We start from the raw sequence: 71,118 nt of genomic DNA, 5'->3' as shown, positions 1-71,118 counted from the left end.
GTGCCATCAGTCTCTAATTTCTAGGTTGACACGCAGCATACACGCAGGACCAGAGCTTTCTGGCTCTCCGCAGTGTTCTGGTACCGAAACGGGTGCTGAAGCAAGGTCCCTAGGAGTCTTGAAAGGCTTACTACCGTGAAACTAAAGCAGAACAACGATGAAGGCATCATGGAGCTGCTGCACGCCTCCCGTTTTGCAAGGATAATCAAGGCCTTACTTCGAAGCAAGTCTCACGTTGACTTTCACTTTAGGTATAGAGCAGAGCAGGGTGAGCTTCCTACAAGGAACTGGAAGCACAAGGTTTCTTATGAAAAAACTCATTTTCTCTTCAGAACCATGCCGGCAGTGACTAAAACCCCGCCAACAACAATGCTTTTCCGGTAGCTTCGAGGCCGCATGAACGGAGCTTTCCTAATGGGAAAACAAGCCTTGTGCCATCAGTCTCTAATTTCTAGGTACACACGCAGCATACACGCAGGACCAAAGCTTCCTGGCTCTACGCAGTGTTCTGGTACCGAAACGGTTGCTTAAGCAAAGTCCCTAGGAGTCTTGGAGAGCTTACTACCGTTCAACTAAAGCAGAACAGCGATGAAGGCCTCATGGAGCTGCTGCACGCCTCCCGTTTTGCCAGCATAATCAGGGCCTTACTTCGAGGCTAGTGCTCACATTGACTTTCACGTTTGGTATAGAGCAGAGCAGGGTGAGGTTCCAAGTAGGAACTGGAAGCACAAGGTTTCTTTCGAGAAAACTCATTTTCTTCTATGTGCCATGCCGGCTGTAAGGAAAAGCACGGTAACAACAGTGCTTTTCAGGTAGCTTCGAGGCCGCATGAATGGAGCTTTCAAAACGGGAAAACAAGCTTTGTGCCTTCAGTCTCCCATTTCCAGGTTGACACGCAGCATAAGTACATGTTGATGCTACCACGTCAAAAGAGATTCACGATCCCCACTGGGGCTTCCCCTGAATCAACTTTTTTCTACGACCGGTTTTCTGCATGCAGCAAAGTGCCTAAACAAAGGATGCGCGAGGGAGACTTAGAGACCTGTGCCTCTTCAAAAGACCTGCTGTGTTACACCAAGAACTGTGCTTAAATTGTACTTGGAATGCAAGCCGACCACCCCCTTGAGGATGCGTGACTCGAAGTGTAAAAAGTGAAACGGGATTAGAAGCAGAGTGTTTTTCTCAATAGAGTTCAGCTAGGGGAATGAGGTTACATCCACTGCATGGAGGACAGTCGAGAAGTGTGGTCGTGAATCCTGTGTGGAGCTGAGGTAATCTGGCTCTGCCAAGGAAGAGTGCAGTGTGTTGCCTTTCTCTAGCCAACACTGGGGTGTTCCAAAAGGCCTACGGGGCTGGAAGTTGCTTAACAGGACTAGAGCTTCCTGTGTCTCCTCAATATTCTGGTACGGAAACGGGTGCTGAAGCAAGGTCCCTAGGAGTCTTGAAAGGCTTACTACCGTGAAACTCAAGCAGAACAGTGAGGAAGGCCTCATGGAGCTGCTGCACGCCTCCCCATTGGCAAGGCAAATCAGGGCCTTACTTCGAGGCTAGGGCTCACGTTGGCTTTCACTTTTGGTATAGAGCAGAGCAGGGTGAGCTTCCAACAAGGAACTGGAAGCACAAGGTTTCTTCCATGAAAACTCATTTTCTTCTCAGAACCATGTCGGCAGTGACGAAAACCCAGGCAACAACAATGCTTTTCAGGTAGCTTCGAGGCCGCATGAACGGAGCTTTCCTAATGGGAAAACAAGCCTTGTGCCATCAGTCTCTAATTTCTAGGTTGACACGCAGCATACACGCAGGACCAGAGCTTCCTGGCTCTCCGCAGTGTTCTGGTACCGAAACGGGGGCTGAAGCAAGGTCCCTAGGAGTCTTGAAAGGCTTACTACCGTGAAACTAAAGCAGAACAACGATGAAGGCCTCATGGAGCTGCTGCACGCCTCCCGTTTTGCAAGGATGATCAAGGCCTTACTTCGAAGCAAGTCTCACGTTGACTTTCACTTTAGGTATAGAGCAGAGCAGGGTGAGCTTCCTACAAGGAACTGGAAGCACAAGGTTTCTTACGAAAAAACTCATTTTCTTCTCAGAACCATGGCGGCAGTGACTAAAACCCCGCCAACAACAATGCTTTTCCGGTAGCTTCGAGGCCACATGAACGGAGCTTTCCTAATGGGAAAACAAGCCTTGTGCCATCAGTCTCTAATTTCTAGGTAGACACGCAGCATACACGCAGGACCAAAGCTTCCTGGCTGTACGCAGTGTTCTGGTACCGAAACGGTTGCTTAAGCAAAGTCCCTAGGAGTCTTGGAGAGCTGACTACCGTTCAACTAAAGCAGAACAGCGATGAAGGCCTCATGGAGCTGCTGCACGCCTCCCGTTTTGCCAGCATAATCAGGGCCTTACTTCGAGGCTAGTGCTCACATTGACTTTCACGTTTGGTATAGAGCAGAGCAGGGTGAGGTTCCAAGTAGGAACTGGAAGCACAAGGTTTCTTTCGAGAAAACTCATTTTCTTCTATGTGCCATGCCGGCTGTAAGGAAAAGCTCGGTAACAACACTGCTTTTCAGGTAGCTTCGAGGCCGCATGAATGGAGCTTTCAAAACGGGAAAACAAGCTTTGTGCCTTCAGTCTCCCATTTCCAGGTTGACACGCAGCATAAGTACATGTTGATGCTACCACGTCAAAAGAGATTCACGATCCCCACTGGGGCTTCCCCTGAATCAACTTTTTTCTACGACCGGTTTTCTGCGTGCAGCAAAGTGCCTAAACCAAGGATGCGCGAGGGAGACTTAGAGACCTGTGCCTCTTCAAAAGACCTGCTGTGTTACACCAAGAACGGTGCTTAAATTGTACTTGGAATGCAAGCCGACCACCCCCTTGAGGATGCGTGACTCGAAGTGTAAAAAGTGAAACGGGATTAGAAGCAGAGTGTTTTTCTCAATAGAGTTCAGCTAGGGGAATGAGGTTACATCCACTGCATGGAGGACAGTCGAGAAGTGTGGTCGTGAATCCTGTGTGGAGCTGAGGTAATCTGGCTCTGCCAAGGAAGAGTGCAGTGTGTTGCCTTTCTCTAGCCAACACTGGGGTGTTCCAAAAGGCCTACGGGGCTGGAAGTTGCTTAACAGGACTAGAGCTTCCTGTGTCTACTCAATATTCTGGTACTGAAACGGGTGCTGAAGCAAGGTCCCTAGGAGTCTTGAAAGGCTTACTACCGTGAAACTCAAGCAGAACAGTGAGGAAGGCCTCATGGAGCTGCTGCACGCCTCCCCATTGGTAAGGCAAATCAGGGCCTTACTTCGAGGCTAGGGCTCACGTTGGCTTTCACTTTTGGTATAGAGCAGAGCAGGGTGAGCTTCCAACAAGGAACTGGAAGCACAAGGTTTCTTCCATGAAAACTCATTTTCTTCTCAGAACCATGTCGGCAGTGACGATAACCCAGGCAACAACAATGCTTTTCAGGTAGCTTCGAGGCCTCATGAACGGAGCTTTCCTAATGGGAAAACAAGCCTTGTGCCATCAGTCTCTAATTTCTAGGTTGACACGCAGCATACACGCAGGACCAGAGCTTTCTGGCTCTCCGCAGTGTTCTGGTACCGAAACGGGTGCTGAAGCAAGGTCCCTAGGAGTCTTGAAAGGCTTACTACCGTGAAACTAAAGCAGAACAACGATGAAGGCATCATGGAGCTGCTGCACGCCTCCCGTTTTGCAAGGATAATCAAGGCCTTACTTCGAAGCAAGTCTCACGTTGACTTTCACTTTAGGTATAGAGCAGAGCAGGGTGAGCTTCCTACAAGGAACTGGAAGCACAAGGTTTCTTATGAAAAAACTCATTTTCTCTTCAGAACCATGCCGGCAGTGACTAAAACCCCGCCAACAACAATGCTTTTCCGGTAGCTTCGAGGCCGCATGAACGGAGCTTTCCTAATGGGAAAACAAGCCTTGTGCCATCAGTCTCTAATTTCTAGGTACACACGCAGCATACACGCAGGACCAAAGCTTCCTGGCTCTACGCAGTGTTCTGGTACCGAAACGGTTGCTTAAGCAAAGTCCCTAGGAGTCTTGGAGAGCTTACTACCGTTCAACTAAAGCAGAACAGCGATGAAGGCCTCATGGAGCTGCTGCACGCCTCCCGTTTTGCCAGCATAATCAGGGCCTTACTTCGAGGCTAGTGCTCACATTGACTTTCACGTTTGGTATAGAGCAGAGCAGGGTGAGGTTCCAAGTAGGAACTGGAAGCACAAGGTTTCTTTCGAGAAAACTCATTTTCTTCTATGTGCCATGCCGGCTGTAAGGAAAAGCACGGTAACAACAGTGCTTTTCAGGTAGCTTCGAGGCCGCATGAATGGAGCTTTCAAAACGGGAAAACAAGCTTTGTGCCTTCAGTCTCCCATTTCCAGGTTGACACGCAGCATAAGTACATGTTGATGCTACCACGTCAAAAGAGATTCACGATCCCCACTGGGGCTTCCCCTGAATCAACTTTTTTCTACGACCGGTTTTCTGCATGCAGCAAAGTGCCTAAACAAAGGATGCGCGAGGGAGACTTAGAGACCTGTGCCTCTTCAAAAGACCTGCTGTGTTACACCAAGAACTGTGCTTAAATTGTACTTGGAATGCAAGCCGACCACCCCCTTGAGGATGCGTGACTCGAAGTGTAAAAAGTGAAACGGGATTAGAAGCAGAGTGTTTTTCTCAATAGAGTTCAGCTAGGGGAATGAGGTTACATCCACTGCATGGAGGACAGTCGAGAAGTGTGGTCGTGAATCCTGTGTGGAGCTGAGGTAATCTGGCTCTGCCAAGGAAGAGTGCAGTGTGTTGCCTTTCTCTAGCCAACACTGGGGTGTTCCAAAAGGCCTACGGGGCTGGAAGTTGCTTAACAGGACTAGAGCTTCCTGTGTCTCCTCAATATTCTGGTACGGAAACGGGTGCTGAAGCAAGGTCCCTAGGAGTCTTGAAAGGCTTACTACCGTGAAACTCAAGCAGAAGAGTGAGGAAGGCCTCATGGAGCTGCTGCACGCCTCCCCATTGGCAAGGCAAATCAGGGCCTTACTTCGAGGCTAGGGCTCACGTTGGCTTTCACTTTTGGTATAGAGCAGAGCAGGGTGAGCTTCCAACAAGGAACTGGAAGCACAAGGTTTCTTCCATGAAAACTCATTTTCTTCTCAGAACCATGTCGGCAGTGACGAAAACCCAGGCAACAACAATGCTTTTCAGGTAGCTTCGAGGCCGCATGAACGGAGCTTTCCTAATGGGAAAACAAGCCTTGTGCCATCAGTCTCTAATTTCTAGGTTGACACGCAGCATACACGCAGGACCAGAGCTTCCTGGCTCTCCGCAGTGTTCTGGTACCGAAACGGGTGCTGAAGCAAGGTCCCTAGGAGTCTTGAAAGGCTTACTACCGTGAAACTAAAGCAGAACAACGATGAAGGCCTCATGGAGCTGCTGCACGCCTCCCGTTTTGCAAGGATGATCAAGGCCTTACTTCGAAGCAAGTCTCACGTTGACTTTCACTTTAGGTATAGAGCAGAGCAGGGTGAGCTTCCTACAAGGAACTGGAAGCACAAGGTTTCTTACGAAAAAACTCATTTTCTTCTCAGAACCATGCCGGCAGTGACTAAAACCCCGCCAACAACAATGCTTTTCCGGTAGCTTCGAGGCCGCATGAACGGAGCTTTCCTAATGGGAAAACAAGCCTTGTGCCATCAGTCTCTAATTTCTAGGTAGACACGCAGCATACACGCAGGACCAAAGCTTCCTGGCTGTACGCAGTGTTCTGGTACCGAAACGGTTGCTTAAGCAAAGTCCCTAGGAGTCTTGGAGAGCTTACTACCGTTCAACTAAAGCAGAACAGCGATGAAGGCCTCATGGAGCTGCTGCACGCCTCCCGTTTTGCCAGCATAATCAGGGCCTTACTTCGAGGCTAGTGCTCACATTGACTTTCACGTTTGGTATAGAGCAGAGCAGGGTGAGGTTCCAAGTAGGAACTGGAAGCACAAGGTTTCTTTCGAGAAAACTCATTTTCTTCTATGTGCCATGCCGGCTGTAAGGAAAAGCTCGGTAACAACACTGCTTTTCAGGTAGCTTCGAGGCCGCATGAATGGAGCTTTCAAAACGGGAAAACAAGCTTTGTGCCTTCAGTCTCCCATTTCCAGGTTGACACGCAGCATAAGTACATGTTGATGCTACCACGTCAAAAGAGATTCACCATCCCCACTGGGGCTTCCCCTGAATCAACTTTTTTCTACGACCGGTTTTCTGCGTGCAGCAAAGTGCCTAAACCAAGGATGCGCGAGGGAGACTTAGAGACCTGTGCCTCTTCAAAAGACCTGCTGTGTTACACCAAGAACGGTGCTTAAATTGTACTTGGAATGCAAGCCGACCACCCCCTTGAGGATGCGTGACTCGAAGTGTAAAAAGTGAAACGGGATTAGAAGCAGAGTGTTTTTCTCAATAGAGTTCAGCTAGGGGAATGAGGTTACATCCACTGCATGGAGGACAGTCGAGAAGTGTGGTCGTGAATCCTGTGTGGAGCTGAGGTAATCTGGCTCTGCCAAGGAAGAGTGCAGTGTGTTGCCTTTCTCTAGCCAACACTGGGGTGTTCCAAAAGGCCTACGGGGCTGGAAGTTGCTTAACAGGACTAGAGCTTCCTGTGTCTACTCAATATTCTGGTACTGAAACGGGTGCTGAAGCAAGGTCCCTAGGAGTCTTGAAAGGCTTACTACCGTGAAACTCAAGCAGAACAGTGAGGAAGGCCTCATGGAGCTGCTGCACGCCTCCCCATTGGTAAGGCAAATCAGGGCCTTACTTCGAGGCTAGGGCTCACGTTGGCTTTCACTTTTGGTATAGAGCAGAGCAGGGTGAGCTTCCAACAAGGAACTGGAAGCACAAGGTTTCTTCCATGAAAACTCATTTTCTTCTCAGAACCATGTCGGCAGTGACGATAACCCAGTTAACAACAATGCTTTTCAGGTAGCTTCGAGGCCTCATGAACGGAGCTTTCCTAATGGGAAAACAAGCCTTGTGCCATCAGTGTCTAATTTCTAGGTTGACACGCAGCATACACGCAGGACCAGAGCTTTCTGGCTCTCCGCAGTGTTCTGGTACCGAAACGGGTGCTGAAGCAAGGTCCCTAGGAGTCTTGAAAGGCTTACTACCGTGAAACTAAAGCAGAACAACGATGAAGGCATCATGGAGCTGCTGCACGCCTCCCGTTTTGCAAGGATAATCAAGGCCTTACTTCGAAGCAAGTCTCACGTTGACTTTCACTTTAGGTATAGAGCAGAGCAGGGTGAGCTTCCTACAAGGAACTGGAAGCACAAGGTTTCTTATGAAAAAACTCATTTTCTCTTCAGAACCATGCCGGCAGTGACTAAAACCCCGCCAACAACAATGCTTTTCCGGTAGCTTCGAGGCCGCATGAACGGAGCTTTCCTAATGGGAAAACAAGCCTTGTGCCATCAGTCTCTAATTTCTAGGTACACACGCAGCATACACGCAGGACCAAAGCTTCCTGGCTCTACGCAGTGTTCTGGTACCGAAACGGTTGCTTAAGCAAAGTCCCTAGGAGTCTTGGAGAGCTGACTACCGTTCAACTAAAGCAGAACAGCGATGAAGGCCTCATGGAGCTGCTGCACGCCTCCCGTTTTGCCAGCATAATCAGGGCCTTACTTCGAGGCTAGTGCTCACATTGACTTTCACGTTTGGTATAGAGCAGAGCAGGGTGAGGTTCCAAGTAGGAACTGGAAGCACAAGGTTTCTTTCGAGAAAACTCATTTTCTTCTATGTGCCATGCCGGCTGTAAGGAAAAGCACGGTAACAACAGTGCTTTTCAGGTAGCTTCGAGGCCGCATGAATGGAGCTTTCAAAACGGGAAAACAAGCTTTGTGCCTTCAGTCTCCCATTTCCAGGTTGACACGCAGCATAAGTACATGTTGATGCTACCACGTCAAAAGAGATTCACGATCCCCACTGGGGCTTCCCCTGAATCAACTTTTTTCTACGACCGGTTTTCTGCGTGCAGCAAAGTGCCTAAACCAAGGATGCGCGAGGGAGACTTAGAGACCTGTGCCTCTTCAAAAGACCTGCTGTGTTACACCAAGAACGGTGCTTAAATTGTACTTGGAATGCAAGCCGACCACCCCCTTGAGGATGCGTGACTCGAAGTGTAAAAAGTGAAACGGGATTAGAAGCAGAGTGTTTTTCTCAATAGAGTTCAGCTAGGGGAATGAGGTTACATCCACTGCATGGAGGACAGTCGAGAAGTGTGGTCGTGAATCCTGTGTGGAGCTGAGGTAATCTGGCTCTGCCAAGGAAGAGTGCAGTGTGTTGCCTTTCTCTAGCCAACACTGGGGTGTTCCAAAAGGCCTACGGGGCTGGAAGTTGCTTAACAGGACTAGAGCTTCCTGTGTCTCCTCAATATTCTGGTACGGAAACGGGTGCTGAAGCAAGGTCCCTAGGAGTCTTGAAAGGCTTACTACCGTGAAACTCAAGCAGAACAGTGAGGAAGGCCTCATGGAGCTGCTGCACGCCTCCCCATTGGCAAGGCAAATCAGGGCCTTACTTCGAGGCTAGGGCTCACGTTGGCTTTCACTTTTGGTATAGAGCAGAGCAGGGTGAGCTTCCAACAAGGAACTGGAAGCACAAGGTTTCTTCCATGAAAACTCATTTTCTTCTCAGAACCATGTCGGCAGTGACGATAACCCAGGCAACAACAATGCTTTTCAGGTAGCTTCGAGGCCTCATGAACGGAGCTTTCCTAATGGGAAAACAAGCCTTGTGCCATCAGTCTCTAATTTCTAGGTTGACACGCAGCATACACGCAGGACCAGAGCTTTCTGGCTCTCCGCAGTGTTCTGGTACCGAAACGGGTGCTGAAGCAAGGTCCCTAGGAGTCTTGAAAGGCTTACTACCGTGAAACTAAAGCAGAACAACGATGAAGGCATCATGGAGCTGCTGCACGCCTCCCGTTTTGCAAGGATAATCAAGGCCTTACTTCGAAGCAAGTCTCACGTTGACTTTCACTTTAGGTATAGAGCAGAGCAGGGTGAGCTTCCTACAAGGAACTGGAAGCACAAGGTTTCTTATGAAAAAACTCATTTTCTCTTCAGAACCATGCCGGCAGTGACTAAAACCCCGCCAACAACAATGCTTTTCAGGTAGCTTCGAGGCCGCATGAACGGAGCTTTCCTAATGGGAAAACAAGCCTTGTGCCATCAGTCTCTAATTTCTAGGTACACACGCAGCATACACGCAGGACCAAAGCTTCCTGGCTGTACGCAGTGTTCTGGTACCGAAACGGTTGCTTAAGCAAAGTCCCTAGGAGTCTTGGAGAGCTTACTACCGTTCAACTAAAGCAGAACAGCGATGAAGGCCTCATGGAGCTGCTGCACGCCTCCCGTTTTGCCAGCATAATCAGGGCCTTACTTCGAGGCTAGTGCTCACATTGACTTTCACGTTTGGTATAGAGCAGAGCAGGGTGAGGTTCCAAGTAGGAACTGGAAGCACAAGGTTTCTTTCGAGAAAACTCATTTTCTTCTATGTGCCATGCCGGCTGTAAGGAAAAGCACGGTAACAACAGTGCTTTTCAGGTAGCTTCGAGGCCGCATGAATGGAGCTTTCAAAACGGGAAAACAAGCTTTGTGCCTTCAGTCTCCCATTTCCAGGTTGACACGCAGCATAAGTACATGTTGATGCTACCACGTCAAAAGAGATTCACGATCCCCACTGGGGCTTCCCCTGAATCAACTTTTTTCTACGACCGGTTTTCTGCATGCAGCAAAGTGCCTAAACAAAGGATGCGCGAGGGAGACTTAGAGACCTGTGCCTCTTCAAAAGACCTGCTGTGTTACACCAAGAACTGTGCTTAAATTGTACTTGGAATGCAAGCCGACCACCCCCTTGAGGATGCGTGACTCGAAGTGTAAAAAGTGAAACGGGATTAGAAGCAGAGTGTTTTTCTCAATAGAGTTCAGCTAGGGGAATGAGGTTACATCCACTGCATGGAGGACAGTCGAGAAGTGTGGTCGTGAATCCTGTGTGGAGCTGAGGTAATCTGGCTCTGCCAAGGAAGAGTGCAGTGTGTTGCCTTTCTCTAGCCAACACTGGGGTGTTCCAAAAGGCCTACGGGGCTGGAAGTTGCTTAACAGGACTAGAGCTTCCTGTGTCTCCTCAATATTCTGGTACGGAAACGGGTGCTGAAGCAAGGTCCCTAGGAGTCTTGAAAGGCTTACTACCGTGAAACTCAAGCAGAACAGTGAGGAAGGCCTCATGGAGCTGCTGCACGCCTCCCCATTGGCAAGGCAAATCAGGGCCTTACTTCGAGGCTAGGGCTCACCTTGGCTTTCACTTTTGGTATAGAGCAGAGCAGGGTGAGCTTCCAACAAGGAACTGGAAGCACAAGGTTTCTTCCATGAAAACTCATTTTCTTCTCAGAACCATGTCGGCAGTGACGAAAACCCAGGCAACAACAATGCTTTTCAGGTAGCTTCGAGGCCGCATGAACGGAGCTTTCCTAATGGGAAAACAAGCCTTGTGCCATCAGTCTCTAATTTCTAGGTTGACACGCAGCATACACGCAGGACCAGGGCTTCCTGGCTCTCCGCAGTGTTCTGGTACCGAAACGGGTGCTGAAGCAAGGTCCCTAGGAGTCTTGAAAGGCTTACTACCGTGAAACTAAAGCAGAACAACGATGAAGGCATCATGGAGCTGCTGAACGCCTCCCGTTTTGCAAGGATAATCAAGGCCTTATTTCGAAGCAAGTCTCACGTTGACTTTCACTTTAGGTATAGAGCAGAGCAGGGTGAGCTTCCTACAAGGAACTGGAAGCACAAGGTTTCTTATGAAAAAACTCATTTTCTCTTCAGAACCATGCCGGCAGTGACTAAAACCCCGCCAACAACAATGCTTTTCCGGTAGCTTCGAGGCCGCATGAACGGAGCTTTCCTAATGGGAAAACAAGCCTTGTGCCATCAGTCTCTAATTTCTAGGTACACACGCAGCATACACGCAGGACCAAAGCTTCCTGGCTCTACGCAGTGTTCTGGTACCGAAACGGTTGCTTAAGCAAAGTCCCTAGGAGTCTTGGAGAGCTTACTACCGTTCAACTAAAGCAGAACAGCGATGAAGGCCTCATGGAGCTGCTGCACGCCTCCCGTTTTGCCAGCATAATCAGGGCCTTACTTCGAGGCTAGTGCTCACATTGACTTTCACGTTTGGTATAGAGCAGAGCAGGGTGAGGTTCCAAGTAGGAACTGGAAGCACAAGGTTTCTTTCGAGAAAACTCATTTTCTTCTATGTGCCATGCCGGCTGTAAGGAAAAGCACGGTAACAACAGTGCTTTTCAGGTAGCTTCGAGGCCGCATGAATGGAGCTTTCAAAACGGGAAAACAAGCTTTGTGCCTTCAGTCTCCCATTTCCAGGTTGACACGCAGCATAAGTACATGTTGATGCTACCACGTCAAAAGAGATTCACGATCCCCACTGGGGCTTCCCCTGAATCAACTTTTTTCTACGACCGGTTTTCTGCATGCAGCAAAGTGCCTAAACAAAGGATGCGCGAGGGAGACTTAGAGACCTGTGCCTCTTCAAAAGACCTGCTGTGTTACACCAAGAACTGTGCTTAAATTGTACTTGGAATGCAAGCCGACCACCCCCTTGAGGATGCGTGACTCGAAGTGTAAAAAGTGAAACGGGATTAGAAGCAGAGTGTTTTTCTCAATAGAGTTCAGCTAGGGGAATGAGGTTACATCCACTGCATGGAGGACAGTCGAGAAGTGTGGTCGTGAATCCTGTGTGGAGCTGAGGTAATCTGGCTCTGCCAAGGAAGAGTGCAGTGTGTTGCCTTTCTCTAGCCAACACTGGGGTGTTCCAAAAGGCCTACGGGGCTGGAAGTTGCTTAACAGGACTAGAGCTTCCTGTGTCTCCTCAATATTCTGGTACGGAAACGGGTGCTGAAGCAAGGTCCCTAGGAGTCTTGAAAGGCTTACTACCGTGAAACTCAAGCAGAACAGTGAGGAAGGCCTCATGGAGCTGCTGCACGCCTCCCCATTGGCAAGGCAAATCAGGGCCTTACTTCGAGGCTAGGGCTCACCTTGGCTTTCACTTTTGGTATAGAGCAGAGCAGGGTGAGCTTCCAACAAGGAACTGGAAGCACAAGGTTTCTTCCATGAAAACTCATTTTCTTCTCAGAACCATGTCGGCAGTGACGAAAACCCAGGCAACAACAATGCTTTTCAGGTAGCTTCGAGGCCGCATGAACGGAGCTTTCCTAATGGGAAAACAAGCCTTGTGCCATCAGTCTCTAATTTCTAGGTTGACACGCAGCATACACGCAGGACCAGAGCTTCCTGGCTCTCCGCAGTGTTCTGGTTCCGAAACAGGGGCTGAAGCAAGGTCCCTAGGAGTCTTGAAAGGCTTACTACCGTGAAACTAAAGCAGAACAACGATGAAGGCCTCATGGAGCTGCTGCACGCCTCCCGTTTTGCAAGGATGATCAAGGCCTTACTTCGAAGCAAGTCTCACGTTGACTTTCACTTTAGGTATAGAGCAGAGCAGGGTGAGCTTCCTACAAGGAACTGGAAGCACAAGGTTTCTTACGAAAAAACTCATTTTCTTCTCAGAACCATGCCGGCAGTGACTAAAACCCCGCCAACAACAATGCTTTTCCGGTAGCTTCGAGGCCGCATGAACGGAGCTTTCCTAATGGGAAAACAAGCCTTGTGCCATCAGTCTCTAATTTCTAGGTACACACGCAGCATACACGCAGGACCAAAGCTTCCTGGCTCTACGCAGTGTTCTGGTACCGAAACGGTTGCTTAAGCAAAGTCCCTAGGAGTCTTGGAGAGCTGACTACCGTTCAACTAAAGCAGAACAGCGATGAAGGCCTCATGGAGCTGCTGCACGCCTCCCGTTTTGCCAGCATAATCAGGGCCTTACTTCGAGGCTAGTGCTCACATTGACTTTCACGTTTGGTATAGAGCAGAGCAGGGTGAGGTTCCAAGTAGGAACTGGAAGCACAAGGTTTCTTTCGAGAAAACTCATTTTCTTCTATGTGCCATGCCGGCTGTAAGGAAAAGCACGGTAACAACAGTGCTTTTCAGGTAGCTTCGAGGCCGCATGAATGGAGCTTTCAAAACGGGAAAACAAGCTTTGTGCCTTCAGTCTCCCATTTCCAGGTTGACACGCAGCATAAGTACATGTTGATGCTACCACGTCAAAAGAGATTCACGATCCCCACTGGGGCTTCCCCTGAATCAACTTTTTTCTACGACCGGTTTTCTGCATGCAGCAAAGTGCCTAAACAAAGGATGCGCGAGGGAGACTTAGAGACCTGTGCCTCTTCAAAAGACCTGCTGTGTTACACCAAGAACTGTGCTTAAATTGTACTTGGAATGCAAGCCGACCACCCCCTTGAGGATGCGTGACTCGAAGTGTAAAAAGTGAAACGGGATTAGAAGCAGAGTGTTTTTCTCAATAGAGTTCAGCTAGGGGAATGAGGTTACATCCACTGCATGGAGGACAGTCGAGAAGTGTGGTCGTGAATCCTGTGTGGAGCTGAGGTAATCTGGCTCTGCCAAGGAAGAGTGCAGTGTGTTGCCTTTCTCTAGCCAACACTGGGGTGTTCCAAAAGGCCTACGGGGCTGGAAGTTGCTTAACAGGACTAGAGCTTCCTGTGTCTCCTCAATATTCTGGTACGGAAACGGGTGCTGAAGCAAGGTCCCTAGGAGTCTTGAAAGGCTTACTACCGTGAAACTCAAGCAGAACAGTGAGGAAGGCCTCATGGAGCTGCTGCACGCCTCCCCATTGGCAAGGCAAATCAGGGCCTTACTTCGAGGCTAGGGCTCACCTTGGCTTTCACTTTTGGTATAGAGCAGAGCAGGGTGAGCTTCCAACAAGGAACTGGAAGCACAAGGTTTCTTCCATGAAAACTCATTTTCTTCTCAGAACCATGTCGGCAGTGACGAAAACCCAGGCAACAACAATGCTTTTCAGGTAGCTTCGAGGCCGCATGAACGGAGCTTTCCTAATGGGAAAACAAGCCTTGTGCCATCAGTCTCTAATTTCTAGGTTGACACGCAGCATACACGCAGGACCAGAGCTTCCTGGCTCTCCGCAGTGTTCTGGTACCGAAACGGGGGCTGAAGCAAGGTCCCTAGGAGTCTTGAAAGGCTTACTACCGTGAAACTAAAGCAGAACAACGATGAAGGCCTCATGGAGCTGCTGCACGCCTCCCGTTTTGCAAGGATGATCAAGGCCTTACTTCGAAGCAAGTCTCACGTTGACTTTCACTTTAGGTATAGAGCAGAGCAGGGTGAGCTTCCTACAAGGAACTGGAAGCACAAGGTTTCTTACGAAAAAACTCATTTTCTTCTCAGAACCATGGCGGCAGTGACTAAAACCCCGCCAACAACAATGCTTTTCCGGTAGCTTCGAGGCCACATGAACGGAGCTTTCCTAATGGGAAAACAAGCCTTGTGCCATCAGTCTCTAATTTCTAGGTAGACACGCAGCATACACGCAGGACCAAAGCTTCCTGGCTGTACGCAGTGTTCTGGTACCGAAACGGTTGCTTAAGCAAAGTCCCTAGGAGTCTTGGAGAGCTGACTACCGTTCAACTAAAGCAGAACAGCGATGAAGGCCTCATGGAGCTGCTGCACGCCTCCCGTTTTGCCAGCATAATCAGGGCCTTACTTCGAGGCTAGTGCTCACATTGACTTTCACGTTTGGTATAGAGCAGAGCAGGGTGAGGTTCCAAGTAGGAACTGGAAGCACAAGGTTTCTTTCGAGAAAACTCATTTTCTTCTATGTGCCATGCCGGCTGTAAGGAAAAGCACGGTAACAACAGTGCTTTTCAGGTAGCTTCGAGGCCGCATGAATGGAGCTTTCAAAACGGCAAAACAAGCTTTGTGCCTTCAGTCTCCCATTTCCAGGTTGACACGCAGCATAAGTACATGTTGATGCTACCACGTCAAAAGAGATTCACGATCCCCACTGGGGCTTCCCCTGAATCAACTTTTTTCTACGACCGGTTTTCTGCGTGCAGCAAAGTGCCTAAACAAAGGATGCGCGAGGGAGACTTAGAGACCTGTGCCTCTTCAAAAGACCTGCTGTGTTACACCAAGAACTGTGCTTAAATTGTACTTGGAATGCAAGCCGACCACCCCCTTGAGGATGCGTGACTCGAAGTGTAAAAAGTGAAACGGGATTAGAAGCAGAGTGTTTTTCTCAATAGAGTTCAGCTAGGGGAATGAGGTTACATCCACTGCATGGAGGACAGTCGAGAAGTGTGGTCGTGAATCCTGTGTGGAGCTGAGGTAATCTGGCTCTGCCAAGGAAGAGTGCAGTGTGTTGCCTTTCTCTAGCCAACACTGGGGTATTCCAAAAGGCCTACGGGGCTGGAAGTTGCTTAACAGGACTAGAGCTTCCTGTGTCTCCTCAATATTCTGGTACGGAAACGGGTGCTGAAGCAAGGTCCCTAGGAGTCTTGAAAGGCTTACTACCGTGAAACTCAAGCAGAACAGTGAGGAAGGCCTCATGGAGCTGCTGCACGCCTCCCCATTGGCAAGGCAAATCAGGGCCTTACTTCGAGGCTAGGGCTCACCTTGGCTTTCACTTTTGGTATAGAGCAGAGCAGGGTGAGCTTCCAACAAGGAACTGGAAGCACAAGGTTTCTTCCATGAAAACTCATTTTCTTCTCAGAACCATGTCGGCAGTGACGAAAACCCAGGCAACAACAATGCTTTTCAGGTAGCTTCGAGGCCGCATGAACGGAGCTTTCCTAATGGGAAAACAAGCCTTGTGCCATCAGTCTCTAATTTCTAGGTTGACACGCAGCATACACGCAGGACCAGAGCTTCCTGGCTCTCCGCAGTGTTCTGGTACCGAAACGGGGGCTGAAGCAAGGTCCCTAGGAGTCTTGAAAGGCTTACTACCGTGAAACTAAAGCAGAACAACGATGAAGGCCTCATGGAGCTGCTGCACGCCTCCCGTTTTGCAAGGATGATCAAGGCCTTACTTCGAAGCAAGTCTCACGTTGACTTTCACTTTAGGTATAGAGCAGAGCAGGGTGAGCTTCCTACAAGGAACTGGAAGCACAAGGTTTCTTACGAAAAAACTCATTTTCTTCTCAGAACCATGCCGGCAGTGACTAAAACCCCGCCAACAACAATGCTTTTCCGGTAGCTTCGAGGCCACATGAACGGAGCTTTCCTAATGGGAAAACAAGCCTTGTGCCATCAGTCTCTAATTTCTAGGTAGACACGCAGCATACACGCAGGACCAAAGCTTCCTGGCTGTACGCAGTGTTCTGGTACCGAAACGGTTGCTTAAGCAAAGTCCCTAGGAGTCTTGGAGAGCTGACTACCGTTCAACTAAAGCAGAACAGCGATGAAGGCCTCATGGAGCTGCTGCACGCCTCCCGTTTTGCCAGCATAATCAGGGCCTTACTTCGAGGCTAGTGCTCACATTGACTTTCACGTTTGGTATAGAGCAGAGCAGGGTGAGGTTCCAAGTAGGAACTGGAAGCACAAGGTTTCTTTCGAGAAAACTCATTTTCTTCTATGTGCCATGCCGGCTGTAAGGAAAAGCACGGTAACAACAGTGCTTTTCAGGTAGCTTCGAGGCCGCATGAATGGAGCTTTCAAAACGGGAAAACAAGCTTTGTGCCTTCAGTCTCCCATTTCCAGGTTGACACGCAGCATAAGTACATGTTGATGCTACCACGTCAAAAGAGATTCACGATCCCCACTGGGGCTTCCCCTGAATCAACTTTTTTCTACGACCGGTTTTCTGCGTGCAGCAAAGTGCCTAAACAAAGGATGCGCGAGGGAGACTTAGAGACCTGTGCCTCTTCAAAAGACCTGCTGTGTTACACCAAGAACTGTGCTTAAATTGTACTTGGAATGCAAGCCGACCACCCCCTTGAGGATGCGTGACTCGAAGTGTAAAAAGTGAAACGGGATTAGAAGCAGAGTGTTTTTCTCAATAGAGTTCAGCTAGGGGAATGAGGTTACATCCACTGCATGGAGGACAGTCGAGAAGTGTGGTCGTGAATCCTGTGTGGAGCTGAGGTAATCTGGCTCTGCCAAGGAAGAGTGCAGTGTGTTGCCTTTCTCTAGCCAACACTGGGGTATTCCAAAAGGCCTACGGGGCTGGAAGTTGCTTAACAGGACTAGAGCTTCCTGTGTCTCCTCAATATTCTGGTACGGAAACGGGTGCTGAAGCAAGGTCCCTAGGAGTCTTGAAAGGCTTACTACCGTGAAACTCAAGCAGAACAGTGAGGAAGGCCTCATGGAGCTGCTGCACGCCTCCCCATTGGCAAGGCAAATCAGGGCCTTACTTCGAGGCTAGGGCTCACCTTGGCTTTCACTTTTGGTATAGAGCAGAGCAGGGTGAGCTTCCAACAAGGAACTGGAAGCACAAGGTTTCTTCCATGAAAACTCATTTTCTTCTCAGAACCATGTCGGCAGTGACGAAAACCCAGGCAACAACAATGCTTTTCAGGTAGCTTCGAGGCCGCATGAACGGAGCTTTCCTAATGGGAAAACAAGCCTTGTGCCATCAGTCTCTAATTTCTAGGTTGACACGCAGCATACACGCAGGACCAGAGCTTCCTGGCTCTCCGCAGTGTTCTGGTACCGAAACGGGGGCTGAAGCAAGGTCCCTAGGAGTCTTGAAAGGCTTACTACCGTGAAACTAAAGCAGAACAACGATGAAGGCCTCATGGAGCTGCTGCACGCCTCCCGTTTTGCAAGGATGATCAAGGCCTTACTTCGAAGCAAGTCTCACGTTGACTTTCACTTTAGGTATAGAGCAGAGCAGGGTGAGCTTCCTACAAGGAACTGGAAGCACAAGGTTTCTTACGAAAAAACTCATTTTCTTCTCAGAACCATGCCGGCAGTGACTAAAACCCCGCCAACAACAATGCTTTTCCGGTAGCTTCGAGGCCACATGAACGGAGCTTTCCTAATGGGAAAACAAGCCTTGTGCCATCAGTCTCTAATTTCTAGGTAGACACGCAGCATACACGCAGGACCAAAGCTTCCTGGCTGTACGCAGTGTTCTGGTACCGAAACGGTTGCTTAAGCAAAGTCCCTAGGAGTCTTGGAGAGCTGACTACCGTTCAACTAAAGCAGAACAGCGATGAAGGCCTCATGGAGCTGCTGCACGCCTCCCGTTTTGCCAGCATAATCAGGGCCTTACTTCGAGGCTAGTGCTCACATTGACTTTCACGTTTGGTATAGAGCAGAGCAGGGTGAGGTTCCAAGTAGGAACTGGAAGCACAAGGTTTCTTTCGAGAAAACTCATTTTCTTCTATGTGCCATGCCGGCTGTAAGGAAAAGCACGGTAACAACAGTGCTTTTCAGGTAGCTTCGAGGCCGCATGAATGGAGCTTTCAAAACGGGAAAACAAGCTTTGTGCCTTCAGTCTCCCATTTCCAGGTTGACACGCAGCATAAGTACATGTTGATGCTACCACGTCAAAAGAGATTCACGATCCCCACTGGGGCTTCCCCTGAATCAACTTTTTTCTACGACCGGTTTTCTGCGTGCAGCAAAGTGCCTAAACAAAGGATGCGCGAGGGAGACTTAGAGACCTGTGCCTCTTCAAAAGACCTGCTGTGTTACACCAAGAACTGTGCTTAAATTGTACTTGGAATGCAAGCCGACCACCCCCTTGAGGATGCGTGACTCGAAGTGTAAAAAGTGAAACGGGATTAGAAGCAGAGTGTTTTTCTCAATAGAGTTCAGCTAGGGGAATGAGGTTACATCCACTGCATGGAGGACAGTCGAGAAGTGTGGTCGTGAATCCTGTGTGGAGCTGAGGTAATCTGGCTCTGCCAAGGAAGAGTGCAGTGTGTTGCCTTTCTCTAGCCAACACTGGGGTATTCCAAAAGGCCTACGGGGCTGGAAGTTGCTTAACAGGACTAGAGCTTCCTGTGTCTCCTCAATATTCTGGTACGGAAACGGGTGCTGAAGCAAGGTCCCTAGGAGTCTTGAAAGGCTTACTACCGTGAAACTCAAGCAGAACAGTGAGGAAGGCCTCATGGAGCTGCTGCACGCCTCCCCATTGGCAAGGCAAATCAGGGCCTTACTTCGAGGCTAGGGCTCACCTTGGCTTTCACTTTTGGTATAGAGCAGAGCAGGGTGAGCTTCCAACAAGGAACTGGAAGCACAAGGTTTCTTCCATGAAAACTCATTTTCTTCTCAGAACCATGTCGGCAGTGACGAAAACCCAGGCAACAACAATGCTTTTCAGGTAGCTTCGAGGCCGCATGAACGGAGCTTTCCTAATGGGAAAACAAGCCTTGTGCCATCAGTCTCTAATTTCTAGGTTGACACGCAGCATACACGCAGGACCAGAGCTTCCTGGCTCTCCGCAGTGTTCTGGTACCGAAACGGGTGCTGAAGCAGGGTCCCTAGGAGTCTTGAAAGGCTTACTACCGTGAAACTAAAGCAGAACAACGATGAAGGCCTCATGGAGCTGCTGCACGCCTCCCGTTTTGCAAGGATGATCAAGGCCTTACTTCGAAGCAAGTCTCACGTTGACTTTCACTTTAGGTATAGAGCAGAGCAGGGTGAGCTTCCTACAAGGAACTGGAAGCACAAGGTTTCTTACGAAAAAACTCATTTTCTTCTCAGAACCATGCCGGCAGTGACTAAAACCCCGCCAACAACAATGCTTTTCCGGTAGCTTCGAGGCCGCATGAACGGAGCTTTCCTAATGGGAAAACAAGCCTTGTGCCATCAGTCTCTAATTTCTAGGTAGACACGCAGCATACACGCAGGACCAAAGCTTCCTGGCTGTACGCAGTGTTCTGGTACCGAAACGGTTGCTTAAGCAAAGTCCCTAGGAGTCTTGGAGAGCTTACTACCGTTCAACTAAAGCAGAACAGCGATGAAGGCCTCATGGAGCTGCTGCACGCCTCCCGTTTTGCCAGCATAATCAGGGCCTTACTTCGAGGCTAGTGCTCACATTGACTTTCACGTTTGGTATAGAGCAGAGCAGGGTGAGGTTCCAAGTAGGAACTGGAAGCACAAGGTTTCTTTCGAGAAAACTCATTTTCTTCTATGTGCCATGCCGGCTGTAAGGAAAAGCACGGTAACAACAGTGCTTTTCAGGTAGCTTCGAGGCCGCATGAATGGAGCTTTCAAAACGGGAAAACAAGCTTTGTGCCTTCAGTCTCCCATTTCCAGGTTGACACGCAGCATAAGTACATGTTGATGCTACCACGTCAAAAGAGATTCACGATCCCCACTGGGGCTTCCCCTGAATCAACTTTTTTCTACGACCGGTTTTCTGCGTGCAGCAAAGTGCCTAAACCAAGGATGCGCGAGGGAGACTTAGAGACCTGTGCCTCTTCAAAAGACCTGCTGTGTTACACCAAGAACTGTGCTTAAATTGTACTTGGAATGCAAGCCGACCACCCCCTTGAGGATGCGTGACTCGAAGTGTAAAAAGTGAAATGGGATTAGAAGCAGAGTGTTTTTCTCAATAGAGTTCAGCTAGGGGAATGAGGTTACATCCACTGCATGGAGGACAGTCGAGAAGTGTGGTCGTGAATCCTGTGTGGAGCTGAGGTAATCTGGCTCTGCCAAGGAAGAGTGCAGTGTGTTGCCTTTCTCTAGCCCACACTGGGGTGTTCCAAAAGGCCTACGGGGCTGGAAGTTGCTTAACAGGACTAGAGCTTCCTGTGTCTATTCAATATTCTGGTACTGAAATGGGTGCTGAAGCAAGGCTCGTAGGACTCTTGAAAGGCTCACTACCGTGAAACTCAAGCAGAACAGTGAGGAAGGCCTCATGGAGCTGCTGCACGCCTCCCCATTGGCAAGGCAAATCAGGGCCTTACTTCGAGGCTAGGGCTCACCTTGGCTTTCACTTTTGGTATAGAGCAGAGCAGGGTGAGCTTCCAAAAAGGAACTAGAAGCACAAGGTTTCTTCCATGAAAACTCATTTTCTTCTCAGAACCATGTCGGCAGTGACGAAAACCCAGGCAACAACAATGCTTTTCAGGTAGCTTCGAGGCCGCATGAACGGAGCTTTCCTAATGGGAAAACAAGCCTTGTGCCATCAGTCTCTCATTTCTAGGTTGACACGCAGCATACACGCAGGACCAGAGCTTCCTGGCTCTCCGCAGTGTTCTGGTACCGAAACGGGTGCTGAAGCAAGGTCCCTAGGAGTCTTGAAAGGCTTACTACCGTGAAACTAAAGCAGAACAACGATGAAGGCCTCATGGAGCTGCTGCACGCCTCCCGTTTTGCAAGGATGATCAAGGCCTTACTTCGAAGCAAGTCTCACGTTGACTTTCACTTTAGGTATAGAGCAGAGCAGGGTGAGCTTCCTACAAGGAACTGGAAGCACAAGGTTTCTTACGAAAAAACTCATTTTCTTCTCAGAACCATGCCGGCAGTGACTAAAACCCCGCCAACAACAATGCTTTTCCGGTAGCTTCGAGGCCGCATGAACGGAGCTTTCCTAATGGGAAAACAAGCCTTGTGCCATCAGTCTCTAATTTCTAGGTAGACACGCAGCATACACGCAGGACCAAAGCTTCCTGGCTGTACGCAGTGTTCTGGTACCGAAACGGTTGCTTAAGCAAAGTCCCTAGGAGTCTTGGAGAGCTTACTACCGTTCAACTAAAGCAGAACAGCGATGAAGGCCTCATGGAGCTGCTGCACGCCTCCCGTTTTGCCAGCATAATCAGGGCCTTACTTCGAGGCTAGTGCTCACATTGACTTTCACGTTTGGTATAGAGCAGAGCAGGGTGAGGTTCCAAGTAGGAACTGGAAGCACAAGGTTTCTTTCGAGAAAACTCATTTTCTTCTATGTGCCATGCCGGCTGTAAGGAAAAGCACGGTAACAACAGTGCTTTTCAGGTAGCTTCGAGGCCGCATGAATGGAGCTTTCAAAACGGGAAAACAAGCTTTGTGCCTTCAGTCTCCCATTTCCAGGTTGACACGCAGCATAAGTACATGTTGATGCTACCACGTCAAAAGAGATTCACGATCCCCACTGGGGCTTCCCCTGAATCAACTTTTTTCTACGACCGGTTTTCTGCGTGCAGCAAAGTGCCTAAACCAAGGATGCGCGAGGGAGACTTAGAGACCTGTGCCTCTTCAAAAGACCTGCTGTGTTACACCAAGAACTGTGCTTAAATTGTACTTGGAATGCAAGCCGACCACCCCCTTGAGGATGCGTGACTCGAAGTGTAAAAAGTGAAACGGGATTAGAAGCAGAGTGTTTTTCTCAATAGAGTTCAGCTAGGGGAATGAGGTTACATCCACTGCATGGAGGACAGTCGAGAAGTGTGGTCGTGAATCCTGTGTGGAGCTGAGGTAATCTGGCTCTGCCAAGGAAGAGTGCAGTGTGTTGCCTTTCTCTAGCCCACACTGGGGTGTTCCAAAAGGCCTACGGGGCTGGAAGTTGCTTAACAGGACTAGAGCTTCCTGTGTCTATTCAATATTCTGGTACTGAAATGGGTGCTGAAGCAAGGTCCCTAGGACTCTTGAAAGGCTCACTACCGTGAAACTCAAGCAGAACAGTGAGGAAGGCCTCATGGAGCTGCTGCACGCCTCCCCATTGGCAAGGCAAATCAGGGCCTTACTTCGAGGCTAGGGCTCACCTTGGCTTTCACTTTTGGTATAGAGCAGAGCAGGGTGAGCTTCCAAAAAGGAACTAGAAGCACAAGGTTTCTTCCATGAAAACTCATTTTCTTCTCAGAACCATGTCGGCAGTGACGAAAACCCAGGCAACAACAATGCTTTTCAGGTAGCTTCGAGGCCGCATGAACGGAGCTTTCCTAATGGGAAAACAAGCCTTGTGCCATCAGTCTCTCATTTCTAGGTTGACACGCAGCATACACGCAGGACCAGAGCTTCCTGGCTCTCCGCAGTGTTCTGGTACCGAAACAGGGGCTGAAGCAAGGTCCCTAGGAGTCTTGAAAGGCTTACTACCGTGAAACTAAAGCAGAACAACGATGAAGGCCTCATGGAGCTGCTGCACGCCTCCCGTTTTGCAAGGATAATCAAGGCCTTACTTCGAAGCAAGTCTCACGTTGACTTTCACTTTAGGTATAGAGCAGAGCAGGGTGAGCCTCCTACAAGGAACTGGAAGCACAAGGTTTCTTACGAAAAAACTCATTTTCTTCTCAGAACCATGCCGGCAGTGACTAAAACCCCGCCAACAACAATGCTTTTCCGGTAGCTTCGAGGCCGCATGAACGGAGCTTTCCTAATGGGAAAACAAGCCTTGTGCCATCAGTCTCTAATTTCTAGGTACACACGCAGCATACACGCAGGACCAAAGCTTCCTGGCTCTACGCAGTGTTCTGGTACCGAAACGGTTGCTTAAGCAAAGTCCCTAGGAGTCTTGGAGAGCTTACTACCGTTCAACTAAAGCAGAACAGCGATGAAGGCCTCATGGAGCTGCTGCACGCCTCCCGTTTTGCCAGCATAATCAGGGCCTTACTTCGAGGCTAGTGTTCACATTGACTTTCACGTTTCGTATAGAGCAGAGCAGGGTGAGGTTCCAAGTAGGAACTGGAAGCACAAGGTTTCTTTCGAGAAAACTCATTTTCTTCTATGTGCCATGCCGGCTGTAAGGAAAAGCACGGTAACAACAGTGCTTTTCAGGTAGCTTCGAGGCCGCATGAATGGAGCTTTCAAAACGGGAAAACAAGCTTTGTGCCTTCAGTCTCCCATTTCCAGGTTGACATGCAGCATAAGTACATGTTGATGCTACCACGTCAAAGGAGATTCACGATCCCCACTGGGGCTTCCCCTGAATCAACTTTTTTCTACGACCGGTTTTCTGCGTGCAGCAAAGTGCGTAAACAAAGGATGCGCGAGGGAGACTTAGAGACCTGTGCCTCTTCAAAAGACCTGCTGTGTTACACCAAGAACGGTGCTTAAATTGTACTTGGAATGCAAGCCGACCACCCCCTTGAGGATGCGTGACTCGAAGTGTAAAAAGTGAAACGGGATTAGAAGCAGAGTGTTTTTCTCAATAGAGTTCAGCTAGGGGAATGAGGTTACATCCACTGCATGGAGGACAGTCGAGAAGTGTGGTCGTGAATCCTGTGTGGAGCTGAGGTAATCTGGCTCTGCCAAGGAAGAGTGCAGTGTGTTGCCTTTCTCTAGCCCACACTGGGGTGTTCCAAAAGGCCTACGGGGCTGGAAGTTGCTTAACAGGACTAGAGCTTCCTGTGTCTATTCAATATTCTGGTACTGAAATGGGTGCTGAAGCAAGGTCCCTAGGACTCTTGAAAGGCTCACTACCGTGAAACTCAAGCAGAACAGTGAGGAAGGCCTCATGGAGCTGCTGCACGCCTCCCCATTGGCAAGGCAAATCAGGGCCTTACTTCGAGGCTAGGGCTCACCTTGGCTTTCACTTTTGGTATAGAGCAGAGCAGGGTGAGCTTCCAAAAAGGAACTAGAAGCACAAGGTTTCTTCCATGAAAATTCATTTTCTTCTCAGAACCATGTCGGCAGTGACGAAAACCCAGGCAACAACAATGCTTTTCAGGTAGCTTCGAGGCCGCATGAACGGAGCTTTCCTAATGGGAAAACAAGCCTTGTGCCATCAGTCTCTCATTTCTAGGTTGACACGCAGCATACACGCAGGACCAGAGCTTCCTGGCTCTCCGCAGTGTTCTGGTACCGAAACAGGGGCTGAAGCAAGGTCCCTAGGAGTCTTGAAAGGCTTACTACCGTGAAACTAAAGCAGAACAACGATGAAGGCCTCATGGAGCTGCTGCACGCCTCCCGTTTTGCAAGGATAATCAAGGCCTTACTTCGAAGCAAGTCTCACGTTGACTTTCACTTTAGGTATAGAGCAGAGCAGGGTGAGCCTCCTACAAGGAACTGGAAGCACAAGGTTTCTTACGAAAAAACTCATTTTCTTCTCAGAACCATGCCGGCAGTGACTAAAACCCCGCCAACAACAATGCTTTTCCGGTAGCTTCGAGGCCGCATGAACGGAGCTTTCCTAATGGGAAAACAAGCCTTGTGCCATCAGTCTCTAATTTCTAGGTACACACGCAGCATACACGCAGGACCAAAGCTTCCTGGCTCTACGCAGTGTTCTGGTACCGAAACGGTTGCTTAAGCAAAGTCCCTAGGAGTCTTGGAGAGCTTACTACCGTTCAACTAAAGCAGAACAGCGATGAAGGCCTCATGGAGCTGCTGCACGCCTCCCGTTTTGCCAGCATAATCAGGGCCTTACTTCGAGGCTAGTGTTCACATTGACTTTCACGTTTCGTATAGAGCAGAGCAGGGTGAGGTTCCAAGTAGGAACTGGAAGCACAAGGTTTCTTTCGAGAAAACTCATTTTCTTCTATGTGCCATGCCGGCTGTAAGGAAAAGCACGGTAACAACAGTGCTTTTCAGGTAGCTTCGAGGCCGCATGAATGGAGCTTTCAAAACGGGAAAACAAGCTTTGTGCCTTCAGTCTCCCATTTCCAGGTTGACATGCAGCATAAGTACATGTTGATGCTACCACGTCAAAGGAGATTCACGATCCCCACTGGGGCTTCCCCTGAATCAACTTTTTTCTACGACCGGTTTTCTGCGTGCAGCAAAGTGCGTAAACAAAGGATGCGCGAGGGAGACTTAGAGACCTGTGCCTCTTCAAAAGACCTGCTGTGTTACACCAAGAACGGTGCTTAAATTGTACTTGGAATGCAAGCCGACCACCCCCTTGAGGATGCGTGACTCGAAGTGTAAAAAGTGAAACGGGATTAGAAGCAGAGTGTTTTTCTCAATAGAGTTCAGCTAGGGGAATGAGGTTACATCCACTGCATGGAGGACAGTCGAGAAGTGTGGTCGTGAATCCTGTGTGGAGCTGAGGTAATCTGGCTCTGCCAAGGAAGAGTGCAGTGTGTTGCCTTTCTCTAGCCAACACTGGGGTGTTCCAAAAGGCCTACGGGGCTGGAAGTTGCTTAACAGGACTAGAGCTTCCTGTGTCTCCTCAATATTCTGGTACGGAAACGGGTGCTGAAGCAAGGTCCCTAGGAGTCTTGAAAGGCTTACTACCGTGAAACTCAAGCAGAACAGTGAGGAAGGCCTCATGGAGCTGCTGCACGCCTCCCCATTGGCAAGGCAAATCAGGGCCTTACTTCGAGGCTAGGGCTCACCTTGGCTTTCACTTTTGGTATAGAGCAGAGCAGGGTGAGCTTCCAAAAAGGAACTAGAAGCACAAGGTTTCTTCCATGAAAACTCATTTTCTTCTCAGAACCATGTCGGCAGTGACGAAAACCCAGGCAACAACAGTGCTTTTCAGGTAGCTTCGAGGCCGCATGAACGGAGCTTTCCTAATGGGAAAACAAGCCTTGTGCCATCAGGCTCTAATTTCTAGGTTGACACGCAGCATACACGCAGGACCAGAGCTTCCTGGCTCTCCGCAGTGTTCTGGTACGAAAACGGGTGCTGAAGCAAGGTCCCGAGCAGTCTTGAAAGGCTTACTACCGTGAAACTAAAGCAGAACAACGATGAAGGCCTCATGGAGCTGCTGCACGCCTCCCGTTTTGCAAGGATGATCAAGGCCTTACTTCGAAGCAAGTCTCACGTTGACTTTCACTTTAGGTATAGAGCAGAGCAGGGTGAGCTTCCTACAAGGAACTGGAAGCACAAGGTTTCTTACGAAAAAACTCATTTTCTTCTCAGAACCATGCCGGCAGTGACTAAAACCCCGCCAACAACAATGCTTTTCCGGTAGCTTCGAGGCCGCATGAACGGAGCTTTCCTAATGGGAAAACAAGCCTTGTGCCATCAGTCTCTAATTTCTAGGTAGACACGCAGCATACACGCAGGACCAAAGCTTCCTGGCTCTACGCAGTGTTCTGGTACCGAAACGGTTGCTTAAGCAAAGTCCCTAGGAGTCTTGGAGAGCTGACTACCGTTCAACTAAAGCAGAACAGCGATGAAGGCCTCATGGAGCTGCTGCACGCCTCCCGTTTTGCCAGCATAATCAGGGCCTTACTTCGAGGCTAGTGCTCACATTGACTTTCACGTTTGGTATAGAGCAGAGCAGGGTGAGGTTCCAAGTAGGAACTGGAAGCACAAGGTTTCTTTCGAGAAAACTCATTTTCTTCTATGTGCCATGCCGGCTGTAAGGAAAAGCACGGTAACAACAGTGCTTTTCAGGTAGCTTCGAGGCCGCATGAATGGAGCTTTCAAAACGGGAAAACAAGCTTTGTGCCTTCAGTCTCCCATTTCCAGGTTGACACGCAGCATAAGTACATGTTGATGCTACCACGTCAAAAGAGATTCACGATCCCCACTGGGGCTTCCCCTGAATCAACTTTTTTCTACGACCGGTTTTCTGCGTGCAGCAAAGTGCCTAAACAAAGGATGCGCGAGGGAGACTTAGAGACCTGTGCCTCTTCAAAAGACCTGCTGTGTTACACCAAGAACTGTGCTTAAATTGTACTTGGAATGAAAGCCGACCACCCCCTTGAGGATGCGTGACTCGAAGTGTAAAAAGTGAAACGGGATTAGAAGCAGAGTGTTTTTCTCAATAGAGTTCAGCTAGGGGAATGAGGTTACATCCACTGCATGGAGGACAGTCGAGAAGTGTGGTCGTGAATCCTGTGTGGAGCTGAGGTAATCTGGCTCTGCCAAGGAAGAGTGCAGTGTGTTGCCTTTCTCTAGCCAACACTGGGGTGTTCCAAAAGGCCTACGGGGCTGGAAGTTGCTTAACAGGACTAGAGCTTCCTGTGTCTCCTCAATATTCTGGTACTGAAACGGGTGCTGAAGCAAGGTCCCTAGGAGTCTTGAAAGGCTTACTACCGTGAAACTCAAGCAGAACAGTGAGGAAGGCCTCATGGAGCTGCTGCACGCCTCCCCATTGGCAAGGCAAATCAGGGCCTTACTTCGAGGCTAGGGCTCACGTTGGCTTTCACTTTTGGTATAGAGCAGAGCAGGGTGAGCTTCCAACAAGGAACTGGAAGCACAAGGTTTCTTCCATGAAAACTCATTTTCTTCTCAGAACCATGTCGGCAGTGACGAAAACCCAGGCAACAACAATGCTTTTCAGGTAGCTTCGAGGCCGCATGAACGGAGCTTTCCTAATGGGAAAACAAGCCTTGTGCCATCAGTCTCTAATTTCTAGGTTGACACGCAGCATACACGCAGGACCAGAGCTTCCTGGCTCTCCGCAGTGTTCTGGTACCGAAACGGGGGCTGAAGCAAGGTCCCTAGGAGTCTTGAAAGGCTTACTACCGTGAAACTAAAGCAGAACAATGATGAAGGCCTCATGGAGCTGCTGCACGCCTCCCGTTTTGCAAGGATAATCAAGGCCTTACTTCGAAGCAAGTCTCACGTTGCCTTTCACTTTAGGTATAGAGCAGAGCAGGGTGAGCTTCCTACAAGGAACTGGAAGCACAAGGTTTCTTACGAAAAAACTCATTTTCTTCTCAGAACCATGCCGGCAGTGACTAAAACCCCGCCAACAACAATGCTTTTCCGGTAGCTTCGAGGCCGCATGAACGGAGCTTTCCTAATGGGAAAACAAGCCTTGTGCCATCAGTCTCTAATTTCTAGGTAGACACGCAGCATACACGCAGGACCAAAGCTTCCTGGCTCTACGCAGTGTTCTGGTACCGAAACGGTTGCTTAAGCAAAGTCCCTAGGAGTCTTGGAGAGCTGACTACCGTTCAACTAAAGCAGAACAGCGATGAAGGCCTCATGGAGCTGCTGCACGCCTCCCGTTTTGCCAGCATAATCAGGGCCTTACTTCGAGGCTAGTGCTCACATTGACTTTCACGTTTGGTATAGAGCAGAGCAGGGTGAGGTTCCAAGTAGGAACTGGAAGCACAAGGTTTCTTTCGAGAAAACTCATTTTCTTCTATGTGCCATGCCGGCTGTAAGGAAAAGCACGGTAACAACAGTGCTTTTCAGGTAGCTTCGAGGCCGCATGAATGGAGCTTTCAAGACGGGAAAACAAGCTTTGTGCCTTCAGTCTCCCATTTCCAGGTTGACACGCAGCATAAGTACATGTTGATGCTACCACGTCAAAAGAGATTCACGATCCCCACTGGGGCTTCCCCTGAATCAACTTTTTTCTACGACCGGTTTTCTGCGTGCAGCAAAGTGCCTAAACAAAGGATGCGCGAGGGAGACTTAGAGACCTGTGCCTCTTCAAAAGACCTGCTGTGTTACACCAAGAACTGTGCTTAAATTGTACTTGGAATGCAAGCCGACCACCCCCTTGAGGATGCGTGACTCGAAGTGTAAAAAGTGAAACGGGATTAGAAGCAGAGTGATTTTCTCAATAGAGTTCAGCTAGGGGAATGAGGTTACATCCACTGCATGGAGGACAGTCGAGAAGTGTGGTCGTGAATCCTGTGTGGAGCTGAGGTAATCTGGCTCTGCCAAGGAAGAGTGCAGTGTGTTGCCTTTCTCTAGCCAACACTGGGGTGTTCCAAAAGGCCTACGGGGCTGGAAGTTGCTTAACAGGACTAGAGCTTCCTGTGTCTACTCAATATTCTGGTACTGAAACGGGTGCTGAAGCAAGGTCCCTAGGAGTCTTGAAAGGCTTACTACCGTGAAACTCAAGCAGAACAGTGAGGAAGGCCTCATGGAGCTGCTGCACGCCTCCCCATTGGCAAGGCAAATCAGGGCCTTACTTCGAGGCTAGGGCTCACCTTGGCTTTCACTTTTGGTATAGAGCAGAGCAGGGTGAGCTTCCAAAAAGGAACTGGAAGCACAAGGTTTCTTCCATGAAAACTCATTTTCTTCTCAGAACCATGTCGGCAGTGACGAAAACCCAGGCAACAACAATGCTTTTCAGGTAGCTTCGAGGCCGCATGAACGGAGCTTTCCTAATGGGAAAACAAGCCTTGTGCCATCAGTCTCTAATTTCTAGGTTGACACGCAGCATACACGCAGGACCAGAGCTTCCTGGCTCTCCGCAGTGTTCTGGTACCGAAACGGGTGCTGAAGCAAGGTCTCTAGGAGTCTTGAAAGGCTTACTACCGTGAAACTAAAGCAGAACAACGATGAAGGCCTCATGGAGCTGCTGCACGCCTCCCGTTTTGCAAGGATAATCAAGGCCTTACTTCGAAGCAAGTCTCACGTTGACTTTCACTTTAGGTATAGAGCAGAGCAGGGTGAGCTTCCTACAAGGAACTGGAAGCAAAAGGTTTTTTACGAAAAAACTCATTTTCTTCTCAGAACCATGCCGGCAGTGACTAAAACCCCGCCAACAACAATGCTTTTCCGGTAGCTTCGTGGCCGCATGAACGGAGCTTTCCTAATGGGAAAACAAGCCTTGTGCCATCAGTCTCTAATTTCTAGGTAGACACGCAGCATACACGCAGGACCAAAGCTTCCTGGCTCTACGCAGTGTTCTGGTACCGAAACGGTTGCTTAAGCAAAGTCCCTAGGAGTCTTGGAGAGCTGACTACCGTTCAACTAAAGCAGAACAGCGATGAAGGCCTCATGGAGCTGCTGTACGCCTCCCGTTTTGCCAGCATAATCAGGACCTTACTTCGAGGCTAGTGCTCACATTGACTTTCACGTTTGGTATAGAGCAGAGCAGGGTGAGGTTCCAAGTAGGAACTGGAAGCACAAGGTTTCTTTCGAGAAAACTCATTTTCTTCTATGTGCCATGCCGGCTGTAAGGAAAAGCACGGTAACAACAGTGCTTTTCAGGTAGCTTCGAGGCCGCATGAATGGAGCTTTCAAAACGGGAAAACAAGCTTTGTGCCTTCAGTCTCCCATTTCCAGGTTGACACGCAGCATAAGTACATGTTGATGCTACCACGTCAAAAGAGATTCACGATCCCCACTGGGGCTTCCCCTGAATCAACTTTTTTCTACGACCGGTTTTCTGCGTGCAGCAAAGTGCCTAAACAAAGGATGCGCGAGGGAGACTTAGAGACCTGTGCCTCTTCAAAAGACCTGCTGTGTTACACCAAGAACTGTGCTTAAATTGTACTTGGAATGCAAGCCGACCACCCCCTTGAGGATGCGTGACTCGAAGTGTAAAAAGTGAAACGGGATTAGAAGCAGAGTGTTTTTCTCAATAGAGTTCAGCTAGGGGAATGAGGTTACATCCACTGCATGGAGGACAGTCGAGAAGTGTGGTCGTGAATCCTGTGTGGAGCTGAGGTAATCTGGCTCTGCCAAGGAAGAGTGCAGTGTGTTGCCTTTCTCTAGCCAACACTGGGGTGTTCCAAAAGGCCTACGGGGCTGGAAGTTGCTTAACAGGACTAGAGCTTCCTGTGTCTACTCAATATTCTGGTACTGAAACGGGTGCTGAAGCAAGGTCCCTAGGAGTCTTGAAAGGCTCACTACCGTGAAACTCAAGCAGAACAGTGAGGAAGGCCTCATGGAGCTTCTGCACGCCTCCCCATTCGCAAGGCAAATCAGGGCCTTACTTCGAGGCTAGGGCTCACCTTGGCTTTCACTTTTGGTATAGAGCAGAGCAGGGTGAGCTTCCAACAAGGAACTGGAAGCACAAGGTTTCTTCCATGAAAACTCATTTTCTTCTCAGAACCATGTCGGCAGTGACGAAAACCCAGGCAACAACAATGCTTTCCAGGTAGCTTCGAGGCCGCATGAACGGAGCTTTCCTAATGGGAAAACAAGCCTTGTGCCATCAGTGTCTAATTTCTAGGTTGACACGCAGCATACACGCAGGACCAGAGCTTCCTGGCTCTCCGCAGTGTTCTGGTACCGAAACGGGTGCTGAAGCAAGGTCCCTAGGAGTCTTGAAAGGCTTACTACCGTGAAACTAAAGCAGAACAACGATGAAGGCCTCATGGAGCTGCTGCACGCCTCCCGTTTTGCAAGGATAATCAAGGCCTTACTTCGAAGCAAGTCTCACGTTGACTTTCACTTTAGGTATAGAGCAGAGCAGGGTGAGCTTCCTACAAGGAACTGGAAGCAAAAGGTTTTTTACGAAAAAACTCATTTTCTTCTCAGAACCATGCCGGCAGTGACTAAAACCCCGCCAACAACAATGCTTTTCCGGTAGCTTCGAGGCCGCATGAACGGAGCTTTCCTAATGGGAAAACAAGCCTTGTGCCATCAGTCTCTAATTTCTAGGTAGACACGCAGCATACACGCAGGACCAAAGCTTCCTGGCTCTACGCAGTGTTCTGGTACCGAAACGGTTGCTTAAGCAAAGTCCCTAGGAGTCTTGGAGCGCTGACTACCGTTCAACTAAAGCAGAACAGCGATGAAGGCCTCATGGAGCTGCTGTACGCCTCCCGTTTTGCCAGCATAATCAGGGCCTTACTTCGAGGCTAGTGCTCACATTGACTTTCACGTTTGGTATAGAGCAGAGCAGGGTGAGGTTCCAAGTAGGAACTGGAAGCACAAGGTTTCTTTCGAGAAAACTCATTTTCTTCTATGTGCCATGCCGGCTGTAAGGAAAAGCACGGTAACAACAGTGCTTTTCAGGTAGCTTCGAGGCCGCATGAATGGAGCTTTCAAAACGGGAAAACAAGCTTTGTGCCTTCAGTCTCCCATTTCCAGGTTGACACGCAGCATAAGTACATGTTGATGCTACCACGTCAAAAGAGATTCACGATCCCCACTGGGGCTTCCCCTGAATCAACTTTTTTCTACGACCGGTTTTCTGCGTGCAGCAAAGTGCCTAAACAAAGGATGCGCGAGGGAGACTTAGAGACCTGTGCCTCTTCAAAAGACCTGCTGTGTTACACCAAGAACTGTGCTTAAATTGTACTTGGAATGCAAGCCGACCACCCCCTTGAGGATGCGTGACTCGAAGTGTAAAAAGTGAAACGGGATTAGAAGCAGAGTGTTTTTCTCAATAGAGTTCAGCTAGGGGAATGAGGTTACATCCACTGCATGGAGGACAGTCGAGAAGTGTGGTCGTGAATCCTGTGTGGAGCTGAGGTAATCTGGCTCTGCCAAGGAAGAGTGCAGTGTGTTGCCTTTCTCTAGCCAACACTGGGGTGTTCCAAAAGGCCTACGGGGCTGGAAGTTGCTTAACAGGACTAGAGCTTCCTGTGTCTACTCAATATTCTGGTACTGAAACGGGTGCTGAAGCAAGGTCCCTAGGAGTCTTGAAAGGCTCACTACCGTGAAACTCAAGCAGAACAGTGAGGAAGGCCTCATGGAGCTGCTGCACGCCTCCCCATTGGCAAGGCAAATCAGGGCCTTACTTCGAGGCTAGGGCTCACCTTGGCTTTCACTTTTGGTATAGAGCAGAGCAGGGTGAGCTTCCAACAAGGAACTGGAAGCACAAGGTTTCTTCCATGAAAACTCATTTTCTTCTCAGAACCATGTCGGCAGTGACGAAAACCCAGGCAACAACAATGCTTTCCAGGTAGCTTCGAGGCCGCATGAACGGAGCTTTCCTAATGGGAAAACAAGCCTTGTGCCATCAGTCTCTAATTTCTAGGTTGACACGCAGCATACACGCAGGACCAGAGCTTCCTGGCTCTCCGCAGTGTTCTGGTACCGAAACGGGTGCTGAAGCAAGGTCCCTAGGAATCTTGAAAGGCTTACTACCGTGAAACTAAAGCAGAACAACGATGAAGGCCTCATGGAGCTGCTGCACGCCTCCCGTTTTGCAAGGATAATCAAGGCCTTACTTCGAAGCAAGTCTCACGTTGACTTTCACTTTAGGTATAGAGCAGAGCAGGGTGAGCTTCCTACAAGGAACTGGAAGCAAAAGGTTTTTTACGAAAAAACTCATTTTCTTCTCAGAACCATGCCGGCAGTGACTAAAACCCCGCCAACAACAATGCTTTTCCGGTAGCTTCGAGGCCGCATGAACGGAGCTTTCCTAATGGGAAAACAAGCCTTGTGCCATCAGTCTCTAATTTCTAGGTAGACACGCAGCATACACGCAGGACCAAAGCTTCCTGGCTCTACGCAGTGTTCTGGTACCGAAACGGTTGCTTAAGCAAAGTCCCTAGGAGTCTTGGAGCGCTGACTACCGTTCAACTAAAGCAGAACAGCGATGAAGGCCTCATGGAGCTGCTGCACGCCTCCCGTTTTGCCAGCATAATCAGGGCCTTACTTCGAGGCTAGTGCTCACATTGACTTTCACGTTTGGTATAGAGCAGAGCAGGGTGAGGTTCCAAGTAGGAACTGGAAGCACAAGGTTTCTTTCGAGAAAACTCATTTTCTTCTATGTGCCATGCCGGCTGTAAGGAAAAGCACGGTAACAACAGTGCTTTTCAGGTAGCTTCGAGGCCGCATGAATGGAGCTTTCAAAACGGGAAAACAAGCTTTGTGCCTTCAGTCTCCCATTTCCAGGTTGACACGCAGCATAAGTACATGTTGATGCTACCACGTCAAAAGAGATTCACGATCCCCACTGGGGCTTCCCCTGAATCAACTTTTTTCTACGACCGGTTTTCTGCGTGCAGCAAAGTGCCTAAACAAAGGATGCGCGAGGGAGACTTAGAGACCTGTGCCTCTTCAAAAGACCTGCTGTGTTACACCAAGAACTGTGCTTAAATTGTACTTGGAATGCAAGCCGACCACCCCCTTGAGGATGCGTGACTCGAAGTGTAAAAAGTGAAACGGGATTAGAAGCAGAGTGTTTTTCTCAATAGAGTTCAGCTAGGGGAATGAGGTTACATCCACTGCATGGAGGACAGTCGAGAAGTGTGGTCGTGAATCCTGTGTGGAGCTGAGGTAATCTGGCTCTGCCAAGGAAGAGTGCAGTGTGTTGCCTTTCTCTAGCCAACACTGGGGTGTTCCAAAAGGCCTACGGGGCTGGAAGTTGCTTAACAGGACTAGAGCTTCCTGTGTCTACTCAATATTCTGGTACTGAAACGGGTGCTGAAGCAAGGTCCCTAGGAGTCTTGAAAGGCTCACTACCGTGAAACTCAAGCAGAACAGTGAGGAAGGCCTCATGGAGCTGCTGCACGCCTCCCCATTGGCAAGGCAAATCAGGGCCTTACTTCGAGGCTAGGGCTCACGTTGGCTTTCACTTTTGGTATAGAGCAGAGCAGGGTGAGCTTCCAACAAGGAACTGGAAGCACAAGGTTTCTTCCATGAAAACTCATTTTCTTCTCAGAACCATGTCGGCAGTGACGAAAACCCAGGCAACAACAATGCTTTTCAGGTAGCTTCGAGGCCGCATGAACGGAGCTTTCCTAATGGGAAAACAAGCCTTGTGCCATCAGTCTCTAATTTCTAGGTTGACACGCAGCATACACGCAGGACCAGAGCTTCCTGGCTCTCCGCAGTGTTCTGGTACCGAAACGGGGGCTGAAGCAAGGTCCCTAGGAGTCTTGAAAGGCTTACTACCGTGAAACTAAAGCAGAACAATGATGAAGGCCTCATGGAGCTGCTGCACGCCTCCCGTTTTGCAAGGATAATCAAGGCCTTACTTCGAAGCAAGTCTCACGTTGCCTTTCACTTTAGGTATAGAGCAGAGCAGGGTGAGCTTCCTACAAGGAACTGGAAGCACAAGGTTTCTTACGAAAAAACTCATTTTCTTCTCAGAACCATGCCGGCAGTGACTAAAACCCCGCCAACAACAATGCTTTTCCGGTAGCTTCGAGGCCGCATGAACGGAGCTTTCCTAATGGGAAAACAAGCCTTGTGCCATCAGTCTCTAATTTCTAGGTAGACACGCAGCATACACGCAGGACCAAAGCTTCCTGGCTCTACGCAGTGTTCTGGTACCGAAACGGTTGCTTAAGCAAAGTCCCTAGGAGTCTTGGAGAGCTGACTACCGTTCAACTAAAGCAGAACAGCGATGAAGGCCTCATGGAGCTGCTGCACGCCTCCCGTTTTGCCAGCATAATCAGGGCCTTACTTCGAGGCTAGTGCTCACATTGACTTTCACGTTTGGTATAGAGCAGAGCAGGGTGAGGTTCCAAGTAGGAACTGGAAGCACAAGGTTTCTTTCGAGAAAACTCATTTTCTTCTATGTGCCATGCCGGCTGTAAGGAAAAGCACGGTAACAACAGTGCTTTTCAGGTAGCTTCGAGGCCGCATGAATGGAGCTTTCAAGACGGGAAAACAAGCTTTGTGCCTTCAGTCTCCCATTTCCAGGTTGACACGCAGCATAAGTACATGTTGATGCTACCACGTCAAAAGAGATTCACGATCCCCACTGGGGCTTCCCCTGAATCAACTTTTTTCTACGACCGGTTTTCTGCGTGCAGCAAAGTGCCTAAACAAAGGATGCGCGAGGGAGACTTAGAGACCTGTGCCTCTTCAAAAGACCTGCTGTGTTACACCAAGAACTGTGCTTAAATTGTACTTGGAATGCAAGCCGACCACCCCCTTGAGGATGCGTGACTCGAAGTGTAAAAAGTGAAACGGGATTAGAAGCAGAGTGATTTTCTCAATAGAGTTCAGCTAGGGGAATGAGGTTACATCCACTGCATGGAGGACAGTCGAGAAGTGTGGTCGTGAATCCTGTGTGGAGCTGAGGTAATCTGGCTCTGCCAAGGAAGAGTGCAGTGTGTTGCCTTTCTCTAGCCAACACTGGGGTGTTCCAAAAGGCCTACGGGGCTGGAAGTTGCTTAACAGGACTAGAGCTTCCTGTGTCTACTCAATATTCTGGTACTGAAACGGGTGCTGAAGCAAGGTCCCTAGGAGTCTTGAAAGGCTTACTACCGTGAAACTCAAGCAGAACAGTGAGGAAGGCCTCATGGAGCTGCTGCACGCCTCCCCATTGGCAAGGCAAATCAGGGCCTTACTTCGAGGCTAGGGCTCACCTTGGCTTTCACTTTTGGTATAGAGCAGAGCAGGGTGAGCTTCCAAAAAGGAACTGGAAGCACAAGGTTTCTTCCATGAAAACTCATTTTCTTCTCAGAACCATGTCGGCAGTGACGAAAACCCAGGCAACAACAATGCTTTTCAGGTAGCTTCGAGGCCGCATGAACGGAGCTTTCCTAATGGGAAAACAAGCCTTGTGCCATCAGTCTCTAATTTCTAGGTTGACACGCAGCATACACGCAGGACCAGAGCTTCCTGGCTCTCCGCAGTGTTCTGGTACCGAAACGGGTGCTGAAGCAAGGTCTCTAGGAGTCTTGAAAGGCTTACTACCGTGAAACTAAAGCAGAACAACGATGAAGGCCTCATGGAGCTGCTGCACGCCTCCCGTTTTGCAAGGATAATCAAGGCCTTACTTCGAAGCAAGTCTCACGTTGACTTTCACTTTAGGTATAGAGCAGAGCAGGGTGAGCTTCCTACAAGGAACTGGAAGCAAAAGGTTTTTTACGAAAAAACTCATTTTCTTCTCAGAACCATGCCGGCAGTGACTAAAACCCCGCCAACAACAATGCTTTTCCGGTAGCTTCGTGGCCGCATGAACGGAGCTTTCCTAATGGGAAAACAAGCCTTGTGCCATCAGTCTCTAATTTCTAGGTAGACACGCAGCATACACGCAGGACCAAAGCTTCCTGGCTCTACGCAGTGTTCTGGTACCGAAACGGTTGCTTAAGCAAAGTCCCTAGGAGTCTTGGAGAGCTGACTACCGTTCAACTAAAGCAGAACAGCGATGAAGGCCTCATGGAGCTGCTGTACGCCTCCCGTTTTGCCAGCATAATCAGGACCTTACTTCGAGGCTAGTGCTCACATTGACTTTCACGTTTGGTATAGAGCAGAGCAGGGTGAGGTTCCAAGTAGGAACTGGAAGCACAAGGTTTCTTTCGAGAAAACTCATTTTCTTCTATGTGCCATGCCGGCTGTAAGGAAAAGCACGGTAACAACAGTGCTTTTCAGGTAGCTTCGAGGCCGCATGAATGGAGCTTTCAAAACGGGAAAACAAGCTTTGTGCCTTCAGTCTCCCATTTCCAGGTTGACACGCAGCATAAGTACATGTTGATGCTACCACGTCAAAAGAGATTCACGATCCCCACTGGGGCTTCCCCTGAATCAACTTTTTTCTACGACCGGTTTTCTGCGTGCAGCAAAGTGCCTAAACAAAGGATGCGCGAGGGAGACTTAGAGACCTGTGCCTCTTCAAAAGACCTGCTGTGTTACACCAAGAACTGTGCTTAAATTGTACTTGGAATGCAAGCCGACCACCCCCTTGAGGATGCGTGACTCGAAGTGTAAAAAGTGAAACGGGATTAGAAGCAGAGTGTTTTTCTCAATAGAGTTCAGCTAGGGGAATGAGGTTACATCCACTGCATGGAGGACAGTCGAGAAGTGTGGTCGTGAATCCTGTGTGGAGCTGAGGTAATCTGGCTCTGCCAAGGAAGAGTGCAGTGTGTTGCCTTTCTCTAGCCAACACTGGGGTGTTCCAAAAGGCCTACGGGGCTGGAAGTTGCTTAACAGGACTAGAGCTTCCTGTGTCTACTCAATATTCTGGTACTGAAACGGGTGCTGAAGCAAGGTCCCTAGGAGTCTTGAAAGGCTCACTACCGTGAAACTCAAGCAGAACAGTGAGGAAGGCCTCATGGAGCTTCTGCACGCCTCCCCATTCGCAAGGCAAATCAGGGCCTTACTTCGAGGCTAGGGCTCACCTTGGCTTTCACTTTTGGTATAGAGCAGAGCAGGGTGAGCTTCCAACAAGGAACTGGAAGCACAAGGTTTCTTCCATGAAAACTCATTTTCTTCTCAGAACCATGTCGGCAGTGACGAAAACCCAGGCAACAACAATGCTTTCCAGGTAGCTTCGAGGCCGCATGAACGGAGCTTTCCTAATGGGAAAACAAGCCTTGTGCCATCAGTGTCTAATTTCTAGGTTGACACGCAGCATACACGCAGGACCAGAGCTTCCTGGCTCTCCGCAGTGTTCTGGTACCGAAACGGGTGCTGAAGCAAGGTCCCTAGGAGTCTTGAAAGGCTTACTACCGTGAAACTAAAGCAGAACAACGATGAAGGCCTCATGGAGCTGCTGCACGCCTCCCGTTTTGCAAGGATAATCAAGGCCTTACTTCGAAGCAAGTCTCACGTTGACTTTCACTTTAGGTATAGAGCAGAGCAGGGTGAGCTTCCTACAAGGAACTGGAAGCACAAGGTTTCTTACGAAAAAACTCATTTTCTTCTCAGAACCATGCCGGCAGTGACTAAAACCCCGCCAACAACAATGCTTTTCCGGTAGCTTCGAGGCCGCATGAACGGAGCTTTCCTAATGGGAAAACAAGCCTTGTGCCATCAGTCTCTAATTTCTAGGTAGACACGCAGCATACACGCAGGACCAAAGCTTCCTGGCTCTACGCAGTGTTCTGGTACCGAAACGGTTGCTTAAGCAAAGTCCCTAGGAGTCTTGGAGCGCTGACTACCGTTCAACTAAAGCAGAACAGCGATGAAGGCCTCATGGAGCTGCTGTACGCCTCCCGTTTTGCCAGCATAATCAGGACCTTACTTCGAGGCTAGTGCTCACATTGACTTTCACGTTTGGTATAGAGCAGAGCAGGGTGAGGTTCCAAGTAGGAACTGGAAGCACAAGGTTTCTTTCGAGAAAACTCATTTTCTTCTATGTGCCATGCCGGCTGTAAGGAAAAGCACGGTAACAACAGTGCTTTTCAGGTAGCTTCGAGGCCGCATGAATGGAGCTTTCAAAACGGGAAAACAAGCTTTGTGCCTTCAGTCTCCCATTTCCAGGTTGACACGCAGCATAAGTACATGTTGATGCTACCACGTCAAAAGAGATTCACGATCCCCACTGGGGCTTCCCCTGAATCAACTTTTTTCTACGACCGGTTTTCTGCGTGCAGCAAAGTGCCTAAACAAAGGATGCGCGAGGGAGACTTAGAGACCTGTGCCTCTTCAAAAGACCTGCTGTGTTACACCAAGAACTGTGCTTAAATTGTACTTGGAATGCAAGCCGACCACCCCCTTGAGGATGCGTGACTCGAAGTGTAAAAAGTGAAACGGGATTAGAAGCAGAGTGTTTTTCTCAATAGAGTTCAGCTAGGGGAATGAGGTTACATCCACTGCATGGAGGACAGTCGAGAAGTGTGGTCGTGAATCCTGTGTGGAGCTGAGGTAATCTGGCTCTGCCAAGGAAGAGTGCAGTGTGTTGCCTTTCTCTAGCCAACACTGGGGTGTTCCAAAAGGCCTACGGGGCTGGAAGTTGCTTAACAGGACTAGAGCTTCCTGTGTCTACTCAATATTCTGGTACTGAAACGGGTGCTGAAGCAAGGTCCCTAGGAGTCTTGAAAGGCTCACTACCGTGAAACTCAAGCAGAACAGTGAGGAAGGCCTCATGGAGCTTCTGCACGCCTCCCCATTCGCAAGGCAAATCAGGGCCTTACTTCGAGGCTAGGGCTCACCTTGGCTTTCACTTTTGGTATAGAGCAGAGCAGGGTGAGCTTCCAACAAGGAACTGGAAGCACAAGGTTTCTTCCATGAAAACTCATTTTCTTCTCAGAACCATGTCGGCAGTGACGAAAACCCAGGCAACAACAATGCTTTCCAGGTAGCTTCGAGGCCGCATGAACGGAGCTTTCCTAATGGGAAAACAAGCCTTGTGCCATCAGTGTCTAATTTCTAGGTTGACACGCAGCATACACGCAGGACCAGAGCTTCCTGGCTCTCCGCAGTGTTCTGGTACCGAAACGGGTGCTGAAGCAAGGTCCCTAGGAGTCTTGAAAGGCTTACTACCGTGAAACTAAAGCAGAACAACGATGAAGGCCTCATGGAGCTGCTGCACGCCTCCCGTTTTGCAAGGATAATCAAGGCCTTACTTCGAAGCAAGTCTCACGTTGACTTTCACTTTAGGTATAGAGCAGAGCAGGGTGAGCTTCCTACAAGGAACTGGAAGCACAAGGTTTCTTACGAAAAAACTCATTTTCTTCTCAGAACCATGCCGGCAGTGACTAAAACCCCGCCAACAACAATGCTTTTCCGGTAGCTTCGAGGCCGCATGAACGGAGCTTTCCTAATGGGAAAACAAGCCTTGTGCCATCAGTCTCTAATTTCTAGGTAGACACGCAGCATACACGCAGGACCAAAGCTTCCTGGCTCTACGCAGTGTTCTGGTACCGAAACGGTTGCTTAAGCAAAGTCCCTAGGAGTCTTGGAGCGCTGACTACCGTTCAACTAAAGCAGAACAGCGATGAAGGCCTCATGGAGCTGCTGTACGCCTCCCGTTTTGCCAGCATAATCAGGGCCTTACTTCGAGGCTAGTGCTCACATTGACTTTCACGTTTGGTATAGAGCAGAGCAGGGTGAGGTTCCAAGTAGGAACTGGAAGCACAAGGTTTCTTTCGAGAAAACTCATTTTCTTCTATGTGCCATGCCGGCTGTAAGGAAAAGCACGGTAACAACAGTGCTTTTCAGGTAGCTTCGAGGCCGCATGAATGGAGCTTTCAAAACGGGAAAACAAGCTTTGTGCCTTCAGTCTCCCATTTCCAGGTTGACACGCAGCATAAGTACATGTTGATGCTACCACGTCAAAAGAGATTCACGATCCCCACTGGGGCTTCCCCTGAATCAACTTTTTTCTACGACCGGTTTTCTGCGTGCAGCAAAGTGCCTAAACAAAGGATGCGCGAGGGAGACTTAGAGACCTGTGCCTCTTCAAAAGACCTGCTGTGTTACACCAAGAACTGTGCTTAAATTGTACTTGGAATGCAAGCCGACCACCCCCTTGAGGATGCGTGACTCGAAGTGTAAAAAGTGAAACGGGATTAGAAGCAGAGTGTTTTTCTCAATAGAGTTCAGCTAGGGGAATGAGGTTACATCCACTGCATGGAGGACAGTCGAGAAGTGTGGTCGTGAATCCTGTGTGGAGCTGAGGTAATCTGGCTCTGCCAAGGAAGAGTGCAGTGTGTTGCCTTTCTCTAGCCAACACTGGGGTGTTCCAAAAGGCCTACGGGGCTGGAAGTTGCTTAACAGGACTAGAGCTTCCTGTGTCTCCTCAATATTCTGGTACTGAAACGGGTGCTGAAGCAAGGTCCCTAGGAGTCTTGAAAGGCTCACTACCGTGAAACTCAAGCAGAACAGTGAGGAAGGCCTCATGGAGCTGCTGCACGCCTCCCCATTGGCAAGGCAAATCAGGGCCTTACTTCGAGGCTAGGGCTCACCTTGGCTTTCACTTTTGGTATAGAGCAGAGCAGGGTGAGCTTCCAACAAGGAACTGGAAGCACAAGGTTTCTTCCATGAAAACTCATTTTCTTCTCAGAACCATGTCGGCAGTGACGAAAACCCAGGCAACAACAATGCTTTCCAGGTAGCTTCGAGGCCGCATGAACGGAGCTTTCCTAATGGGAAAACAAGCCTTGTGCCATCAGTCTCTAATTTCTAGGTTGACACGCAGCATACACGCAGGACCAGAGCTTCCTGGCTCTCCGCAGTGTTCTGGTACCGAAACGGGTGCTGAAGCAAGGTCCCTAGGAATCTTGAAAGGCTTACTACCGTGAAACTAAAGCAGAACAACGATGAAGGCCTCATGGAGCTGCTGCACGCCTCCCGTTTTGCAAGGATAATCAAGGCCTTACTTCGAAGCAAGTCTCACGTTGACTTTCACTTTAGGTATAGAGCAGAGCAGGGTGAGCTTCCTACAAGGAACTGGAAGCAAAAGGTTTTTTACGAAAAAACTCATTTTCTTCTCAGAACCATGCCGGCAGTGACTCAAACCCCGCCAACAACAATGCTTTTCCGGTAGCTTCGAGGCCGCATGAACGGAGCTTTCCTAATGGGAAAACAAGCCTTGTGCCATCAGTCTCTAATTTCTAGGTAGACACGCAGCATACACGCAGGACCAAAGCTTCCTGGCTCTACGCAGTGTTCTGGTACCGAAACGGTTGCTTAAGCAAAGTCCCTAGGAGTCTTGGAGCGCTGACTACCGTTCAACTAAAGCAGAACAGCGATGAAGGCCTCATGGAGCTGCTGCACGCCTCCCGTTTTGCCAGCATAATCAGGGCCTTACTTCGAGGCTAGTGCTCACATTGACTTTCACGTTTGGTATAGAGCAGAGCAGGGTGAGGTTCCAAGTAGGAACTGGAAGCACAAGGTTTCTTTCGAGAAAACTCATTTTCTTCTATGTGCCATGCCGGCTGTAAGGAAAAGCACGGTAACAACAGTGCTTTTCAGGTAGCTTCGAGGCCGCATGAATGGAGCTTTCAAAACGGGAAAACAAGCTTTGTGCCTTCAGTCTCCCATTTCCAGGTTGACACGCAGCATAAGTACATGTTGATGCTACCACGTCAAAAGAGATTCACGATCCCCACTGGGGCTTCCCCTGAATCAACTTTTTTCTACGACCGGTTTTCTGCGTGCAGCAAAGTGCCTAAACAAAGGATGCGCGAGGGAGACTTAGAGACCTGTGCCTCTTCAAAAGACCTGCTGTGTTACACCAAGAACTGTGCTTAAATTGTACTTGGAATGCAAGCCGACCACCCCCTTGAGGATGCGTGACTCGAAGTGTAAAAAGTGAAACGGGATTAGAAGCAGAGTGTTTTTCTCAATAGAGTTCAGCTAGGGGAATGAGGTTACATCCACTGCATGGAGGACAGTCGAGAAGTGTGGTCGTGAATCCTGTGTGGAGCTGAGGTAATCTGGCTCTGCCAAGGAAGAGTGCAGTGTGTTGCCTTTCTCTAGCCAACACTGGGGTGTTCCAAAAGGCCTACGGGGCTAGAAGTTGCTTAACAGGACTAGAGCTTCCTGTGTCTACTCAATATTCTGGTACTGAAACGGGTGCTGAAGCAAGGTCCCTAGGAGTCTTGAAAGGCTCACTACCGTGAAACTCAAGCAGAACAGTGAGGAAGGCCTCATGGAGCTGCTGCACGCCTCCCCATTCGCAAGGCAAATCAGGGCCTTACTTCGAGGCTAGGGCTCACGTTGTCTTTCACTTTTGGTATAGAGCAGAGCAGGGTGAGCTTCCAACAAGGAACTGGAAGCACAAGGTTTCTTCCATGAAAACTCATTTTCTTCTCAGAACCATGTCGGCAGTGACGAAAACCCAGGCAACAACAATGCTTTCCAGGTAGCTTCGAGGCCGCATGAACGGAGCTTTCCTAATGGGAAAACAAGCCTTGTGCCATCAGTCTCTAATTTCTAGGTTGACACGCAGCATACACGCAGGACCAGAGCTTCCTGGCTCTCCGCAGTGTTCTGGTACCGAAACGGGTGCTGAAGCAAGGTCCCTAGGAATCTTGAAAGGCTTACTACCGTGAAACTAAAGCAGAACAACGATGAAGGCCTCATGGAGCTGCTGCACGCCTCCCGTTTTGCAAGGATAATCAAGGCCTTACTTCGAAGCAAGTCTCACGTTGACTTTCACTTTAGGTATAGAGCAGAGCAGGGTGAGCTTCCTACAAGGAACTGGAAGCAAAAGGTTTTTTACGAAAAAACTCATTTTCTTCTCAGAACCATGCCGGCAGTGACTAAAACCCCGCCAACAACAATGCTTTTCCGGTAGCTTCGAGGCCGCATGAACGGAGCTTTCCTAATGGGAAAACAAGCCTTGTGCCATCAGTCTCTAATTTCTAGGTTGACACGCAGCATACACGCAGGACCAAAGCTTCCTGGCTCTACGCAGTGTTCTGGTACCGAAACGGTTGCTTAAGCAAAGTCCCTAGGAGTCTTGGAGAGCTGACTACCGTTCAACTAAAGCAGAACAGCGATGAAGGCCTCATGGAGGTGCTGTACGCCTCCCGTTTTGCCAGCATAATCAGGGCCTTACTTCGAGGCTAGTGCTCACATTGACTTTCACGTTTGGTATAGAGCAGAGCAGGGTGAGGTTCCAAGTAGGAACTGGAAGCACAAGGTTTCTTTCGAGAAAACTCATTTTCTTCTATGTGCCATGCCGGCTGTAAGGAAAAGCACGGTAACAACAGTGCTTTTCAGGTAGCTTCGAGGCCGCATGAATGGAGCTTTCAAAACGGGAAAACAAGCTTTGTGCCTTCAGTCTCCCATTTCCAGGTTGACACGCAGCATAAGTACATGTTGATGCTACCACGTCAAAAGAGATTCACGATCCCCACTGGGGCTTCCCCTGAATCAACTTTTTTCTACGACCGGTTTTCTGCGTGCAGCAAAGTGCCTAAACAAAGGATGCGCGAGGGAGACTTAGAGACCTGTGCCTCTTCAAAAGACCTGCTGTGTTACACCAAGAACTGTGCTTAAATTGTACTTGGAATGCAAGCCGACCACCCCCTTGAGGATGCGTGACTCGAAGTGTAAAAAGTGAAACGGGATTAGAAGCAGAGTGTTTTTCTCAATAGAGTTCAGCTAGGGGAATGAGGTTACATCCACTGCATGGAGGACAGTCGAGAAGTGTGGTCGTGAATCCTGTGTGGAGCTGAGGTAATCTGGCTCTGCCAAGGAAGAGTGCAGTGTGTTGCCTTTCTCTAGCCAACACTGGGGTGTTCCAAAAGGCCTACGGGGCTGGAAGTTGCTTAACAGGACTAGAGCTTCCTGTGTCTACTCAATATTCTGGTACTGAAACGGGTGCTGAAGCAAGGTCCCTAGGAGTCTTGAAAGGCTCACTACCGTGAAACTCAAGCAGAACAGTGAGGAAGGCCTCATGGAGCTGCTGCACGCCTCCCCATTGGCAAGGCAAATCAGGGCCTTACTTCGAGGCTAGGGCTCACGTTGGCTTTCACTTTTGGTATAGAGCAGAGCAGGGTGAGCTTCCAACAAGGAACTGGAAGCACAAGGTTTCTTCCATGAAAACTCATTTTCTTCTCAGAACCATGTCGGCAGTGACGAAAACCCAGGCAACAACAATGCTTTCCAGGTAGCTTCGAGGCCGCATGAACGGAGCTTTCCTAATGGGAAAACAAGCCTTGTGCCATCAGTCTCTAATTTCTAGGTTGACACGCAGCATACACGCAGGACCAGAGCTTCCTGGCTCTCCGCAGTGTTCTGGTACCGAAACGGGTGCTGAAGCAAGGTCCCTAGGAGTCTTGAAAGGCTTACTACCGTGAAACTAAAGCAGAACAACGATGAAGGCCTCATGGAGCTGCTGCACGCCTCCCGTTTTGCAAGGATAATCAAGGCCTTACTTCGAAGCAAGTCTCACGTTGACTTTCACTTTAGGTATAGAGCAGAGCAGGGTGAGCTTCCTACAAGGAACTGGAAGCAAAAGGTTTTTTACGAAAAAACTCATTTTCTTCTCAGAACCATGCCGGCAGTGACTAAAACCCCGCCAACAACAATGCTTTTCCGGTAGTTTCGAGGCCGCATGAACGGAGCTTTCCTAATGGGAAAACAAGCCTTGTGCCATCAGTCTCTAATTTCTAGGTAGACACGCAGCATACACGCAGGACCAAAGCTTCCTGGCTCTACGCAGTGTTCTGGTACCGAAACGGTTGCTTAAGCAAAGTCCCTAGGAGTCTTGGAGAGCTGACTACCGTTCAACTAAAGCAGAACAGCGATGAAGGCCTCATGGAGCTGCTGTACGCCTCCCGTTTTGCCAGCATAATCAGGGCCTTACTTCGAGGCTAGTGCTCACATTGACTTTCACGTTTGGTATAGAGCAGAGCAGGGTGAGGTTCCAAGTAGGAACTGGAAGCACAAGGTTTCTTTCGAGAAAACTCATTTTCTTCTATGTGCCATGCCGGCTGTAAGGAAAAGCACGGTAACAACAGTGCTTTTCAGGTAGCTTCGAGGCCGCATGAATGGAGCTTTCAAAACGGGAAAACAAGCTTTGTGCCTTCAGTCTCCCATTTCCAGGTTGACACGCAGCATAAGTACATGTTGATGCTACCACGTCAAAAGAGATTCACGATCCCCACTGGGGCTTCCCCTGAATCAACTTTTTTCTACGACCGGTTTTCTGCGTGCAGCAAAGTGCCTAAACAAAGGATGCGCGAGGGAGACTTAGAGACCTGTGCCTCTTCAAAAGACCTGCTGTGTTACACCAAGAACTGTGCTTAAATTGTACTTGGAATGCAAGCCGACCACCCCCTTGAGGATGCGTGACTCGAAGTGTAAAAAGTGAAACGGGATTAGAAGCAGAGTGTTTTTCTCAATAGAGTTCAGCTAGGGGAATGAGGTTACATCCACTGCATGGAGGACAGTCGAGAAGTGTGGTCGTGAATCCTGTGTGGAGCTGAGGTAATCTGGCTCTGCCAAGGAAGAGTGCAGTGTGTTGCCTTTCTCTAGCCAACACTGGGGTGTTCCAAAAGGCCTACGGGGCTGGAAGTTGCTTAACAGGACTAGAGCTTCCTGTGTCTACTCAATATTCTGGTACTGAAACGGGTGCTGAAGCAAGGTCCCTAGGAGTCTTGAAAAGCTCACTACCGTGAAACTCAAGCAGAACAGTGAGGAAGGCCTCATGGAGCTGCTGCACGCCTCCCCATTCGCAAGGCAAATCAGGGCCTTACTTCGAGGCTAGGGCTCACCTTGGCTTTCACTTTTGGTATAGAGCAGAGCAGGGTGAGCTTCCAACAAGGAACTGGAAGCACAAGGTTTCTTCCATGAAAACTCATTTTCTTCTCAGAACCATGTCGGCAGTGACGAAAACCCAGGCAACAACAATGCTTTCCAGGTAGCTTCGAGGCCGCATGAACGGAGCTTTCCTAATGGGAAAACAAGCCTTGTGCCATCAGTCTCTAATTTCTAGGTTGACACGCAGCATACACGCAGGACCAGAGCTTCCTGGCTCTCCGCAGTGTTCTGGTACCAAAACGGGTGCTGAAGCAAGGTCCCTAGGAGTCTTGAAAGGCTTACTACCGTGAAACTAAAGCAGAACAACGATGAAGGCCTCATGGAGCTGCTGCACGCCTCCCGTTTTGCAAGGATAATCAAGGCCTTACTTCGAAGCAAGTCTCACGTTGACTTTCACTTTAGGTATAGAGCAGAGCAGGGTGAGCTTCCTACAAGGAACTGGAAGCAAAAGGTTTTTTACGAAAAAACTCATTTTCTTCTCAGAACCATGCCGGCAGTGACTAAAACCCCGCCAACAACAATGCTTTTCCGGTAGCTTCGAGGCCGCATGAACGGAGCTTTCCTAATGGGAAAACAAGCCTTGTGCCATCAGTCTCTAATTTCTAGGTAGACACGCAGCATACACGCAGGACCAAAGCTTCCTGGCTCTACGCAGTGTTCTGGTACCGAAACGGTTGCTTAAGCAAAGTCCCTAGGAGTCTTGGAGAGCTGACTACCGTTCAACTAAAGCAGAACAGCGATGAAGGCCTCATGGAGCTGCTGTACGCCTCCCGTTTTGCCAGCATAATCAGGGCCTTACTTCGAGGCTAGTGCTCACATTGACTTTCACGTTTGGTATAGAGCAGAGCAGGGTGAGGTTCCAAGTAGGAAGTGGAAGCACAAGGTTTCTTTCGAGAAAACTCATTTTCTTCTATGTGCCATGCCGGCTGTAAGGAAAAGCACGGTAACAACAGTGCTTTTCAGGTAGCTTCGAGGCCGCATGAATGGAGCTTTCAAAACGGGAAAACAAGCTTTGTGCCTTCAGTCTCCCATTTCCAGGTTGACACGCAGCATAAGTACATGTTGATGCTACCACGTCAAAAGAGATTCACGATCCCCACTGGGGCTTCCCCTGAATCAACTTTTTTCTACGACCGGTTTTCTGCGTGCAGCAAAGTGCCTAAACAAAGGATGCGCGAGGGAGACTTAGAGACCTGTGCCTCTTCAAAAGACCTGCTGTGTTACACCAAGAACTGTGCTTAAATTGTACTTGGAATGCAAGCCGACCACCCCCTTGAGGATGCGTGACTCGAAGTGTAAAAAGTGAAACGGGATTAGAAGCAGAGTGTTTTTCTCAATAGAGTTCAGCTAGGGGAATGAGGTTACATCCACTGCATGGAGGACAGTCGAGAAGTGTGGTCGTGAATCCTGTGTGGAGCTGAGGTAATCTGGCTCTGCCAAGGAAGAGTGCAGTGTGTTGCCTTTCTCTAGCCAACACTGGGGTGTTCCAAAAGGCCTACGGGGCTGGAAGTTGCTTAACAGGACTAGAGCTTCCTGTGTCTACTCAATATTCTGGTACTGAAACGGGTGCTGAAGCAAGGTCCCTAGGAGTCTTGAAAGGCTCACTACCGTGAAACTCAAGCAGAACAGTGAGGAAGGCCTCATGGAGCTGCTGCACGCCTCCCCATTCGCAAGGCAAATCAGGGCCTTACTTCGAGGCTAGGGCTCACCTTGGCTTTCACTTTTGGTATAGAGCAGAGCAGGGTGAGCTTCCAACAAGGAACTGGAAGCACAAGGTTTCTTCCATGAAAACTCATTTTCTTCTCAGAACCATGTCGGCAGTGACGAAAACCCAGGCAACAACAATGCTTTCCAGGTAGCTTCGAGGCCGCATGAACGGAGCTTTCCTAATGGGAAAACAAGCCTTGTGCCATCAGTGTCTAATTTCTAGGTTGACACGCAGCATACACGCAGGACCAGAGCTTCCTGGCTCTCCGCAGTGTTCTGGTACCAAAACGGGTGCTGAAGCAAGGTCCCTAGGAGTCTTGAAAGGCTTACTACCGTGAAACTAAAGCAGAACAACGATGAAGGCCTCATGGAGCTGCTGCACGCCTCCCGTTTTGCAAGGATAATCAAGGCCTTACTTCGAAGCAAGTCTCACGTTGACTTTCACTTTAGGTATAGAGCAGAGCAGGGTGAGCTTCCTACAAGGAACTGGAAGCAAAAGGTTTTTTACGAAAAAACTCATTTTCTTCTCAGAACCATGCCGGCAGTGACTAAAACCCCGCCAACAACAATGCTTTTCCGGTAGCTTCGAGGCCGCATGAACGGAGCTTTCCTAATGGGAAAACAAGCCTTGTGCCATCAGTCTCTAATTTCTAGGTAGACACGCAGCATACACGCAGGACCAAAGCTTCCTGGCTCTACGCAGTGTTCTGGTACCGAAACGGTTGCTTAAGCAAAGTCCCTAGGAGTCTTGGAGAGCTGACTACCGTTCAACTAAAGCAGAACAGCGATGAAGGCCTCATGGAGCTGCTGTACGCCTCCCGTTTTGCCAGCATAATCAGGGCCTTACTTCGAGGCTAGTGCTCACATTGACTTTCACGTTTGGTATAGAGCAGAGCAGGGTGAGGTTCCAAGTAGGAAGTGGAAGCACAAGGTTTCTTTCGAGAAAACTCATTTTCTTCTATGTGCCATGCCGGCTGTAAGGAAAAGCACGGTAACAACAGTGCTTTTCAGGTAGCTTCGAGGCCGCATGAATGGAGCTTTCAAAACGGGAAAACAAGCTTTGTGCCTTCAGTCTCCCATTTCCAGGTTGACACGCAGCATAAGTACATGTTGATGCTACCACGTCAAAAGAGATTCACGATCCCCACTGGGGCTTCCCCTGAATCAACTTTTTTCTACGACCGGTTTTCTGCGTGCAGCAAAGTGCCTAAACAAAGGATGCGCGAGGGAGACTTAGAGACCTGTGCCTCTTCAAAAGACCTGCTGTGTTACACCAAGAACTGTGCTTAAATTGTACTTGGAATGCAAGCCGACCACCCCCTTGAGGATGCGTGACTCGAAGTGTAAAAAGTGAAACGGGATTAGAAGCAGAGTGTTTTTCTCAATAGAGTTCAGCTAGGGGAATGAGGTTACATCCACTGCATGGAGGACAGTCGAGAAGTGTGGTCGTGAATCCTGTGTGGAGCTGAGGTAATCTGGCTCTGCCAAGGAAGAGTGCAGTGTGTTGCCTTTCTCTAGCCAACACTGGGGTGTTCCAAAAGGCCTTCGGGGCTGGAAGTTGCTTAACAGGACTAGAGCTTCCTGTGTCTACTCAATATTCTGGTACTGAAACGGGTGCTGAAGCAAGGTCCCTAGGAGTCTTGAAAGGCTCACTACCGTGAAACTCAAGCAGAACAGTGAGGAAGGCCTCATGGAGCTGCTGCACGCCTCCCCATTCGCAAGGCAAATCAGGGCCTTACTTCGAGGCTAGGGCTCACGTTGGCTTTCACTTTTGGTATAGAGCAGAGCAGGGTGAGCTTCCAACAAGGAACTGGAAGCACAAGGTTTCTTCCATGAAAACTCATTTTCTTCTCAGAACCATGTCGGCAGTGACGAAAACCCAGGCAACAACAATGCTTTCCAGGTAGCTTCGAGGCCGCATGAACGGAGCTTTCCTAATGGGAAAACAAGCCTTGTGCCATCAGTGTCTAATTTCTAGGTTGACACACAGCATACACGCAGGACCAGAGCTTCCTGGCTCTCCGCAGTGTTCTGGTACCGAAACGGGTGCTGAAGCAAGGTCCCTAGGAGTCTTGAAAGGCTTACTACCGTGAAACTAAAGCAGAACAACGATGAAGGCCTCATGGAGCTGCTGCACGCCTCCCGTTTTGCAAGGATAATCAAGGCCTTACTTCGAAGCAAGTCTCACGTTGACTTTCACTTTAGGTATAGAGCAGAGCAGGGTGAGCTTCCTACAAGGAACTGGAAGCAAAAGGTTTTTTACGAAAAAACTCATTTTCTTCTCAGAACCATGCCGGCAGTGACTAAAACCCCGCCAACAACAATGCTTTTCCGGTAGCTTCGAGGCCGCATGAACGGAGCTTTCCTAATGGGAAAACAAGCCTTGTGCCATCAGTCTCTAATTTCTAGGTAGACACGCAGCATACACGCAGGACCAAAGCTTCCTGGCTCTACGCAGTGTTCTGGTACCGAAACGGTTGCTTAAGCAAAGTCCCTAGGAGTCTTGGAGAGCTGACTACCGTTCAACTAAAGCAGAACAGCGATGAAGGCCTCATGGAGCTGCTGCACGCCTCCCGTTTTGCCAGCATAATCAGGGCCTTACTTCGAGGCTAGTGCTCACATTGACTTTCACGTTTGGTATAGAGCAGAGCAGGGTGAGGTTCCAAGTAGGAACTGGAAGCACAAGGTTTCTTTCGAGAAAACTCATTTTCTTCTATGTGCCATGCCGGCTGTAAGGAAAAGCACGGTAACAACAGTGCTTTTCAGGTAGCTTCGAGGCCGCATGAATGGAGCTTTCAAAACGGGAAAACAAGCTTTGTGCCTTCAGTCTCCCATTTCCAGGTTGACACGCAGCATAAGTACATGTTGATGCTATCACGTCAAAAGAGATTCACGATCCCCACTGGGGCTTCCCCTGAATCAACTTTTTTCTACGACCGGTTTTCTGCGTGCAGCAAAGTGCCTAAACAAAGGATGCGCGAGGGAGACTTAGAGACCTGTGCCTCTTCAAAAGACCTGCTGTGTTACACCAAGAACTGTGCTTAAATTGTACTTGGAATGCAAGCCGACCACCCCCTTGAGGATGCGTGACTCGAAGTGTAAAAAGTGAAACGGGATTAGAAGCAGAGTGTTTTTCTCAATAGAGTTCAGCTAGGGGAATGAGGTTACATCCACTGCATGGAGGACAGTCGAGAAGTGTGGTCGTGAATCCTGTGTGGAGCTGAGGTAATCTGGCTCTGCCAAGGAAGAGTGCAGTGTGTTGCCTTTCTCTAGCCAACACTGGGGTGTTCCAAAAGGCCTACGGGGCTGGAAGTTGCTTAACAGGACTAGAGCTTCCTGTGTCTACTCAATATTCTGGTACTGAAACGGGTGCTGAAGCAAGGTCCCTAGGAGTCTTGAAAGGCTCACTACCGTGAAACTCAAGCAGAACAGTGAGGAAGGCCTCATGGAGCTGCTGCACGCCTCCCCATTGGCAAGGCAAATCAGGGCCTTACTTCGAGGCTAGGGCTCACCTTGGCTTTCACTTTTGGTATAGAGCAGAGCAGGGTGAGCTTCCAAAAAGGAACTGGAAGCACAAGGTTTCTTCCATGAAAACTCATTTTCTTCTCAGAACCATGTCGGCAGTGACGAAAACCCAGGCAACAACAATGCTTTCCAGGTAGCTTCGAGGCCGCATGAACGGAGCTTTCCTAATGGGAAAACAAGCCTTGTGCCATCAGTGTCTAATTTCTAGGTTGACACGCAGCATACACGCAGGACCAGAGCTTCCTGGCTCTCCGCAGTGTTCTGGTACCGAAACGGGGGCTGAAGCAAGGTCCCTAGGAGTCTTGAAAGGCTTACTACCGTGAAACTAAAGCAGAACAACGATGAAGGCCTCATGGAGCTGCTGCACGCCTCCCGTTTTGCAAGGATAATCAAGGCCTTACTTCGAAGCAAGTCTCACGTTGACTTTCACTTTAGGTATAGAGCAGAGCAGGGTGAGCTTCCTACAAGGAACTGGAAGCAAAAGGTTTCTTACGAAAAAACTCATTTTCTTCTCAGAACCATGCCGGCAGTGACTAAAACCCCGCCAACAACAATGCTTTTCCGGTAGCTTCGAGGCCGCATGAACGGAGCTTTCCTAATGGGAAAACAAGCCTTGTGCCATCAGTCTCTAATTTCTAGGTTGACACGCAGCATACACGCAGGACCAAAGCTTCCTGGCTCTACGCAGTGTTCTGGTACCGAAACGGTTGCTTAAGCAAAGTCCCTAGGAGTCTTGGAGAGCTGACTACCGTTCAACTAAAGCAGAACAGCGATGAAGGCCTCATGGAGCTGCTGTACGCCTCCCGTTTTGCCAGCATAATCAGGGCCTTACTTCGAGGCTAGTGCTCACATTGACTTTCACGTTTGGTATAGAGCAGAGCAGGGTGAGGTTCCAAGTAGGAACTGGAAGCACAAGGTTTCTTTCGAGAAAACTCATTTTCTTCTATGTGCCATGCCGGCTGTAAGGAAAAGCACGGTAACAACAGTGCTTTTCAGGTAGCTTCGAGGCCGCATGAATGGAGCTTTCAAAACAGGAAAACAAGCTTTGTGCCTTCAGTCTCCCATTTCCAGGTTGACACGCAGCATAAGTACATGTTGATGCTACCACGTCAAAAGAGATTCACGATCCCCACTGGGGCTTCCCCTGAATCAACTTTTTTCTACGACCGGTTTTCTGCGTGCAGCAAAGTGCCTAAACAAAGGATGCGCGAGGGAGACTTAGAGACCTGTGCCTCTTCAAAAGACCTGCTGTGTTACACCAAGAACTGTGCTTAAATTGTACTTGGAATGCAAGCCGACCACCCCCTTGAGGATGCGTGACTCGAAGTGTAAAAAGTGAAACGGGATTAGAAGCAGAGTGTTTTTCTCAATAGAGTTCAGCTAGGGGAATGAGGTTACATCCACTGCATGGAGGACAGTCGAGAAGTGTGGTCGTGAATCCTGTGTGGAGCTGAGGTAATCTGGCTCTGCCAAGGAAGAGTGCAGTGTGTTGCCTTTCTCTAGCCAACACTGGGGTGTTCCAAAAGGCCTACGGGGCTGGAAGTTGCTTAACAGGACTAGAGCTTCCTGTGTCTACTCAATATTCTGGTACTGAAACGGGTGCTGAAGCAAGGTCCCTAGGAGTCTTGAAAGGCTCACTACCGTGAAACTCAAGCAGAACAGTGAGGAAGGCCTCATGGAGCTGCTGCACGCCTCCCCATTGGCAAGGCAAATCAGGGCCTTACTTCGAGGCTAGGGCTCACCTTGGCTTTCACTTTTGGTATAGAGCAGAGCAGGGTGAGCTTCCAAAAAGGAACTGGAAGCACAAGGTTTCTTCCATGAAAACTCATTTTCTTCTCAGAACCATGTCGGCAGTGACGAAAACCCAGGCAACAACAATGCTTTCCAGGTAGCTTCGAGGCCGCATGAACGGAGATTTCCTAATGGGAAAACAAGCCTTGTGCCATCAGTGTCTAATTTCTAGGTTGACACGCAGCATACACGCAGGACCAGAGCTTCCTGGCTCTCCGCAGTGTTCTGGTACCGAAACGGGGGCTGAAGCAAGGTCCCTAGGAGTCTTGAAAGGCTTACTACCGTGAAACTAAAGCAGAACAACGATGAAGGCCTCATGGAGCTGCTGCACGCCTCCCGTTTTGCAAGGATAATCAAGGCCTTACTTCGAAGCAAGTCTCACGTTGACTTTCACTTTAGGTATAGAGCAGAGCAGGGTGAGCTTCCTACAAGGAACTGGAAGCAAAAGGTTTCTTACGAAAAAACTCATTTTCTTCTCAGAACCATGCCGGCAGTGACTAAAACCCCGCCAACAACAATGCTTTTCCGGTAGCTTCGAGGCCGCATGAACGGAGCTTTCCTAATGGGAAAACAAGCCTTGTGCCATCAGTCTCTAATTTCTAGGTTGACACGCAGCATACACGCAGGACCAAAGCTTCCTGGCTCTACGCAGTGTTCTGGTACCGAAACGGTTGCTTAAGCAAAGTCCCTAGGAGTCTTGGAGAGCTGACTACCGTTCAACTAAAGCAGAACAGCTATGAAGGCCTCATGGAGCTGCTGTACGCCTCCCGTTTTGCCAGCATAATCAGGGCCTTACTTCGAGGCTAGTGCTCACATTGACTTTCACGTTTGGTATAGAGCAGAGCAGGGTGAGGTTCCAAGTAGGAACTGGAAGCACAAGGTTTCTTTCGAGAAAACTCATTTTCTTCTATGTGCCATGCCGGCTGTAAGGAAAAGCACGGTAACAACAGTGCTTTTCAGGTAGCTTCGAGGCCGCATGAATGGAGCTTTCAAAACGGGAAAACAAGCTTTGTGCCTTCAGTCTCCCATTTCCAGGTTGACACGCAGCATAAGTACATGTTGATGCTACCACGTCAAAAGAGATTCACGATCCCCACTGGGGCTTCCCCTGAATCAACTTTTTTCTACGACCGGTTTTCTGCGTGCAGCAAAGTGCCTAAACAAAGGATGCGCGAGGGAGACTTAGAGACCTGTGCCTCTTCAAAAGACCTGCTGTGTTACACCAAGAACTGTGCTTAAATTGTACTTGGAATGCAAGCCGACCACCCCCTTGAGGATGCGTGACTCGAAGTGTAAAAAGTGAAACGGGATTAGAAGCAGAGTGTTTTTCTCAATAGAGTTCAGCTAGGGGAATGAGGTTACATCCACTGCATGGAGGACAGTCGAGAAGTGTGGTCGTGAATCCTGTGTGGAGCTGAGGTAATCTGGCTCTGCCAAGGAAGAGTGCAGTGTGTTGCCTTTCTCTAGCCAACACTGGGGTATTCCAAAAGGCCTACGGGGCTGGAAGTTGCTTAACAGGACTAGAGCTTCCTGTGTCTACTCAATATTCTGGTACTGAAACGGGTGCTGAAGCAAGGTCCCTAGGAGTCTTGAAAGGCTCACTACCGTGAAACTCAAGCAGAACAGTGAGGAAGGCCTCATGGAGCTGCTGCACGCCTCCCCATTCGCAAGGCAAATCAGGGCCTTACTTCGAGGCTAGGGCTCACCTTGGCTTTCACTTTTGGTATAGAGCAGAGCAGGGTGAGCTTCCAACAAGGAACTGGAAGCACAAGGTTTCTTCCATGAAAACTCATTTTCTTCTCAGAACCATGTCGGCAGTGACGAAAACCCAGGCAACAACAATGCTTTCCAGGTAGCTTCGAGGCCGCATGAACGGAGCTTTCCTAATGGGAAAACAAGCCTTGTGCCATCAGTCTCTAATTTCTAGGTAGACACGCAGCATACACGCAGGACCAGAGCTTCCTGGCTCTCCGCAGTGTTCTGGTACCGAAACGGGTGCTGAAGCAAGGTCCCTAGGAGTCTTGAAAGGCTTACTACCGTGAAACTAAAGCAGAACAACGATGAAGGCCTCATGGAGCTGCTGCACGCCTCCCGTTTTGCAAGGATAATCAAGGCCTTACTTCGAAGCAAGTCTCACGTTGACTTTCACTTTAGGTATAGAGCAGAGCAGGGTGAGCTTCCTACAAGGAACTGGAAGCAAAAGGTTTCTTACGAAAAAACTCATTTTCTTCTCAGAACCATGCCGGCAGTGACTAAAACCCCGCCAACAACAATGCTTTTCCGGTAGCTTCGAGGCCGCATGAACGGAGCTTTCCTAATGGGAAAACAAGCCTTGTGCCATCAGTCTCTAATTTCTAGGTTGACACACAGCATACACGCAGGACCAAAGCTTCCTGGCTCTACGCAGTGTTCTGGTACCGAAACGGTTGCTTAAGCAAAGTCCCTAGGAGTCTTGGAGCGCTGACTACCGTTCAACTAAAGCAGAACAGCGATGAAGGCCTCATGGAGCTGCTGCACGCCTCCCGTTTTGCCAGCATAATCAGGGCCTTACTTCGAGGCTAGTGCTCACATTGACTTTCACGTTTGGTATAGAGCAGAGCAGGGTGAGGTTCCAAGTAGGAACTGGAAGCACAAGGTTTCTTTCGAGAAAACTCATTTTCTTCTATGTGCCATGCCGGCTGTAAGGAAAAGCACGGTAACAACAGTGCTTTTCAGGTAGCTTCGAGGCCGCATGAATGGAGCTTTCAAAACGGGAAAACAAGCTTTGTGCCTTCAGTCTCCCATTTCCAGGTTGACACGCAGCATAAGTACATGTTGATGCTACCACGTCAAAAGAGATTCACGATCCCCACTGGGGCTTCCCCTGAATCAACTTTTTTCTACGACCGGTTTTCTGCGTGCAGCAAAGTGCCTAAACAAAGGATGCGCGAGGGAGACTTAGAGACCTGTGCCTCTTCAAAAGACCTGCTGTGTTACACCAAGAACTGTGCTTAAATTGTACTTGGAATGCAAGCCGACCACCCCCTTGAGGATGCGTGACTCGAAGTGTAAAAAGTGAAACGGGATTAGAAGCAGAGTGTTTTTCTCAATAGAGTTCAGCTAGGGGAATGAGGTTACATCCACTGCATGGAGGACAGTCGAGAAGTGTGGTCGTGAATCCTGTGTGGAGCTGAGGTAATCTGGCTCTGCCAAGGAAGAGTGCAGTGTGTTGCCTTTCTCTAGCCAACACTGGGGTGTTCCAAAAGGCCTACGGGGCTGGAAGTTGCTTAACAGGACTAGAGCTTCCTGTGTCTCCTCAATATTCTGGTACTGAAACGGGTGCTGAAGCAAGGTCCCTAGGAGTCTTGAAAGGCTTACTACCGTGAAACTCAAGCAGAACAGTGAGGAAGGCCTCATGGAGCTGCTGCACGCCTCCCCATTGGCAAGGCAAATCAGGGCCTTACTTCGAGGCTAGGGCTCACCTTGGCTTTCACTTTTGGTATAGAGCAGAGCAGGGTGAGCTTCCAACAAGGAACTGGAAGCACAAGGTTTCTTCCATGAAAACTCATTTTCTTCTCAGAACCATGTCGGCAGTGACGAAAACCCAGGCAACAACAATGCTTTCCAGGTAGCTTCGAGGCCGCATGAACGGAGCTTTCCTAATGGGAAAACAAGCCTTGTGCCATCAGTGTCTAATTTCTAGGTTGACACGCAGCATACACGCAGGACCAGAGCTTCCTGGCTCTCCGCAGTGTTCTGGTACCGAAACGGGTGCTGAAGCAAGGTCCCTAGGAGTCTTGAAAGGCTTACTACCGTGAAACTAAAGCAGAACAACGATGAAGGCCTCATGGAGCTGCTGCACGCCTCCCGTTTTGCAAGGATAATCAAGGCCTTACTTCGAAGCAAGTCTCACGTTGACTTTCACTTTAGGTATAGAGCAGAGCAGGGTGAGCTTCCTACAAGGAACTGGAAGCAAAAGGTTTTTTACGAAAAAACTCATTTTCTTCTCAGAACCATGTCGGCAGTGACGAAAACCCAGGCAACAACAATGCTTTCCAGGTAGCTTCGAGGCCGCATGAACGGAGCTTTCATAATGGGAAAACAAGCCTTGTGCCATCAGTGTCTAATTTCTAGGTTGACACGCAGCATACACGCAGGACCAGAGCTTCCTGGCTCTCCGCAGTGTTCTGGTACCGAAACGGGTGCTGAAGCAAGGTCCCTAGGAGTCTTGAAAGGCTTACTACCGTGAAACTAAAGCAGAACAACGATGAAGGCCTCATGGAGCTGCTGCACGCCTCCCGTTTTGCAAGGATAATCAAGGCCTTACTTCGAAGCAAGTCTCACGTTGACTTTCACTTTAGGTATAGAGCAGAGCAGGGTGAGCTTCCTACAAGGAACTGGAAGCAAAAGGTTTTTTACGAAAAAACTCATTTTCTTCTCAGAACCATGCCGGCAGTGACTAAAACCCCGCCAACAACAATGCTTTTCCGGTAGCTTCGAGGCCGCATGAACGGAGCTTTCCTAATGGGAAAACAAGCCTTGTGCCATCAGTCTCTAATTTCTAGGTAGACACGCAGCATACACGCAGGACCAAAGCTTCCTGGCTCTACGCAGTGTTCTGGTACCGAAACGGTTGCTTAAGCAAAGTCCCTAGGAGTCTTGGAGAGCTTACTACCGTTCAACTAAAGCAGAACAGCGATGAAGGCCTCATGGAGCTGCTGTACGCCTCCCGTTTTGCCAGCATAATCAGGGCCTTACTTCGAGGCTAGTGCTCACATTGACTTTCACGTTTGGTATAGAGCAGAGCAGGGTGAGGTTCCAAGTAGGAACTGGAAGCACAAGGTTTCTTTCGAGAAAACTCATTTTCTTCTATGTGCCATGCCGGCTGTAAGGAAAAGCACGGTAACAACAGTGCTTTTCAGGTAGCTTCGAGGCCGCATGAATGGAGCTTTCAAAACGGGAAAACAAGCTTTGTGCCTTCAGTCTCCCATTTCCAGGTTGACACGCAGCATAAGTACATGTTGATGCTACCACGTCAAAAGAGATTCACGATCCCCACTGGGGCTTCCCCTGAATCAACTTTTTTCTACGACCGGTTTTCTGCGTGCAGCAAAGTGCCTAAACAAAGGATGCGCGAGGGAGACTTAGAGACCTGTGCCTCTTCAAAAGACCTGCTGTGTTACACCAAGAACTGTGCTTAAATTGTACTTGGAATGCAAGCCGACCACCCCCTTGAGGATGCGTGACTCGAAGTGTAAAAAGTGAAACGGGATTAGAAGCAGAGTGTTTTTCTCAATAGAGTTCAGCTAGGGGAATGAGGTTACATCCACTGCATGGAGGACAGTCGAGAAGTGTGGTCGTGAATCCTGTGTGGAGCTGAGGTAATCTGGCTCTGCCAAGGAAGAGTGCAGTGTGTTGCCTTTCTCTAGCCAACACTGGGGTGTTCCAAAAGGCCTACGGGGCTGGAAGTTGCTTAACAGGACTAGAGCTTCCTGTGTCTCCTCAATATTCTGGTACTGAAACGGGTGCTGAAGCAAGGTCCCTAGGAGTCTTGAAAGGCTCACTACCGTGAAACTCAAGCAGAACAGTGAGGAAGGCCTCATGGAGCTGCTGCACGCCTCCCCATTGGCAAGGCAAATCAGGGCGTTACTTCGAGGCTAGGGCTCACGTTGGCTTTCACTTTTGGTATAGAGCAGAGCAGGGTGAGCTTCCAACAAGGAACTGGAAGCACAAGGTTTCTTCCATGAAAACTCATTTTCTTCTCAGAACCATGTCGGCAGTGACGAAAACCCAGGCAACAACAATGCTTTCCAGGTAGCTTCGAGGCCGCATGAACGGAGCTTTCCTAATGGGAAAACAAGCCTTGTGCCATCAGTGTCTAATTTCTAGGTTGACACGCAGCATACACGCAGGACCAGAGCTTCCTGGCTCTCCGCAGCGTTCTGGTACCGAAACGGGTGCTGAAGCAAGGTCCCTAGGAGTCTTGAAAGGCTTACTACCGTGAAACTAAAGCAGAACAACGATGAAGGCCTCATGGAGCTGCTGCACGCCTCCCGTTTTGCAAGGATAATCAACTCCTTACTTCGAAGCAAGTCTCACGTTGACTTTCACTTTAGGTATAGAGCAGAGCAGGGTGAGCTTCCTACAAGGAACTGGAAGCAAAAGGTTTCTTACGAAAAAACTCATTTTCTTCTATGTGCCATGCCGGCTGTAAGGAAAAGCACGGTAACAACAGTGCTTTTCAGGTAGCTTCGAGGCCGCATGAATGGAGCTTTCAAAACGGGAAAACAAGCTTTGTGCCTTCAGTCTCCCATTTCCAGGTTGACACGCAGCATAAGTACATGTTGATGCTACCACGTCAAAAGAGATTCACGATCCCCACTGGGGCTTCCCCTGAATCAACTTTTTTCTACGACCGGTTTTCTGCGTGCAGCAAAGTGCCTAAACAAAGGATGCGCGAGGGAGACTTAGAGACCTGTGCCTCTTCAAAAGACCTGCTGTGTTACACCAAGAACTGTGCTTAAATTGTACTTGGAATGCAAGCCGACCACCCCCTTGAGGATGCATGACTCGAAGTGTGAAAAGTGAAACGGGATTAGAAGCAGAGTGTTTTTCTCAATAGAGTTCAGCTAGGGGAATGAGGTTACATCCACTGCATGGAGGACAGTCGAGAAGTGTGGTCGTGAATCCTGTGTGGAGCTGAGGTAATCTGGCTCTGCCAAGGAAGAGTGCAGTGTGTTGCCTTTCTCTAGCCAACACTGGGGTGTTCCAAAAGGCCTACGGGGCTGGAAGTTGCTTAACAGGACTAGAGCTTCCTGTGTCTCCTCAATATTCTGGTACTGAAACGGGTGCTGAAGCAAGGTCCCTAGGGGTCTTGAAAGGCTTACTACCGTGAAACTCAAGCAGAACAGTGAGGAAGGCCTCATGGAGCTGCTGCACGCCTCCCCATTGGCAAGGCAAATCAGGGCCTTACTTCGAGGCTAGGGCTCACCTTGGCTTTCACTTTTGGTATAGAGCAGAGCAGGGTGAGCTTCCAACAAGGAACTGGAAGCACAAGGTTTCTTCCATGAAAACTCATTTTCTTCTCAGAACCATGTCGGCAGTGACGAAAACCCAGGCAACAACAATGCTTTCCAGGTAGCTTCGAGGCCGCATGAACGGAGCTTTCCTAATGGGAAAACAAGCCTTGTGCCATCAGTGTCTAATTTCTAGGTTGACACGCAGCATACACGCAGGACCAGAGCTTCCTGGCTCTCCGCAGTGTTCTGGTACCGAAACGGGTGCTGAAGCAAGGTCCCTAGGAGTCTTGAAAGGCTTACTACCGTGAAACTAAAGCAGAACAACGATGAAGGCCTCATGGAGCTGCTGCACGCCTCCCGTTTTGCAAGGATAATCAAGGCCTTACTTCGAAGCAAGTCTCACGTTGACTTTCACTTTAGGTATAGAGCAGAGCAGGGTGAGCTTCCTACAAGGAACTGGAAGCAAAAGGTTTTTTACGAAAAAACTCATTTTCTTCTCAGAACCATGTCGGCAGTGACGAAAACCCAGGCAACAACAATGCTTTCCAGGTAGCTTCGAGGCCGCATGAACGGAGCTTTCATAATGGGAAAACAAGCCTTGTGCCATCAGTGTCTAATTTCTAGGTTGACACGCAGCATACACGCAGGACCAGAGCTTCCTGGCTCTCCGCAGTGTTCTGGTACCGAAACGGGTGCTGAAGCAAGGTCCCTAGGAGTCTTGAAAGGCTTACTACCGTGAAACTAAAGCAGAACAACGATGAAGGCCTCATGGAGCTGCTGCACGCCTCCCGTTTTGCAAGGATAATCAAGGCCTTACTTCGAAGCAAGTCTCACGTTGACTTTCACTTTAGGTATAGAGCAGAGCAGGGTGAGCTTCCTACAAGGAACTGGAAGCAAAAGGTTTTTTACGAAAAAACTCATTTTCTTCTCAGAACCATGCCGGCAGTGACTAAAACCCCGCCAACAACAATGCTTTTCCGGTAGCTTCGAGGCCGCATGAACGGAGCTTTCCTAATGGGAAAACAAGCCTTGTGCCATCAGTCTCTAATTTCTAGGTAGACACGCAGCATACACGCAGGACCAAAGCTTCCTGGCTCTACGCAGTGTTCTGGTACCGAAACGGTTGCTTAAGCAAAGTCCCTAGGAGTCTTGGAGAGCTTACTACCGTTCAACTAAAGCAGAACAGCGATGAAGGCCTCATGGAGCTGCTGTACGCCTCCCGTTTTGCCAGCATAATCAGGGCCTTACTTCGAGGCTAGTGCTCACATTGACTTTCACGTTTGGTATAGAGCAGAGCAGGGTGAGGTTCCAAGTAGGAACTGGAAGCACAAGGTTTCTTTCGAGAAAACTCATTTTCTTCTATGTGCCATGCCGGCTGTAAGGAAAAGCACGGTAACAACAGTGCTTTTCAGGTAGCTTCGAGGCCGCATGAATGGAGCTTTCAAAACGGGAAAACAAGCTTTGTGCCTTCAGTCTCCCATTTCCAGGTTGACACGCAGCATAAGTACATGTTGATGCTACCACGTCAAAAGAGATTCACGATCCCCACTGGGGCTTCCCCTGAATCAACTTTTTTCTACGACCGGTTTTCTGCGTGCAGCAAAGTGCCTAAACAAAGGATGCGCGAGGGAGACTTAGAGACCTGTGCCTCTTCAAAAGACCTGCTGTGTTACACCAAGAACTGTGCTTAAATTGTACTTGGAATGCAAGCCGACCACCCCCTTGAGGATGCGTGACTCGAAGTGTAAAAAGTGAAACGGGATTAGAAGCAGAGTGTTTTTCTCAATAGAGTTCAGCTAGGGGAATGAGGTTACATCCACTGCATGGAGGACAGTCGAGAAGTGTGGTCGTGAATCCTGTGTGGAGCTGAGGTAATCTGGCTCTGCCAAGGAAGAGTGCAGTGTGTTGCCTTTCTCTAGCCAACACTGGGGTGTTCCAAAAGGCCTACGGGGCTGGAAGTTGCTTAACAGGACTAGAGCTTCCTGTGTCTCCTCAATATTCTGGTACTGAAACGGGTGCTGAAGCAAGGTCCCTAGGAGTCTTGAAAGGCTCACTACCGTGAAACTCAAGCAGAACAGTGAGGAAGGCCTCATGGAGCTGCTGCACGCCTCCCCATTGGCAAGGCAAATCAGGGCGTTACTTCGAGGCTAGGGCTCACGTTGGCTTTCACTTTTGGTATAGAGCAGAGCAGGGTGAGCTTCCAACAAGGAACTGGAAGCACAAGGTTTCTTCCATGAAAACTCATTTTCTTCTCAGAACCATGTCGGCAGTGACGAAAACCCAGGCAACAACAATGCTTTCCAGGTAGCTTCGAGGCCGCATGAACGGAGCTTTCCTAATGGGAAAACAAGCCTTGTGCCATCAGTGTCTAATTTCTAGGTTGACACGCAGCATACACGCAGGACCAGAGCTTCCTGGCTCTCCGCAGCGTTCTGGTACCGAAACGGGTGCTGAAGCAAGGTCCCTAGGAGTCTTGAAAGGCTTACTACCGTGAAACTAAAGCAGAACAACGATGAAGGCCTCATGGAGCTGCTGCACGCCTCCCGTTTTGCAAGGATAATCAAGGCCTTACTTCGAAGCAAGTCTCACGTTGACTTTCACTTTAGGTATAGAGCAGAGCAGGGTGAGCTTCCTACAAGGAACTGGAAGCAAAAGGTTTCTTACGAAAAAACTCATTTTCTTCTATGTGCCATGCCGGCTGTAAGGAAAAGCACGGTAACAACAGTGCTTTTCAGGTAGCTTCGAGGCCGCATGAATGGAGCTTTCAAAACGGGAAAACAAGCTTTGTGCCTTCAGTCTCCCATTTCCAGGTTGACACGCAGCATAAGTACATGTTGATGCTACCACGTCAAAAGACATTCACGATCCCCACTGGGGCTTCCCCTGAATCAACTTTTTTCTACGACCGGTTTTCTGCGTGCAGCAAAGTGCCTAAACAAAGGATGCGCGAGGGAGACTTAGAGACCTGTGCCTCTTCAAAAGACCTGCTGTGTTACACCAAGAACTGTGCTTAAATTGTACTTGGAATGCAAGCCGACCACCCCCTTGAGGATGCATGACTCGAAGTGTGAAAAGTGAAACGGGATTAGAAGCAGAGTGTTTTTCTCAATAGAGTTCAGCTAGGGGAATGAGGTTACATCCACTGCATGGAGGACAGTCGAGAAGTGTGGTCGTGAATCCTGTGTGGAGCTGAGGTAATCTGGCTCTGCCAAGGAAGAGTGCAGTGTGTTGCCTTTCTCTAGCCAACACTGGGGTGTTCCAAAAGGCCTACGGGGCTGGAAGTTGCTTAACAGGACTAGAGCTTCCTGTGTCTACTCAATATTCTGGTACTGAAACGGGTGCTGAAGCAAGGTCCCTAGGAGTCTTGAAAGGCTCACTACCGTGAAACTCAAGCAGAACAGTGAGGAAGGCCTCATGGAGCTGCTGCACGCCTCCCCATTCGCAAGGCAAATCAGGGCCTTACTTCGAGGCTAGGGCTCACCTTGGCTTTCACTTTTGGTATAGAGCAGAGCAGGGTGAGCTTCCAACAAGGAACTGGAAGCACAAGGTTTCTTCCATGAAAACTCATTTTCTTCTCAGAACCATGTCGGCAGTGACGAAAACCCAGGCAACAACAATGCTTTCCAGGTAGCTTCGAGGCCGCATGAACGGAGCTTTCCTAATGGGAAAACAAGCCTTGTGCCATCAGTGTCTAATTTCTACGTTGACACGCAGCATACACGCAGGACCAGAGCTTCCTGGCTCTCCGCAGTGTTCTGGTACCGAAACGGGTGCTGAAGCAAGGTCCCTAGGAGTCTTGAAAGGCTTACTACCGTGAAACTAAAGCAGAACAACGATGAAGGCCTCATGGAGCTGCTGCACGCCTCCCGTTTTGCAAGGATAATCAAGGCCTTACTTCGAAGCAAGTCTCACGTTGACTTTCACTTTAGGTATAGAGCAGAGCAGGGTGAGCTTCCTACAAGGAACTGGAAGCAAAATGTTTCTAACGAAAAAACTCATTTGCTTCTCAGAACCATGCCGGCAGTGACTAAAACCCCGCCAACAACAATGCTTTTCCGGTAGCTTCGAGGCCGCATGAACGGAGCTTTCCTAATGGGAAAACAAGCCTTGTGCCATCAGTCTCTAATTTCTAGGTACACACGCAGCATACACGCAGGACCAAAGCTTCCTGGCTCTACGCAGTGTTCTGGTACCGAAACGGTTGCTTAAGCAAAGTCCCTAGGAGTCTTGGAGAGCTGACTACCGTTCAACTAAAGCAGAACAGCGATGAAGGCCTCATGGAGCTGCTGTACCCCTCCCGTTTTGCCAGCATAATCAGGGCCTTACTTCGAGGCTAGTGCTCACATTGACTTTCACGTTTGGTATAGAGCAGAGCAGGGTGAGGTTCCAAGTAGGAACTGGAAGCACAAGGTTTCTTTCGAGAAAACTCATTTTCTTCTATGTGCCATGCCGGCTGTAAGGAAAAGCACGGTAACAACAGTGCTTTTCAGGTAGCTTCGAGGCCGCATGAATGGAGCTTTCAAAACGGGAAAACAAGCTTTGTGCCTTCAGTCTCCCATTTCCAGGTTGACACGCAGCATAAGTACATGTTGATGCTACCACGTCAAAAGAGATTCACGATCCCCACTGGGGTTTCCCCTGAATCAACTTTTTTCTACGACCGGTTTTCTGCGTGCAGCAAAGTGCCTAAACAAAGGATGCGCGAGGGAGACTTAGAGACCTGTGCCTCTTCAAAAGACCTGCTGTGTTACACCAAGAACTGTGCTTAAATTGTACTTGGAATGCAAGCCGACCACCCCCTTGAGGATGCGTGACTCGAAGTGTAAAAAGTGAAACGGGATTAGAAGCAGAGTGTTTTTCTCAATAGTGTTCAGCTAGGGGAATGAGGTTACATCCACTGCATGGAGGACAGTCGAGAAGTGTGGTCGTGAATCCTGTGTGGAGCTGAGGTAATCTGGCTCTGCCAAGGAAGAGTGCAGTGTGTTGCCTTTCTCTAGCCAACACTGGGGTGTTCCAAAAGGCCTACGGGGCTGGAAGTTGCTTAACAGGACTAGAGCTTCCTGTGTCTCCTCAATATTCTGGTACGGAAACGGGTGCTGAAGCAAGGTCCCTAGGAGTCTTGAAAGGCTCACTACCGTGAAACTCAAGCAGAACAGTGAGGAAGGCCTCATGGAGCTGCTGCACGCCTCCCCATTGGCAAGGCAAATCAGGGCCTTACTTCGAGGCTAGGGCTCACCTTGGCTTTCACTTTTGGTATAGAGCAGAGCAGGGTGAGCTTCCAACAAGGAACTGGAAGCACAAGGTTTCTTCCATGAAAACTCATTTTCTTCTCAGAACCATGTCGGCAGTGACGAAAACCCAGGCAACAACAATGCTTTTCAGGTAGCTTCGAGGCCGCATGAACGGAGCTTTCCTAATGGGAAAACAAGCCTTGTGCCATCAGTCTCTAATTTCTAGGTTGACACGCAGCATACACGCAGGATCAGAGCTTCCTGGCTCTCTGCAGTGTTCTGGTACCGAAACGGGTGCTGAAGCAAGGTCCCTAGGAGTCTTGAAAGGCTTACTACCGTGAAACTAAAGCAGAACAACGATGAAGGCCTCATGGAGCTGCTGCACGCCTCCCGTTTTGCAAGGATAATCAAGGCCTTACTTCGAAGCAAGTCTCACGTTGACTTTCACTATAGGTATAGAGCAGAGCAGGGTGAGCTTCCTACAAGGAACTGGAAGCACAAGGTTTCTCACGAAAAAACTCATTTTCTTCTCAGAACCATGCCGGCAGTGACTAAAACCCCGCCAACAACAATGCTTTTCCGGTAGCTTCGAGGCCGCATGAACGGAGCTTTCCTAATGGGAAAACAAGCCTTGTGCCATCAGTCTCTAATTTCTAGGTACACACGCAGCATACACGCAGGACCAAAGCTTCCTGGCTCTACGCAGTGTTCTGGTACCGAAACGGTTGCTTAAGCAAAGTCCCTAGGAGTCTTGGAGAGCTTACTACCGTTCAACTAAAGCAGAACAGCAATGAAGGCCTCATGGAGCTGCTGCACGCCTCCCGTTTTGCCAGCATAATCAGGGCCTTACTTCGAGGCTAGTGCTCACATTGACTTTCACGTTTGGTATAGAGCAGAGCAGGGTGAGGTTCCAAGTAGGAACTGGAAGCACAAGGTTTCTTTCGAGAAAACTCATTTTCTTCTATGTGCCATGCCGGCTGTAAGGAAAAGCACGGTAACAACCGTGCTTTTCAGGTAGCTTCGAGGCCGCATGAATGGAGCTTTCAAAACGGGAAAACAAGCTTTGTGCCTTCAGTCTCCCATTTCCAGGTTGACACGCAGCATAAGTACATGTTGATGCTACCACGTCAAAAGAGATTCACGATCCCCACTGGGGCTTCCCCTGAATCAACTTTTTTCTACGACCGGTTTTCTGTGTGCAGCAAAGTGCCTAAACAAAGGATGCGCGAAGGAGACTTAGAGACCTGTGCCTCTTCAAAAGACCTGCTGTGTTACACCAAGAACTGTGCTTAAATTGTACTTGGAATGCAAGCCGACCACCCCCTTGAGGATGCGTGATTCGAAGTGTAAAAAGTGAAACGGGATTAGAAGCAGAGTGTTTTTCTCAATAGAGTTCAGCTAGGGGAATGAGGTTACATCCACTGCAAGGAGGACAGTCGAGAAGTGTGGTCGTGAATCCTGTGTGGAGCTGAGGTAATCTGGCTCTGCCAAGGAAGAGTGCAGTGTGTTGCCTTTCTCTAGCCAACACTGGGGTGTTCCAAAAGGCCTACGGGGCTGGAAGTTGCTTAACAGGACTAGAGCTTCCTGTGTCTCCTCAATATTCTGGTACTGAAATGGGTGCTGAAGCAAGGTCCCTAGGAGTCTTGAAAGGCTCACTACCGTGAAACTCAAGCAGAACAGTGAGGAAGGCCTCATGGAGCTGCTGCACGCCTCCCCATTGGCAAGGCAAATCAGGGCCTTACTTCGAGGCTAGGGCTCACGTTGGCTTTCACTTTTGGTATAGAGCAGAGCAGGGTGAGCTTCCAAAAAGGAACTGGAAGCACAAGGTTTCTTCCATGAAAACTCATTTTCTTCTCAGAACCATGTCGGCAGTGACGAAAACCCAGGCAAAAACAATGCTTTTCAGGTAGCTTCGAGGCCGCATGAACGGAGCTTTCCTAATGGGAAAACAAGCCTTGTGCCATCAGTCTCTAATTTCTAGGTTGACACGCAGCATACACGCAGGACCAGAGCTTCCTGGCTCTCCGCAGTGTTCTGGTACCGAAAAGGGGGCTGAAGCAAGGTCCCTAGGAGTCTTGAAAGGCTTACTAACGTGAAACTCAAGCAGAACAACGATGAAGGCCTCATGGAGCTGCTGCACGCCTCCCGTTTTGCAAGGATAATCAAGGCCTTACTTCGAAGCAAGTCTCACGTTGACTTTCACTTTAGGTATAGAGCAGAGCAGGGTGAGCTTCCTACAAGGAACTGGAAGCACAAGGTTTCTAACGAAAAAACTCATTTTCTTCTCAGAACCATGTCGGCAGTGACTAAAACCCCGCCAACAACAATGCTTTTCCGGTAGCTTCGAGGCCGCATGAACGGAGCTTTCCTAATGGGAAAACAAGCCTTGTGCCATCAGTCTCTAATTTCTAGGTACACACGCAGCATACACGCAGGACCAAAGCTTCCTGGCTCTACGCAGTGTTCTGGTACCGAAACGGTTGCTTAAGCAAAGTCCCTAGGAGTCTTGGAGAGCTGACTACCGTTCAACTAAAGCAGAACAGCGATGAAGGCCTCATGGAGCTGCTGCACGCCTCCCGTTTTGCCAGCATAATCAGGGCCTTACTTCGAGGCTAGTGCTCACATTGACTTTCACGTTTGGTATAGAGCAGAGCAGGGTGAGGTTCCAAGTAGGAACTGGAAGCACAAGGTTTCTTTCGAGAAAACTCATTTTCTTCTATGTGCCATGCCGGCTGTAAGGAAAAGCACGGTAACAACAGTGCTTTTCAGGTAGCTTCGAGGCCGCATGAATGGAGCTTTCAAAACGGGAAAACAAGCTTTGTGCCTTCAGTCTCCCATTTCCAGGTTGACACGCAGCATACGTACATGTTGATGCTACCACGTCAAAAGAGATTCACGATCCCCACTGGGGCTTCCCCTGAATCAACTTTTTTCTACGACCGGTTTTCTGCGTGCAGCAAAGTGCCTAAACAAAGGATGCGCGAGGGAGACTTAGAGACCTGTGCCTCTTCAAAAGACCTGCTGTGTTACACCAAGAACTGTGCTTAAATTGTACTTGGAATGCAAGCCGACCACCCCCTTGAGGATGCGTGACTCGAAGTGTAAAAAGTGAAACGGGATTAGAAGCAGAGTGTTTTTCTCAATAGAGTTCAGCTAGGGGAATGAGGTTACATCCACTGCATGGAGGACAGTCGAGAAGTGTGGTCGTGAATCCTGTGTGGAGCTGAGGTAATCTGGCTCTGCCAAGGAAGAGTGCAGTGTGTTGCCTTTCTCTAGCCAACACTGGGGTATTCCAAAAGGCCTACGGGGCTGGAAGTTGCTTAACAGGACTAGAGCTTCCTGTGTCTCCTCAATATTCTGGTACTGAAACGGGTGCTGAAGCAAGGTCCCTAGGAGTCTTGAAAGGCTCACTACCGTGAAACTCAAGCAGAACAGTGAGGAAGGCCTCATGGAGCTGCTGCACACCTCCCCATTGGCAAGGCAAATCAGGGCCTTACTTCGAGGCTAGGGCTCACCTTGGCTTTCACTTTTGGTATAGAGCAGAGCAGGGTGAGCTTCCAACAAGGAACTGGAAGCACAAGGTTTCTTCCATGAAAACTCATTTTCTTCTCAGAACCATGTCGGCAGTGACGAAAACCCAGGCAACAACAATGCTTTTCAGGTAGCTTCGAGGCCTCATGAACGGAGCTTTCCTAATGGGAAAACAAGCCTTGTGCCATCAGTCTCTAATTTCTAGGTTGACACACAGCATACACGCAGGACCAGAGCTTCCTGGCTCTCCGCAGTGTTCTGGTACCGAAACGGGTGCTGAAGCAAGGTCCCTAGGAGTCTTGAAAGGCTTACTACCGTGAAACTAAAGCAGAACAACGATGAAGGCCTCATGGAGCTGCTGCACGCCTCCCGTTTTGCAAGGATAATCAAGGCCTTACTTCGAAGCAAGTCTCACGTTGACTTTCACTTTAGGTATAGAGCAGAGCAGGGTGAGCTTCCTACAAGGAACTGGAAGCACAAGGTTTTTTACGAAAAAACTCATTTTCTTCTCAGAACCATGCCGGCAGTGACTAAAACCCCGCCAACAACAATGCTTTTCCGGTAGCTTCGAGGCCGCATGAACGGAGCTTTCCTAATGGGAAAACAAGCCTTGTGCCATCAGTCTCTAATTTCTAGGTACACACGCAGCATACACGCAGGACCAAAGCTTCCTGGCTCTACGCAGTGTTCTGGTACCGAAACGGTTGCTTAAGCAAAGTCCCTAGGAGTCTTGGAGAGCTTACTACCGTTCAACTAAAGCAGAACAGCGATGAAGGCCTCATGGAGCTGCTGCACGCCTCCCGTTTTGCCAGCATAATCAGGGCCTTACTTCGAGGCTAGTGCTCACATTGACTTTCACGTTTGGTATAGAGCAGAGCAGGGTGAGGTTCCAAGTAGGAACTGGAAGCACAAGGTTTCTTTCGAGAAAACTCATTTTCTTCTATGTGCCATGCCGGCTGTAAGGAAAAGCACGGTAACAACCGTGCTTTTCAGGTAGCTTCGAGGCCGCATGAATGGAGCTTTCAAAACGGGAAAACAAGCTTTGTGCCTTCAGTCTCCCATTTCCAGGTTGACACGCAGCATAAGTACATGTTGATGCTA

This window comes from Eubalaena glacialis, chromosome 16 (genome assembly GCF_028564815.1).
Source record: "Eubalaena glacialis isolate mEubGla1 chromosome 16, mEubGla1.1.hap2.+ XY, whole genome shotgun sequence".
Classification (NCBI taxonomy): domain Eukaryota; kingdom Metazoa; phylum Chordata; class Mammalia; order Artiodactyla; family Balaenidae; genus Eubalaena; species Eubalaena glacialis.
This window is presented reverse-complemented; position numbering follows the sequence as displayed.